Genomic DNA, 71,123 nt, shown 5'->3' with positions numbered 1-71,123 from the left:
AAAGGTGTGCACTACCACACCTGACTGTACTGTAGTTTTGGAGACAGGGTCTCTTACTGAACCTGGAGCTCACACATCTAGCTCAACTAGCTAGCCAGCAAGAACTAGGGCTTTTTTTTTTTTCAAGGTATGGTACCACATCATATCATCACATCACATCTCTAGCCCAGGCTGACTTGGAATTCACTATGAAGTTTCATGGTGGCCTTGAACTCATGGTGTTCCCTCTACCTCTGCCTCCGGAGTGCTGGGATTAAAGGTGTGCGCCACCACGCCCGGCCAGAGCTAGGGATTATTTAATCTCCATTCTCTCTGTGCTTCTCCTCCTATGCTGGTATTATAGGTGAATCCCTCAGCTTTAAAAAAAATAAATAAAAGCATTATTTGAGAGAGAGAAAGACAGAAAGAGGCAGTTAGAGAGAGAATAGGCACACCAGGGCCTTCAGCCACTGCAAAGAACTCCAGACGCATGTGCCCCCTTGTGCCTCTGGCTTACATGGGTCCTGGGGAATTGAACCTGGGTCCTTTGGCTTTTTCAGTCAAGCACCTTAACCATTGAGCCATCTCTCCAGCCCTTCCTCAGATTTAAAAAAATTTTTTTTTAAATTTATTTATTTATTTGAGAGCGACAGACACAGAGAGAAAGACAGATAGAGGGAGAGAGAGAGAATGGGCGCGCCAGGGCTTCCAGCCTCTGCAAACAAACTCCAGACGCGTGTGCCCCCTTGTGCATCTGGCTAACGTGGGACCTGGAGAACCGAGCCTCGAACCGGGGTCCTTAGGCTTCACAGGCAAGCACTTAACCACTAAGCCATCTCTCCAGCCCCCTTCCTCAGATTTTATAAGGCTACTGAAGATCCAAGCTCAGTTCCGCATGCTTGCCTAGCGAGCACTTGACCCACTGAATCATCTCCTCAGTCCTCAACATGGAGGTTGTTTTAGGGTCTTGTGGAAAAACCAGAAGGCCTGGTAGCAGTTTGCTAGAGGTGGGTCATAGCTGCCATCTTGTTCCTGTTCTTGCCTGGTCCCTTCGGATAGGGCTGGTCTTCAGTGGATGTGTAACTGGCACCACTGAACGAGCTGTGAAATTGGTAAAATATTTCTGTTCCAATCTGCAAAAGGCAGGGCCATTCCCCAAAGGCACTTCCCCACTCACTTGTCTGCAATCCAGCCATGGCAAGGAACATTCTGGAAGTTCATCATCTCCTGCTCTCTGCTGTTGTGCTAAATCTAACATCCAATTTCTTTTTCTTTTTAAATGTTTTTTTTTTAAATTTATTAGACACAAAAGGAGGGAGAGAGAGAGAGAGAGAGAGAGAGAGAGAGAGAGAGAGAGAGAGAGAGAGAGAGAGAGAGAGGGAGGGAGAGAGGGAGAGAGGGAGAGAATGGATGTGCCAGGGTCTCCAGCCGCTGCAAGCAAACTCCAGACACATGTCCTACCTTGTGTATCTGGCTTACCTGGGTCCTGGAGAATCGAACCGAGATCCTTTGGCTTTGGCAGGCAAATGCCTTAGCCTCTAAGCCATCTCTCCATCCCCTGATTTTCCTCCAAAACTTTAATTGTGAACACTGTTTTTTTCTCAGCAGTGTTTACTTTTCCTTAACCTGGTGCTGAACATGGTCAACCTAGAGAAGAGTATGTAAAATTTTATAACCTAAGGGAGGCTGGAAATTATTTATTTTTATTTTTGCAGCTCCAACACATTTATGATATGATTTTTTTTTTTTCCTCTATGGAATGCCACTCAAGGGACACATTCAAATTCTTTGGTGTCAACATCAGGTAGTAGCAGCACAGCTGAAATAATCGTGGGAGTCATGAATAATCATGCCTCAGGACCTATTTGAACTTTCAAGACCCATCCTGGGTCTGGAGAGATGGCTTAGCGGTTAAGGAGCTTGCGTGCATACCCTAAGGACCCAGGTTTGATTCCCCGGTATCCATGTAAGCCAGCTGCACAAGGGGGCGCAGGTGTCTGGAGTTCGTTTGCAGTGGCTGGAGGCCCTGACATGCCCATTCTCTCTTTCTCTATCTGCTTCTCTCTCTCAAATAAAATAAAATGAAATAAAAAAAAATATATATATATATTTTAAATTTATTCATTTATTTATTTGAGAGTGACAGACACAGAGAGAAAGACAGATAGAGGGAGAGAGAGGGAATGGGCGCGCCAGGGCTTCCAGCCTCTGCAAACGAACTCCAGACGCGTGCGCCCCCTTGTGCATCTGGCTAACATGGGACCTGGGGAACCGAGCCTCGAACCGGGGTCCTTAGGCTTCACAGGCAAGCGCTTAACCACTAAGCCATCTCTCCAGCCCAAAATGAAATAAAATATATTTTTTTAAATCCAGCCTGTTTGCCATTCTTTCATGGACAGCTCAGCAGTGTGTGACCTGAGGGCCAACCTCAAAGAACCTGCTGGATTTTTTTTTTTTCTCCTCCAAGAAATTCTGTGTCCAGAGACGCCTGTTCTGTTCTCATGAGAAGCCGATGGGCGCTGGGCCCGTGGCTGGCTATAAACTGGGAGGTCTGATTGGAAGCCAGGGAGTCTGAGCATGTCTTCGGGGTGAGATATTTGATTCCACAAGGGAGGGGAGCTGATTGCCAGTCTTCCCATCTGGAGAAAAATTTGTAGGTGGCAGGAGCTAAGGATAGGGTGAAAGAAAGTGATACACTAGGGAGAGCGGGGTGAGGCGAGGAGAGAGGGCCTGGCCAGGCTGGGGAGGCCCGCGGAAGTCAGCCTGGCCGCTCCTGTGTTTATCTCAAGTGGAGCTTAATGTGACTCACTTACTCTGGGGCTACATGGGGGCTCTGTTTTTTTTTTTTAAATTTTTATTTATTTATTTATTTATTTGAGAGCGACAGACACAGAGAGAAAGACAGGTAGAGGGAGAGAGAGAGAATGGGCGCGCCAGGGCTTCCAGCCTCTGCAAACGAACTCCAGACGCGTGCGCCCCTTTGTGCATCTGGCTAACGTGGGACCTGGGGAACCGAGCCTCGAACCGGGGTCCTTAGGCTTCACAGGCAAGCGCTTAACCGCTAAGCCATCTCTCCAGCCCATGGGGGCTCTTTTTGCTGCCTCACAGCACCCTGGCATCCCCCCTTAGCTGGACATACCCATCTCCCACCCACTGAATGGTGGGCAAACTATGGGTCCAACTTGGGAGTGGAACTGAGGAGGCAGGCTCTTCTGGAATAACCTCAGAACCCCACTAGCAGAGGTGGGGTTTCGTCTTTCTTTTCCCTCTCTGGGGGGGGCACTTTCTGTGTGCATATCTAATTTATTTATATTAAAAAATATTTTTATCTTTAATTATTTGAGACAGAGAGAGAGAGAGAGAGAGAAAATGGGCATGCCGGGGCCTCTAGTCACTGCAAACAAACTCTAGATGCATGCACCACCTCGTGCATGTGGATTTACCTGGGTTGGGAAGCAGCCCTGGGTCCTTTGGCTTTAAAGGCAAGTGCCTTAACCACTAAGCCATCTCTCCAGCCCTTATTTTTATTTATTTATTTATTTTGTTTATTTTTATTTATCTATTTGACAGTGACAGACAGAGGGAAAGAGGCAGAGAGAGAGAGAGAGAGAGAGAGAGAGAGAGAGAGAGAGAGAGAGAGAGAGAATGGGCATGCCAGGACCTCCAACCACTGCAAATGAACTCCAGATACATGCGCCCCCTTGTGCATCTGGCTAACGTGGGTCCTGGGAAATCGAGCCTCGAACTGGGGTCCTTAGGCTTCACAGGCAACCACTTAACCTCTAAGCCATCTGTCCAGCCCAATTTATTTATTTATTTATTTTTTTAGGTCTTGCTATATAGCCCAGACTAAGTCCAAACTCACAATCCTCTTTCTTCCACCTCTCAAGTGCTGGAATCACAGGCATAAGCTACCTACAGTTCCTGACTTCAAAAATAAAAACACAAACAAGAACAAAAACAAAGACCATTAATTAATTGATTAATATTTTTGTGCATGGCTCTCTTCTTGTAGAATCCTAACTTAGGCAATGACATGAGCTACACGATGTCTCTGATCTTATCTTTTTTTTTTAAATTTTTATTTATTTATTTATTTGAGAGCAACAGACACAGAGAGAAAGACAGGTAGAGGGAGAGAGAGAGAATGGGCGCGCCAGGGCTTCCAGCCTCTGCAAACAAACTCCAGACGTGTGCGCCCCCTTGTGTATCTGGCTAACGTGGGACCTGGGGAATCGAGCCTTGAACTGGGGTCCTTAGGCTTCACAGGCAAGCGCTTAACCGCTACGCCATCTCTCCAGCCCTCTGATCTTATCTTAATAAGCAGTTTCCCAAACACAATTAAACAAAAGACATCCCCCCCCACCCCAAGAAAAAGTATAGCAAATCTTGGAGTGCTTGAGGGATGGCAAAGAATATATCACACGAGGATGAGAGCAGAATGAAGCAAATGCAGCCAGTATGAGCTGGGCATCGACTTATGGAAGAACTTGGAAGTTGGTTGCTGTTTGTGTTAAATAGTCCTTCCCACCCATGTGTCTAACCGGGCCACTCTGGATCAACCAGGATCTATTAACCCCATCTCAATACCAGTTGAATTCCTCACACAAGTTGTTGCATGTTGAGCTCTCACTGCCAGCCAAGTTCTGTGGGACTTGTGGTTCCCCTGGTGACCACGGTGATGCTCTGAGGTCGACTGTTCTAGGGCAGGTGAGGAAACCAAGGTCACCCCTGCTAGAAAGCAGCATAGATGTTGTGCTATAGAAAAGCCTGGCGGGCTGGAGAGATGGCTTGGCAGTTAAGCGCTTGCCTGTGAAGCCTAAGGACCCCGGTTCGAGGCTCGGTTCCCCAGGTCCCACGTTAGCCAGATGCACAAGGGGGCACACGCGTCTGGAGTTCGTTTGCAGAGGCTGGAAGCCCTGGCACGCCCATTCTCTCTCTCTCCCTCTATCTGTCTTTCTCTCTGTGTCTGTCGCTCTCAAATAAATAAAAAATAAAAATAAAAAAAGAAAAGCCTGGCCTTGTGCCTGGGGAGACCTGGTTTTTCAATTCCACCTCTTTCAGTGATGGGACTGTGTGTGTGTGTGTGTGTGTGTGTGTGTGTGTGTGCGTGCATGGGTAGGGGATTGCTTAACCAGTCAGTGGAATCACACTATTTGGAAAGAAGTCATCTTGGCCAGTCAGTGGGGTCCGTGGACGTCTTGATAAGCACATATTTACATGAACTTTACAACCTCTTTGCTCCCCCTAGGTCAGCATACTTTTAGCCATGCTTGTCCCTGCATTGGCAAGGCCTGCCCAATGAAAGAGCTGGCTACAGACCTTCTGGTCAGATGTGAAGGATTTAAGATCTATTCAGCAGACAGGCCTAACACACACACACACACACACACACACACACTCACGCACGCACGCACGCACGCACGCATGCACAAACAAAAACCAGAACAACAACAACAACAAAACCCCACAAAAAACCCCTCCCTGAGCTTGTTACCCCTTATCTTCCAAATATCAACTCCAACTAAGAGAACTGTCTGGCTCCCTGACAATTATTCACTGGCTTCTGGACAGTGTGTTATTGTACAGAGTTTCCTCAGGAACTATAATTAGGTGATTGTGTAAGGAGTCCGCGGTGCACATTTGAATAGCCACTCTATTTGGCTCATGATGTCACTCTCTTTCTCGGGTCCCTTCTCATTATATGGCCTTTGCTGTGGGGTGCTGGAATCTGGCACACGTGAAGTCAGTCCGTGAGGCTCCTGTGAGGTAATCACAGCCTCCAGCATGAGTCACTTGGTACATACCTGAGGTCATGGCCCAAGTGTCAGTTCTGGAAATCCCACTTTTAAATGACGCAGTCACTTAGCATTTCATAGACTGGTTTGTCTAGCTCACTCCACTATAACTAACATAATTCCGTCATAATGGCATCCATCCATCCTTTTTTTTTTTTTTTTTTTTGAGGTAGGCTCTTGCTGTAGCCTAGGCTGACCTGGAATTATTCATTATGTAGTCTCAGGGTGGCCTTGAACTCATGACGATCCTCTTACCTCTTCTGACAGCAAAGCCCATGTGAAAAAAATCCCTTCTTCAAGGTTCGGTGTCTAAGCACCATTACATTAGGGATTGCTTTCAACATACAACCCCGAAGGACACAGTCAAACCATCAGGTTTTTTAAAAAATATATTTTTATTTATTTGAGAGAGAGATAGAGAGAATAAATATGGGCAAGCCAGGGCCTCTTGCTACTGAAGATGAACTCCAGATGCATAAGTGCTTTGTGTCTCTGGCTTTACATGGGGACTGGGGAATCTAACCTGCAGGCTTTGCAAGCAAGTGCCTTTAACAGCTGAGCTAGGTTGGATATGAAGCTTGGGAATTTGTATTTCTTTTATTTATTATTTGTTTATTGTTCGTTCGTTTTGAGGAAAGATCTCACTGTAGCCATGGCTGACCTGGAACTCACTCTGTAGCCCCAGGCTGGCCCCTAACTCAGTGATCCTCCTACCTCAGCCTCCCAAGTGCTGGGACTAAAGACAGGTACCATCATGTCCTGTTTTCTATTTGTTTATTTGTAAATGTAGAGAGAGACAGAATGAATAATGGCATGCTATGACCTTTTGCTGCTGCAAGTGAACTCTAGATGCATGAGCCACTGTACATCTGGCTTTATGTGGGTACTGGGGAATTGAACCTGGCCCAGAAAGGTTTGTAACCGGTTCCCTTTAATGGCTGAGCCATCTTCCCTTCCCTTCCCCTTCCCTCCATCCTTCCTACTTTCCTTCCTTCCTTCCTTCCTTCCTTCCTTCCTTCCTTCCTTCCTTCCTTCCTTCCTTCCTTCCTTCCTCCCTTCTCCCTCCCTCCCTCCTTCCCTCCCTTCCTTCCTCCGTCCCCTCCCTCCTTCCTTTTTTTGCAACAAGGTCACACTTTGTTGACCATACTGGCTTGGAGCTTACTATGTAGCCCAAATTGGCCTCAAACTTGCAGCAATTTCTTTCCTCAGCCTCCCAAGTACTGGATGCACCATCATGCCCAGCCCAGGGACTCTGTCTTATTTTTTATTTTATTTAAAAAATTTTTTAAAAATATTATTTATTTATTTGAGAGAGACAGAGGGAGGGAGGGAGAGAGAGAGTGCACATGCCAGAGCCTCCAGCCACTGCAAACGAACTCCAGATGCATGTGCCCCTTTGTGCATCTGGTTTAAGTGGGTCCTGGAGAATTAAACGGGGGTCCTTAGGCTTTGCAGGCAAACACCTTAACCACTAAGCAATCTCTTCAGCCCTCTGGTTTATTTTTAATATTTTATTTATTTATTTATTTGCAAGGAGAGGGAGAGAGAGAGAATGAATAAGAAATGAGGATGGTGCACCAGGGCCTCTAGTCACTGCAAATGAACTACAGATACACGTGCCATTTTGTGCATCTGGCTTTACCTGGGTACCGGGAAATCAAACCTAGGTCCTTATACTTTGCAGGCAAGTGCCTCAACCACTGAGCCATCTCTCCAGCCAGACTCTGCTTTTTAAAAAAAAACTTTTAAAAGTTTTTAAAAAACTTATTTATTAATTATTTTTGACTACTTCATATACATGTAGATAATGTATTCTGATCTTCTTCATCCCTCTGTTAATGTCTCTTATCCTCTTCCCACTCCCACTAAAATTCTTCTGCTTCCCAACCCATGCCCTTCCTGTTTGTTACCATGTCTGTAGCAGTGATCTTCAAGTTGCCGGGACAACCAGCTGACCAGAAGCAGCTCGTGGGAGGAGAGGGTTGATTTCAGGATTACCTGACTCAAGGGGCTTCGTCGTGGAAAGCAACAGGCTCAGAGCATCACACATTCGCAGCAGAGAGAAGAGCAAGTGTGATCCACTTCCAGTGACACACTTCCTCCAGCCGGACTCTGCCTGCTGGGGACTAAGGAGGAAGCTTAAACATAAATATAAACACTATGGGAGACATTAACATTCAAATCACCGCAATCTCTCTCTCTCTCTCTCTCTCTCTCTCTCTCTCTGTGTCCCACTAAGTTCAATTAGGGTTGCATTGTTTGCATGGGCATGGGTGGGAGGTTATTTCCTGAACAATTTACAAGTGACTACACTACTGAGGACATGACTCCCTTCCCCAAGCAAATGTCAGCTCCTACTCTGGGAGGAGTGAGATGTGAGAGTCTTTTTTCTTTTTTTAATTATTAAAAAAATCTTTTTTTTCAAATTGTTTTTTTTTAACCTAGTAGTTTTTTTATTTTAATTTTTATTTATTTATTTTCTTTTCACAATTTTTATTAACATTTTCCATGATTATAAAAAATATCCCATGGTAATACCTCCCCTCCTCCCCGCACTTTCCCCTTTGAAATTCCATTCTCCATCATATTACCTCCCCATCTCAATCATTGTACTTACATATATACAATACCAACCTATTAAGTACCCTCTTCCCTTCCTTTCTCTTCCTTTTATATCTTCTTTTTAACTTACTGGCCTCTGCTGCTAAGTATTTTCCTTCTCACGCAGAAGCCCAATCATCTGTAGCTAGGATCCACATATGAGGGAGAACGTGTGGCGCTTGGCTTTCTGGGCCTGGGTTACCTGACTTAGTATAATCCTTTCCAGATCCATCCATTTTTCTGCAAATTTCATAACTTCATTTTTCTTTACCGCTGAGTAGAACTCCATTGTATAAATGTACCACATCTTCATTATCCACTCATCAGTTGAAGGACATCTAGGCTGGTTCCATTTCCCAGCTATTATAAATTGAGCAGCAATAAACATGGTTGAGCATGTACTTCTAAGGAAATGAGATGAGTTCTTAGGATATATGCCTAGGAGTGTTATAGCTGGGTCATATGGTAGATCAATCTTTAGCTGTTTTAGGAACCTCCACACTGATTTCCACAATGGCTGGACCAGATTGCATTCCCACCAGCAGTGTAGAAGGGTTCCTCTTTTTCCACATCCCCGCCAGCATTTGTGATCATTTGTTTTCAAGATGGTAGCCAATCTGACAGGAGTGAGATCAAATTTTTATTAACAACTTCCATGATTATAAAAAATATCCCATGGTAATACCCTCCCTCCCCCCACTTTCCCCTTTGCAACTCCACTCTCCATCATATCCCCTCCCCCTCTCAATCAGTCTCTCTTTTATTTTGATGTCATGATCTTTTCTTATTATGATGGTCTTGTGTAGGTAGTGTCAGGCACTGTGAGGTCATGGATATCCAGGCCATTTTGTGTCTACAGGAGCATGTTGTAAGGAGTCCTACCCTTCCTTTGACTCTTACATTCTTTCCACTACCTCTTCCGCATTAGACCCTGAGCCTTGGAAGCTGTGATAGAGATATCGCAGTACTGAGCATACTTCTTTTCAGCACCATGATACCTTCTGAGTCGTTCCAAGGTCACTGCCCTCTGAAAAGAGAAGATTCTCTACCAAAAGTGAGAGTAGCATTAATATAAGTGTAAAAAAAATTATTTATTATTTATTTGAGAGAGAGACTGAGAGAGAGAGAGAGAGAGAGAGAGAGAGAGGAAGAGACAGAGAGAAAGGGCACGCCAGCCCTGACCTGCGGGGACTCTGATTTTTGACAGCATTGCGATGGTTCCAGTGAGTCTCCTCCAAAGTCCAAGTGCTGCCGATGGGATGGTGTGAAGAGCTGACACCACGTGGATGGTGCCCCTTTGCATAGGATGGCAGGCCCATTATAAGGGGTCTGATGGGAGGAACTGGCTTTCTGTTTGCTCTTCCCCATGCGAGGAGACAGCATGGGCTAACACCTTGATTTTGGATTTCTTAGCCTCTGGAACTGAAAGAAAGAAATGCCTCTTCTATAAATTCCCCAGTCTATGGCATAGTGTTATAGCAGCATAGATGAACAGAGAAAAAGGCTGATTTCCATGCAGCTTTAAGTCATTAATAAATACGCAATAAATACAGTCTTTGTTCCAGGTCCTATACCACAAAATTCCTAAGCCTTTGGGACTTTCTAAAAGGAGTAATTTTGGGTGTTGAGGTTGTTTGAGGCCATGTTTTGCTTGTAACAAGGTCTCACTTTGTAGCCCAGGGCAACAAAGAACTTATAACCATTCACCTGCCTCTGACTCCCAACTGCAATTACAGTTCAAATACGGGGCACTATATCTAGCTTGCACTGTTCTTATTTCAAAATATTTTTTATTTTTAATTTTTGTTTTTTGAGGTAGGGTCTTGCTTTAGCCCGGGCGGACCTGGAATTTAACTATGTAGTCGCAGGGAGGCTTTGAACTCACAAAGATCCTCCTATCTCTGCCTCCCGAGGGCTGGGATTGAAGGCATGTGCCACCACACTCGGCTATTTTTTAATTTTTATTTGAGAGAGAGAGAGAAAGAGAGAGAGAGAGAGAGAGAGAGAGGGAGGGAGGGAGAGAATGGGCACATTAGGGCCTTTAGGCACTGCTAATGAATTCCAGACACATGTGCCACCTTGCGCATCTGGCTGACTTGGGTCTTGGGAAATCAGAACCTGGGTCCTTAGGCTTTGCAGGCAAGTGCCTTAGCTGCTAAGCCGTCTCTCTAGCCCTGGACTGTTTCTTGAACTGCTTCTTGGTCTTGTGTCCAGGCATGCAAAGTTAACCAGTAAGTACTGTGTGCAGGACAAAGTTATCATTTATCGGACTTACTTCTGCTATTAGGCTTTAGTGTTTGAACATCTGAACAAGCACCTTTGCTATTGACCTCCAACCTCCTTTCTTTGGGAAGGACCTAGGTTCTGTGGGGTGGGGGCTACCTGCATCTCTGAAATTTCACAGCCACCCAGCCTGAAGGGAGGACATGGTCAGGACTTCCGAAGGGAGCTGTGGTGGTGGTGATGGTGGTGGGGAAGGGCTCAGTAAACCTCATGGTTTTACACATTTTACACATGAGGCAACTGGGGCCACGAGCCATTGGCCATTATGTCAAAGAGCAGAATTAAAGAATGGATTCAAAGTCCTCACCATGGCTTTTTTTTGTCAGGTACACATGTGGTTAAGAAAAGAACACAGGAGCTGGAGAGATGGCTTGGCGGTTAAGCGCTTGCCTGTGAAGCCTAAGGACCCCGGTTCGAGGCTTGGTTCCCCAGGTCCCACGTTAGCCAGATGCACAAGGGGGTGCACGCGTCTGGAGTTCGTTTGCAGAGGCTGGAAGCCCTGGGGCACCCATTCTCTCTCTCTCCCTCTATCTGTCTTTCTCTCTGTGTCTGTCGCTCTCAAATAAATAAATAAAAATTTTTTTAAAAAATCAATTAGTTATTTATTTATTAGAGAGAGAGTGAGAGAGGAGAGGCAGAGAATGGGCACCCCAGGGCCTCCAGCCACTGCAAACAAACTCCAGATGCCTGTGCCACCTTGCGTATCTGGTTTATGTAGGTTCTGGGGAATTGAACCTGGGTCCTTAGGCTTTTTAGACAAACATCCCTAACCACAAAGCCACCTCTCCAGCCCCAAGAAGGTTCATTCTGGCTTGGGAGTTTTTGTGTTACTTAACTGTGAATCTATAAAATAAATCCAGAAAGTCTACTTTAAGCAAGTTATTCAATGGCCCTGTGAACACTGTCATTTTATGAGTACTTTTGTACTTTTTCTCCCAGTCTAGAGATCAAAGTCTAAAAATAACAGCTCTAAATTTTAAACTGGGAAATATTAATTTAGCATTTTTTTTTCATTATCGTCATTGAAATGACAATTTCACGGTAGACTTGAGAAGAAACAGCTTCCCAAAGAGGTGCCAGGTGACCAAAGCCGGGGGAACCAGTTTAAAAAGAGAAAAGAGCCTCTCTGGGGAGGCAGGAGTCATGCCCCCCGGGGGAAGGTACCAGACCGTTGGGCTAGACCTCAGTTCTCACGATCTGTGGTGGCATTTTATCTGCTCGGGATCCAGGGCCAGAGCCATCCTCCAAGCTCCCAAGACACATGAAAGCACAAAGCTGGATCATCTGAGTTCCAGCCAGAAACCACCCTGGCAAGGTCTGGAATGTCACCCAGCCATGGTGACCTCCTCCCCGAGCTCCTCCCCTGGCCTCAGAGGAACACAGAAAAGACTGTAGTCACGTGTCTATTGGTGCAGCAGCCAGCACGTAACCTAGGCCAGGCCTGCCATGGGCTCTGAAGGCAGGAAGACCCAAGCCCGGACTCCTCTTCCTCCGAGGCCACCGCACACATCTCCTTCCTTTCAGCTGCCAGTGCCAACAAACCCATTGAGAGGAGTGTTGTAGTCACCTTAGCATTGCTGGCAGAAAACACCCGACCAAGAGCAGCTTGTGAAAGGAAAGGGTTTATTTTGGCTTGCAGACTCAAGGGGAAGCTCTGTGATGGCAGGGAAAAACGTGGCATGAGCAGAGGGTGGACATCACCTCCTGGCCAACGTCAGGTGGACAAGAGCAGCAGAAGTGTGCCAAACGCTGGCAAGGGGAAGCTGGCTTTAACACCCATAAGCCTGTCCTCAATAGTATATCACCTCCAGGAGGCTCCAATTCCCAAATTGCCACCAGGTGGGGATCTAGCATTCGGAACACCTAAGTTTATGGGGAACACCTAAATCAAACTACCCCAAGTTGTTTGTCCATTTTGTTTGTTTGGTTTGGTTTTTTTTCAAGATAGAGGCTTGCTTGCTTTAGCCCAGGCTGACCTGAAATTCATTCTGTCCTCAACTCATGGTGATCCTCCTACCTCTGCCTTCCAAGTGCTGGGATTAAAGGCGTGGGCCACCATACCCAGTATTGTCCTTTTTAAAAAAAAATTTTTTTTTGTTTATTTTTATTTATTTATTTGAGAGTGACAGACAGAGAGAGAAAGAATGAAGGAGAGAGAGAGAGAGAGAATGGGTGTGCCAGGGCCTCCAGCCACTGCAAACGAGCTACAGATGCGTGCGCCCTCTTGTGCATCTGGCTAACGTGGGTCCTGGGGAATCAAGCCTCGAACCGGGTTCCTTAGGCGTCACAGGCAAGCGCTTAACCGCTAAGCCATCTCTCCAGCCCTCTCATATACTTTTGTGTCAGTCATCTCCTAGGTTATGGTGATTGTCCTTGTCCCTGGGATTGGGACTCTTCGGTCCACTTTCCCCAGCATGTCTGTGGTGGTTTGATTCAGGTGTCCCCCACAAACTTGGGTGTTCTGAATGCTAGTCTCCCCAGCTGATGGCAATTGGAAATTGAAGCCCCCTGGAGGTGGTGTGTTGTTGGGGGCAGGCTTATGGGTGTTGTAACCACTTCCCCCATGCCAGTGGCACAGTCTCCTGTTGCTATGGTCCACCTGATGTTGGCCAGGGGTTGATGTCCACCCTCTGCTCATGCCAGCGTTTCCCCCCGACATTGTGGAGCTTCCCTTCAAGTCTGTAAACCAACATAAACTTTTTTTTTTTCCCCACAAGCTGCTCTTGGTTGGGTGATTTCTACCAACAATGTGAACCAGACTGCAACACTGTCCCATGGGCATTGTACATGCACCACTCCTGACAGAGAATAAAGAGCAGCAGCCCCTGCTGTGCCCACTCTGGTGCCCACCCCGCCATCTGCCCCGCATCCCAGCATAACCTGAGCACGTTCTGTAGTTCCATCTTCTTCTGTTCTGAAGGCTGGCATGTTAGTTTATTTCCCCTTAAAAAAAAAAAAAATGAGAAAGCAAGAAAGAGAGAGAATTGGCATACCAGGGCCTCAGTCACTGCAATTGAACTCAAGACGCTTGCACCTGGTGGACATGTGCGACCTTGTGCTTGCCTCACCTTTCTGTGTCTGGCTTACATGGGATCCAGAGAGTTGAACGTGGGTCCTTACCTGCTAAGCCATCTCTCCAGCCCTATTTTCCCTTCTTCTTCCTTTTTTTTTTTTTTTTTTTAGTGTGTGTCTGTATATGGTGTTCATGAGTGCAGGCATGTTCGAATCTTTGTGTGTGAGGGTGTGGATACATGTGTGGGTGTATAGATGGGGAGGTAGAGGTTGGCTTTAGGTGTCTTCCTGGATTGTTCTCCACCTTACTTATTGAGATGGAGTTTCTCACTTGATCCCAGAGCTTGTCAATTGGGCTAGTCAAGCTAGCTAACTCCAGTGATCTCCTGTCTCAGATGCCCAAGTGGTGGGATTAAAGGCCAGTGGACCACTGCCCGTACCCCATTTAAGTGGATGCCAGAGGTCTGAACTCAGGTTTGCCTGCTTGCACAGCAAGTGCTTTCACCAATGAAGCCAGCCCCGGCTTAGTGTTTCTTCATGTTAATTGTGCTGATCTCTCTCCCCTTCCTCCATCAGCTCTTTCACCTTGGTTTATTACTCAACCTTCCTAGTCCACGGTGATTGCCATATGACTTGTGTCCCTGCCTCTGCTCATAACGACCGTAAGCCTGGTTCCACACTGTGGCTATATAGGAATCTCTGCTTGATGAAAACACAATTATGATATCACCTTGTACAGGCTTCATGGTGCCAGTGAGATGGAACCCAGAATCTTGGCTGAGGCAGGCATGGCTCCCCTTGATCTGGATAGTATGTGACTCTCCATTTTTCTCTTATACTTTACTACACTAACCTCTCCGCACAAGACACGTTTGCGGGGTACCTCCTTTGTGCCAGGGGCCATGGTAGATGCTGGCGGTACAGTGGTGAACATAGCCATTATTTCCTCTACAGTAAATAAATAAATAAGTGATAGTAATAAGGGAGAGGCTTAATGGTACAAATGCTACGGGCAATAGTTTGGGGATACCTCAAGAACTAAAGAAGATTTGCTTCTAGATCTTCCCTGGCCAGCCTGCCTGCTTTTCTGAATACTACCTTTCCCATTTGCCCTCCCTGTCTCTTCTTTGGATTCCAACTGAAATTCTAAGCATGGTTGCCCGGTAGTCTGGGCTTTCTTACTATCTCTCAATAAATCTCCTCAGCTTTTGTTAAAAAAAAAAAAAAAGTATTTTTGGGTTGGAGAGATGGCTTAGCGGTTAAGCACTTGCCTGTGAAGCCTAAGGACCCAGATTCGAGGCTCGGTTCCCCAGGACCCACGTTAGCCAGATGCACAAGGGGGCGCACGCATCTGGAATTCGTCTGCAGTGGCTGGAAGCCCTAGCGCGCCCGTTCTCAACCTCTCTCTCTCTCTCTCTCTCTCTGTCTCCTTCTCTTTCTGTCACTCTCAAATAAATAAATAAATAATGAACAAGAAAATTTTTTTTTAAGTATTTTTTTTGTTTATTTATGTGTGAGAGAGGGAGAGGCTGAGAGAGCAAGAGCAATTAGGCATACCAGAGCCTCCAGTTGCTGCCAACAAACTCTAGATACATGCACCACCTTGTGCATCTGACTTATGTGGGTCCTGGGGAATTGAACCTAGGTCCTTATGCTTCACAGGAAAGTGCCTTCAATCCCGCCCTTCCTTGGCTTTTTTTTTTTTTTTTTTTTTTTGAGGCATTGTCTTGCTCTAGTGCTGACTTAAAACTTACTCTGTAGCTCAGGCTTTGGATTTATGGAATCCTCCTCCTTCAGCCTCCTAAGTGCTGAGACTAAAGGCATATGGCATCATACCTTCTCGGCTTTGCTGACAAAAAAGAAAGAAAGAAAGCTAAATGAGCTCCTACAGAACTTAGCAATTCCCATCCAATGAATTGACCCAAAGGGAAATGAAAACATATGTCCTCACAGAAACTTGTTGCCAAATATGCTCAGCAGGGTTATTCATCCTGGCTAGAGAGTAGGAACATGTGAAATGTCTACTGATGGTGGTAGTGTAGAAATTTTCTGGGAAGATCACTCCAACACCAGTGTGAGCGAAAGTGGAGAAGTTTATTTACCTGGGGGCCAAAGAGCTTGAGATAGCTCTCCAAAGAAGCTCTGACCCTGAGCTGAGATTTTATTTTTATTTTATAGTTTTGTTGTTGTTGTTGTTTTTCAAGGTAGGGTCTCACTCTAGCCCAGGCTGACATGGAATTCACTATGGAGTCTCAGGGTGGATTTGAACTCACGGAGATCCTCCTACCTCTGCCTCCTGAGTGCTGGGATTAAAGGTGTGCACCACCACACCCGGCTATTTTGTAGTTTTTGTAACCATGGGGGATTAGTGAGTAAATAAACAAGACATGGCAATTTACATATCAATCATTTTTTTTGTCAGGCCACCCTGACAATAAACTCCATTTTACTGTGTTTTAGCCTAAACTATCTTTCCTTCTAATCATCCCTCTGGGCCCCTTCTGTCAATTCCCTCTGGGATTTTTCCATCTACTGGCAAAATTAAGTTTAACTCCTCAACAATTACAGTAGTTCTTACAGTAGCTCAATAAATCAGTTCAACTTTTCTTTTCTACCACAGCAGAGCAAGACAAAGGAAGATTACTCAGACAGAAAAGAAAATGAAGTCCTGATACATGTTCCAACATGGACTAACTGCAAAAACATGTCAAGCGTGGGAAGCACGCCCCTCACGGGAACTATTGAGAACCGGGAAATCAATAGAGTCAGCAAATAAATTAGTGGTTAAAAAAGGCATGGAGGGCCGGGTGTGGTGGTATACACCTTTAATCCCAGCACTCAGGAGGCACAGGTTGGAGGATCACCATGAGTTCGAGGCCATCCTGAGACTCCATAGTGAATCCCAGGTCAGCCTGGGCTAGAGTGAGACCCTACCTCCAAAAAACAAAAAACAACAAACAACAACAACAACAAAAAAGAGAGGACTGGAGAGATAATTTAGCAGTTAAGGCGCTTGCCTGCAAAGCCAAAGGACCTTGGTTCAATTCCTCAGTACCCACGTAAGCCAGATGCAGAAGTTGGCACATGCATCTAGAGTTCATTTGCAATGGCTGGAAGCCATTCTCTCTCTCTCTCTCTTTCCCTTTCTAAAATACATAAAAATAAAATATTTTAAAAAAGAGAGAGAGATGGAGAGATAAAGGAAAGAGGGACTGGGGAATAATTTCTTATTGGGTAGGGCTATTTTTCTGAGATGAGAAAAAGATAAACATATATACATATATATGTATACATACATACATACATATATATACATATACATACATACATATACATGCATACATATATTTGGGGGGGGGTTGAGTTTTTAGAGGAAGGGGTCTCACTCTGGCCCAGGCTGCCCTGGAATTAACTACGTAGTCTCAGGGTGGCCTTGAGCTCACAGCGATCCTCCTACCTCTGCCTCCCAAGTGCTGGGATTAAAGGCGTGCGCCACCACGCCCGGCGAGAACAAGATATATTTTCAAACTATAGACAGGAGAGTATACAACTCCATGCCAATAAATTACACTTTCAAAAATGGTAACTTGTGGGCTGGAGAGATGGTGTAGTGGTTAAGCGCTTGCCTGTGAAGCCTAATGACCCCGGTTCGAGGCTTGAATCCCCAGGACCCACGTTAGCCAGATGCACAAGGGGGCACACGTGTCTGGAGTTCGTTTGCAGTGGCTGGAAGCCCTGGCGCGCCCATTCTCTCTCTGTCTCTCTCTCCTTCTGTCACTCTCAAATAAGTAAATAAAAATGAACAAAAAATATTTTAAAAAAATGGTAACTTGTATGTTGTGGTATGTTTCACATCAACTAAAAAGAAAGATAGTGGGAGATGAGACTTGAGGGAGATGCAGAAAACCCAAGTTTGGGGCTGGAGAGATGGCTTGGTGGTTAAGGCAGTTGCCTGTGAAGCCTAAGGACTCAGGTTCGATTCTCCAGGTCCCACGTAAGCCAGATGCACAATGGTGGCACATGCATCTGGAGTTCGTTTGCAATGGCTAGAGGCCCTAGCGTGCCCATTCTCTCTCTCCTTTGCTCTGTCTCTAATGCATAAATAAATGAAAATAAACTCTTACAAAACAAAAAAGCCCACGTTTTGTCTGTCACTTGCCTGGATTCCAGTAGCATTATAGTTCCCCAGTCGTATCAAAGTGACCACACACTGTGAAGCATCACTCATTTCCCTGCTCGTATCTAGACACATAGTGGACTACAGGCACTGAAGGCAGTATGTGCAGGAAACTCCCAGCTCCAGCTCCAGACAGTTCTAAGTGGAGTCGTGGGAGCCCCGCCCGCCAAGCGCTCTCTCCTTTCACTTCTGTACAATCGTTTCCAGCTTCTGCTTTATTTGTATCTTGATGAATCACCCATGTATTTCTCTTTCCCAGTAAAGAGGGCAGAGATGACGTGTTGGTCGCCACATAGGTAGGCGCAAGCCTTCATCAGCTCTGTTTCTTTGGGGGTAGAATCTGATCTGACCCAGGGAAGAGGCATGAGCCAGATACCCAGGGAATGGAAAAAAATGGTGGCCATGGGGAGCTGAATTCACCAATCCTTGAAAGAAGGAGGAACCATCACCAGGAGAGGTCAAAGAATTGCCTCCTTTTTTTTTTTTTTTTCTCAGTTCCCTTATTTTTGCATATGTTTCAGTGGATGTTTTGACATTGTGATGAGAGGCTGGGGAGATCTTTTCTTGGATAATGGGGATGTTTGAATTAGAAGGGAAGGAGACCTGGTAGGTGGTGACACATTTCTATAAGAAATACAAGAGCTCAGCATACCAGATCTTGCGGTGCAAATGGGCCAGGCCAAGGGCATTTGTGACCGTATGACTGTGGTCAGTACTTCAAAGATGATGCTGGGCCATCATCTAATTGGGTTTGAGAAAGACAGAGAGAGAGAGAGAGAGAGAGAGAGAGAGAGGGAGGGAGGGAGGGAGGGAGGGAGGGAGGGAGGGAGAGAGATTGAGAGCGAGCACTGAGCTCTTTGGTCCAGAAACATGCCTGGCTCCTTCCCCCATATGAGGACTCAGGGACAAGATACCAACCATTCTGTCTGTGAGCCAGGAAACAGGTCCTCACCAGATATGGGAGGTGCCAGTGCCTGGATCTTGAATTTCCAAGCCTCCCTAATTATGGGGAGTAAATTCTCTTGCTTATCGGCACCCCAATTTACAATATTTTGTTAGAAAAGCCTAAGCACTGTGTCTTTCTTTGTTCCACGATCCAGTCCAAGATATCACATTGATTTAGCTGTCATGTCTTCTTACTTTCTTCCAAAATTGGGAACTTCTTTCTTGCTTTGTTTCTCATGAATTTCAGTATTGGCTAGTGACTGTGTAAGCTGCTTCCAGCGTGACTGTCTGATATCTTCTCAAAACCATATTGAGGTTTTGTGTTTTCTGGAAAAACAACCCAGGACTGATATTGTACCCATCTCATTGCAGCATGTATTATGAAGCCTGTCAACAGACCTTATTACTGACACCCTTCGCCATGACTACTTGATTGAGGTGGTGCCTGCTATGAAGTTAAGATTTCACCCTATGTAATTCACAAATATCTTAGGGGAGATACTTGGAGATTATGCAAATATATCTTCTCCTCAAACATCTGCTTACTAATAGCCCCAGATAGATCTCCTGTAAAAGTTATTAATGTGGCATACACCATGTGTATGCTCATAAGTGCTCACTTGTGTGACATAATTAAATCCTTACATTGCTGCGGTAGGGTTTTCTATTAATTGAAACATCTTTGAGTTGCTTTATGAGTGGGTGTGGTACAGCAGTATTTTAATCCAATAAATGGTGTGATCAGATAAGCAAGATGTACATCCACTCATCCAAACAGCTGTGTATTAATCATCCTTTTTCCTCCTTCCCCTTCCTCTCTCCTTTTTTCTTCCCCTTTTCCTCCTCATTCTCTTCTTCCTTCTTCTATTCTTCCTCTTCCTCCTCCTTTCCCCTCTTCCTTTCCTACTTTATTTATTTATTTATTAGAGAAAGAGAGATAGAGAAAATGGGCGCTCCAGGGCCTCCAGCTATTGCAAACAAACTCCAGATGCGTGCATCCCCTATGCCTTTGGCTTATGTGGGCCCTGGGGAATCAAACCTGGATCCTTAGGCTTTGAAGGCAAGCACCTTAACTGCTAAGCCATCTCTTCAGCCCCCCTATTTTAAAATATTTATTTATTTATTTATTTTTAAATATTTTATTTTTATTTATTAGAGAGAGGGAAAGAGGCAGAGTGAGAGAGAGAGAGAGAGAGAGAGAGAGAGAGAGAGAGAGAGAGAGAGAGAGAGAGGGAGAGAGAGAATGGGAGTGCCAGGGCCTCCAGCCGCTGCAAACGAACTCTAGATGCATGCACCACCTTGTGCATCTGGCTTGTGTGGTTTCTGGGGAATCAAACCTGGGTCCTTTGGCTTTGCAGGCAAGCGCCTTAACTGTTATGGCATCTTGCTAGTCCTAATATTTATGTTTATTTATTTGAGAGAGAGAGGGAGAAAGAGAGAGAGAGGAAGAGGGGGGAGAGAAAGAGGGAGAGGAGAGAGAGAGAGAGAGAGAGAGAGAGGGAGAGAATGGGCACATCAAGGCTTCTAGCCACTGCAAACAAACTCCAGACACATGCACCACTTTGTGCATCTGGCTTATGTGGGTCCTGGGGAATCGAATCTGGGTCCTTTGGCTTCACAGGCAAGCACCTTAACTGCTAAGCCATCTCTCCAGCCCCTCTTTGCCTATTTTTGTCTTTCTCCTTTATCAGGTAAAATCCTTGAGGTGTCAATATTCACACTTCTCCCGGTCGTGCCCTGCTCACGTGCCCTGCTTCCGGCTGTTCGGATTGGCCTGTTACATAACTTGCTGTTGTGGCCAGATCAGCCAGCCAAGATGGAAACGTTAATTTCTTAGAGCAGATGGCTGTCAAAATTGATATGAAAAAAAAAAAGAGGTGCTAATGTTTTGCTGGAATATGCCATCACAGGAAAATGACCGTCAAGGACATCTGTTATACTTGCCAGCTTGGCAGCCATGGCTCCCTTCTTGAGGTCATCACACCTGAATTTCATTTGCAGAATCTCAGCAACCGTGTTCTCAGACCATGCAACTCAGCTAAGATCAGCCCACCTGACTGTAGCAGAGGAGGGCCCATGCCCTAGGCCAGGACCCAAGTACCCATGCCCTGCATCACAGCAGTTTGTTACAAGGTTGGCAGCATTTGGCTCTTTGTGCTCAGTCGGCATCTCCCCAAGACTCTTGCTGGAACCAACAAGTGGGAAACTCACTCTTTCCACTCAGATAGCTCAGAGTCTGCCCTAAGCCTGTAACTTCCACTGTATAGTTGGCTCCCACGTGGGGAAAGATCACCCAAAAGTGCCTCCTCCGACACGGACAAGGGAGAGAGCTGCAGGCACGAGAGGGAGCTATGCCTCACAGCGTCAACTGAGCGTGTCTTCGGAAGCTGGATCCACCCCAGCCTGAAGCTGGTCCATTGTCTTTCATTTTTTTTTAAGTATTTTATTTTATATTTATATTAATTATTTGAGAGACAAAGAGAGAGAGAGAATGGGCCCATCAGGGCCACAAACTGCTGGAAACAAACTATAGACACATGCACCACCTTGTGCAGCTGGTTTATGTGGGTCCTGGAGAATTGAACTTGGGTCCTTTGACTTTGCAGGCCAGTGCCTTTAACTGCTAAGCCATCTCTCCAGCCTGTCTTTCGATCTTAAAGCTCCTCGGATTTGCATTTCTGTCCCTTCCGGCCCAAAGTCCTGACAAATCCTGGTGCTGTATGAGCATGCGCTGAGGACTCTGTAGACACAGCCCCACCTTAGGAGCCCTTGTCAAGCCAAAGAGCACAGGATCAGTGTACATCTCCATACTTGTCTGCATCACCAGTCTGATCCTCACATGAAGGGCGAGGAGAGGTATAAACACCACCTGAGGACCTCGGGGGCACTGAAGAGGACAGGAACATTCTTCCCAGCAGAAGACATGGCCTGGACAAGCGTAAGGAAGGGATCAAAGTCAGCATGTGATTTGGAGTTCTGTGAGACATTCATGGTGAACGAGGGCAGCAATTTAGGTAGAAAGGGAAGAGTTGAGGGAGAAAACAACAGTAACAGAACCACCAGAGAAGAGATCTGTTTGGATGTATTGCAGGGGAGCTCTCACTGCTGGCCTCTATGACTTGTTTGGCAGCAGGATCAGGAGACCCATTTAGGAACCAGCCGGTCATCCAGTTGACCCATGGTGCAGGGTTGGGAAGGCCGAGATGGGAAGAGGCTGCTGGTGGTTGGGATCCAGTCATGGAGAACGTTCTGAAGAGAGGCTTTGGCCATATTTGCTCAAGATTCTTTGCCGTGGCCACATTCGAAAGCCATCCTTTTTATTTCATGCTAAACACTGTCAGAGGGAGCAGGTTCATCCTGGAACCTGAGCCAACCCGCCTGGCATGCATGCTTTTAATGGCATTCCAGAGCTCAGGCCTGGCAGGCACCCTCAGGTCTTTGCCCTGTGTTGGTTCCTGCCTTACCTGGAGTGAGAATGACAGGAAGGAACCAGTTGCCTTCTTACGTTCCCTGTACCAAGGGTCTGGGATGAGGCACTGACGATCACCCTCGCGAAAGAACTTGTCAGACTCGCATCCTTCTCACCACCCCTCAACTCCTCTCTCCCTAACTCTGTCATACCCAGTTCCTTTATTTATTTGGTTTTGCGAGGTAGGGTCTCACTCCAGCTCAGGCTGACCTGGAATTCACTCTGTAGTGTCAGGGTGGCCTCGAACTCACGGCGATCCTCCTACCTCTGCCTCCCGAGTGCTGGGATGAAAGGCGTGCGCCACCACGCCCGGCTCATACCCAGTTCTTGAGCAATCTCTATCAGCAGCATTGTCGCGAGGCCCGAGTCCCGGTCCTGCTCACCACTGGCATGGATTCTCTCCGTGACTTCCCAGCTGGCTTCCTGGCACCCGCTTTTGTCACCTCTACAGCTGGATCAGCTACTTTACTCATTGCTATGACCAAATACCCGACAAAGAGCAGCTGAGGGAAGGAAAGGGTTGATTTTGGCTTGAGGTTCCAGGAGATACATTTCACCGTGGCAGGAAAGGCATGATGACCAAATTAGGAGGCTGCTGGCTGGTCACAGGAGTAGGAAGCAGGGCTGGGCTAGAAGGCTTTAAGGCCCACCTCCAGTGACGCATTTCCTCCAGCAAGGCTTCACCAAGGGTTCACACACACGATGAGCTTATGAGGAGACGTTCTAATCACAATAGTCTAGCCTCACCAAGTCAGTTGCAACAATCCTTTAGAAACATACTGGAATCCTGTCGCCTTTTTTTTTTTTAATGTTTTATTTATTTATTTGTTTAAGAGAGAGAGAGAGGAAGAGGCAGAGAGAGAGAATGGGCATGCCATGGCCTCCAGCCACTGCAAATGAACTCCAGATGCATGAACCCCCTTATACATCTGGCTTATGTGGGTCCTGGGGAATTGAACCAGGGTCCTTAGGCTTCACAGGTAAATGCCTTAACCACTAAGCCATTTCCTCAGCCGTGTCGCCCTCTTCTTAAAGCCACCTTATGTTGCCCTGTCTGAGACTGAGAATCATATCCTAAATCCTCCTGGTAGTTCAGAGGGTTCTATGGCATTGGAGCCTTGGTTAACTGCTCAACTTTAATTCTCTCTTCTAGAAAATATTTTATTTATTTATTTGAGAGAGAGAAAGAGGGAGAGAGAATGAGAGAGAATGGGGACACCAGGGCCTCTAGCCACTATAACTGAACTCCAGATGCATGCACCACTTTGTGTATCTGGCTTATGTCGGTACTGGGAAATGAACCTAGGTTCTTAGGCTTCACAGGCATGCGCCTTAACACTAAGCCATCTCTCCAGCCCGAGCTCTAATTCTTATTAAAAAAGTATTTTTTCTTTAATATTTCATTCATTTATTTATTTTTTTATTGACTTTCTTTCTTTTTCTTTTCTTTTTTCTTTCTATTTTTTTTTTTTTTTTTGAGGTAGGGTCTCACTCTAGCCCAGGCTGACCTGGAATTCACTTGGTAGTCTCAGGGTGGCCTTGAACCCACAGCGATCCTCCTACCTCTGCCTCCCAAGTGCTGGGATTAAGGGTGTGCATCACCATGCTCAGCAATATTTTATTTGCAAGGAGAGAGACTGAATGAGTGAGTGAGAGAAAGAGAGAGAGAATGAATATGAATGGGCATGCCAGAGTCTCTAGCCACTACAAGTGAACTCCAGATGCATGCACCACTCTGTGCATCTTGATTTAGATAGGTACTGGGGAACTGAACTCTGGTCATTAGCCATTGCAGGCAGGTGCCTTAACTGCTGAGCTATCTCTCCAGTTCTCAACTTTAATTCTTTCCTCCCACTTCTCTATCCCACTGAGCTCTTGTACTTACTATTCTCCTCAGAGCTTTGGTCAATATTCTAATGGAGTGAGTGGTTTCTTCTTGAGATGGGACCGATTAATGCATTTCCCTGCCTTCTAGAATCAAAGAAATCCCACCTCTGTGGAGGCCTCATGCCTCTGTGGATGTTCCCTTCTAGGATTTTCATGTCATTTCTAGATTCATGATCATGTGTGTTTATTATTATGATTCGCCTTCTGTTGCAGTCAGGTTTGCATTGCTGGCAGAAAACACCCCACCAAGAGCAGCTTGCAGGAAAAAAGAGTTTAGTTTGGCTTATAGACTCAAGGGGAAAATGATCACATGAGCAGAGGGTGGACATCACCTCTTGGCCAACATCAGACGGACAACAGGAACAGGCGAGTGTGCCAAACACTGGCAAGGGGAAGCTGGCTATAACACCTGTAAGCCCGCCCCCAATAATACACTGCCTCCAGGAGGCTTCAATTGTCAGATTACCATCAGCTGGGGAGCTAAGCATCCAGACACATGAGTTAATGAGGGTCACCTGAATCAAACTACCACCTCTTTTGGTCTCAACAACATTAAGTGGGTAAAGTTAAATGGTAACTTAAAAACAAGTATTAACTGGTAAAGTTGAATAAGGAGTTCTACTGGGCAATGCTGACCTGGAAGCCCTTTCAGTCCCACTGAGAGGATCATGGGGGACAAGCGAAAATCACACAAACAAGGCCTTCAGGAGGCTGGTTGTGAAGGGGTGGGGGAGCACAGCACCGGCTCTGAAAGGACAGGCAGGTGAGAAGATTGAAAGTGCTCTTCTCCTGGGCCAGAGAGCTGGCTTAGCCATTAAGGCACTTGCCTGCGAAGCCTAAGGACCCATGTTTGACTCTCCAAATCCCACAGAAGCCAGACACACAAAGGTGAGGCAAAGGCAAGCACAAGGTTGCACATGACCACTACGTGGCGCAAGCATCACATGTTCGATTACAATAGCTGAGGCCCTGACAAGCCAATTCTCTCTCTCTCTGCCTCTTAAAAAAAAAAAAAAACCCAAAAAACTGGCCCTATTCCAAGGATGGCCACTGCTCTGGAGCCTGGCAGACTGAGCTCTGTGCCCTACTGTGCCTCCCTGTCTTTCTGCTTCTTTCACCTCTCCTGCGCCCCCCCCCCCCCCCGGGAGGCACAGCTGGATGCCATTCCCATGCCCAGAAAACACCATCCAGGTGTTTCTAGAATCCACAGCTGGGATCTACAGTCTCTTTGGCCTGGAATGACCCCCTTTGTTCCAGCTTTCCTCCAGAACTTTCCTATGCATCCTTTAGCAGTCATCTAGGCAGTTTGCCTCTAGCAAGCTGGCTCTGATCACTTTCAACACTTTCCCTGACTCAGCTGGATGTGTCAGTCCTCCCCCATGCTCCGGTGACACACTGTGTGTCCCGGTCACTGCCCTCTCCTCCTTGGATTTTCATGTCATTTCTGGACTCGTGATCATGTATATTTATTATTATGGTTTTCCTTCTGATTTTAAAAACCCAGGTAAAGTTAAATGGCAATTTAAAAATAGGTATTATGAAGTGGTAAAGTTACATAAGGAATCCTACTGAATAGCAGGGAGACTACAGCCAACCACAATGCATTATGTGCCAGGTGTGGTGGCGCACACCTTTAATCCCAGCACTTGGGAGGCAGAGGTAGGAGGATCGCTGAGTATTTGAGGCCACCCTGAGACTCCATAGTGAATTCCAGGTCAGCCTGGGCTAGAGTGAGACCCTACTTTGCAAAACAAAGACAAAACCGCAACAAAAAACATTATACAAAAAGGAGAGGGTTTGAATGTTTAACCACACACAAAAAAGTTCGTGGTGATTTATATCTAATTATACTAATCATTATACAATGCATATGTGAACTGAAATATGACCTTGTAATTTAGAAACTGGTACGATTATTGTATGTCAACTAAAAGTAACTTGAAATTATATTTAACTCGAAACAGTTTTGGGGTCTCTGTAAGTCTTGACCCCTGGGCACTGCATTTGTTATACCTATGATCTGTTCTGAGCCTACCTTCCTGCCCAGTGCTCCTTGAATACCCAGTGCCCTCTGTCACCGTCGCCTCTGCCTGGAGTATCTGTTACCTGGTCCAGCCATGCCTCTATCCCACTTTTTTTTTCCCCTCTCCGCTTGACAGGTTCCTACCTGGAGTCTAGGTCCAGCCACACTATCATGTTTTCTTGCCAGATTCAGCAAATCAAACTACAGAACAACTGATTACATTTGAACTTCAGATAATTTACCAATGTTTTTGTGTGGTCGCGTCTCACCTAGCACACGTCCCAGATACCGTAGGAGACATGCTTGCTCTAAGATGTTAGGTGTGTCTATTTAGCAGACGTTCCGCGCTTTATGTGACAAGCCTACTCTTTGCTGCTTCCGACTCATTTGCCGCCTTCTTCCTACAGCAGCTCCTGCCAAGGCATTCTAGCACTTTCTACACACCTCTGCCACCCCTCACCTTATGCCAGGGAGGATTGCAGGCTCTCCTACTCCTTGCTGGCCTTCTCGTATCACTGGACTCACCTGTCTGCCATAGCCTGGGGCTGTGCCAAGTGGATGAGTTGGCATGTGTAGCTGAATGTGTGTTTTCCCTTATTTTCCCCTGGCTTTCTGTTTATTTTCAGGAATGACTTGGCAGCATTTGGTTGTAATTTCATTCTGGATGTCATGTGGCCGAGACTGAAGATGAGTTAACTCTTGCATGGGATTACAGTAACAATTCTACTAACAATGATGGAGCCCAACGAGATACTTTGGGCTTGGCAAGTCATTAGCAGATGGAAAAACCAAGAGGCTCTTAGCATCCCTCCTGGCCATGATACAAGTATGGACCACGTGGGTGGGCGGGGACCTTGGGCTCCTGCTTCCCCTTGATCCTGCTTCCAGATAGTGGCTTAGTTGAATCTCACGCATATATGGGAGAGCCTCTTTCTGGTTTGGGGACTCAAGTTCAGGAAATTCTGAATTTCCACTTCTATCTTGGAAGTATCTCTCTCTTTTTTTTTGTATGTGTATGTGCATGGTGTATGTACATGTAGGCATGTGTATTCACATGTGTATGAGCACATCCATGTGTGGGTGTAAGTTCGTTTGTGTGTGTGTGAATGCCAGCGATTGACATTGGATGTCTTTTTTTTTCTTTTTCTTCTTCTTCTTTTCTTCCTCCTCTTCTTCTTTTCTTCCTCCTCCTCCTCCTCCTCCTCCTCTTCTTCTTCTTCTTCTTGGTTTTTCAAGGTAGAGTCTCACTCTAACCCACGCTGACCTGGAATTCACTATGTAGTGTCAGGGTGGCCTCTCAGTGATCCTCCTATCTCTGCCTTCTGAGTACTGGGATTAAAGGTGTATGCTATCACACCTGGCTCTTTTCTTTCTTTTTAGAAAATATTTTATTTATTTATTTATTTTTATTTGAGAGAAAGAGAGAGAGGGAGGCAGAAAGGCAGATAGAAAGAGAGATGAGTTTAAAATGGCTAGAAGCCCTGTAAATTCCAGATGCCCGTGCCACCTTATGCATCTGGTTTATGAAGGCACTGGGGAATCAAACCTGGGTCCTTAGGCTTCACAGGCAAGCGCCTTGACAGCTAAGCCATCTCTCCAGCCCCTGGATGTCTTTCTTGATTCATTTCCACTTTACTTACTCAGACAGGGTCTCTCACTTGAACCCAGACTTTGTCTGCTGAGTGATGGGATTACAGATAGCCACCATGCCCACCTGGCATTTACATGGATGTTGGAGGCTCAAATTCAGGTCCTTATGCTTGCATAGTAAGTACTTTACCAACTGAGTCATCACCCCATTCCTATCCCTGATCCTTTTAAAAGTGCTTTTAAACCCACTTTACTTAGCACCCCCTCCCTCATCCCCAGATGTCCTCTTTAACACATGAGGAAAACAGCTCATGATAATGCCACGGGCACAAGCCACATGGGCTCACAGAGCCTTGCTGTCAGCAAATGCAGCCTCCATCGCCAGACAGCCACCGGGGAGGGAAAGCCAGCCCCTCAGGGCTGGGTTAATGATCTGAGACAGCTTGAGCCTGGAAGGATTTTGTGGGATATGGGGAAGGTTCTCATTTTTATTGGTAAGTATTTCCCAGCTTTCAACATATTCCCTTTTCTTGGTGGAATGAACTTTCCAAAATTGACCCCTGGCTGGTTGTTACTCATGGTGAGCCAAAACCACAGGATGTGTGTGTGTGTGTGTGTGTGTGTGTGTGTGTGTGCATGTGCATGCTTGTGCTGGTGAGTGTGTGAATGTAGAAAGTCTGTTCTCTCATGTCACTCTTTTGGTCACAGCAGAATCCACTAAGCTAAAGCCACTTACACAGCTCCAGGGGTCTTGCTACAATGCCACGTAGAATCAGCGCGAACAGGCTGGTGCCCAGTGCAGGCCCCGTCTGAGCTCCTGCCTGCCTGCGGGTTGTTCACAAGCCTTCCCCTGCCTGGGACGCTCCTCAAGTTCAGCCTCCATGTCAGCTCTAAAGCAGAACCTACTGCTTTTTTTTTTTTTTTTTTAATTTTATTTGTTTATTTGAGAGCGACAGACACAGAGAGAAAGACAGATAGAGGGAGAGAGAGAGAATGGGCGCGCCAGGGCTTCCAGCCTCTGCAAACGAACTCCAGACGCGTGCGCCCCCTTGTGCATCTGGCTAACGTGGGACCTGGGGAACCGAGCCTCGAACCGGGGTCCTTAGGCTTCACAGGCAAGCGCTTAACCGCTAAGCCATCTCTCCAGCCCCCTACTGCTTTTTTGATCACCCTCCATATCCTGTTTGCGCTCTTGGGTATGTGTGTGCGTGCACAGCATACATGCGCTGGCGGAGGCCAGAGAACAGCTGGGGTGTTGCTTCTCAGGTGCTGTCCCCCTTGTTTTTACCTCTCACTGGCCTAGAACTCACCAAGACTGGCTGGGCACTGAGTTCTGGGGCCTCAGAAAGCCTCCTGTTTCCACCTCCCCAGTACTGTTTATTTGCTTATTTACTTATTAGTTTTTAATAGAAGCTTTATTTATTTATGAGGCAGAGAGAGAGAGAAAGAGAAAGGAAAAGAGAAAGAGATAGAAAGAATGGGTGTGCCAGGGCTTCCAGCTACTGAAAATGAACTCCAGATGCATGTGCATCTGGCTTATGTGGGTTCTGGGAAATTGAACTTGGGGCCTTTGGCTTTGCAGGCAAGTGCCTTAACCGCTAAGCCATCCAGCCACCTCCTCCTCTCCCCCTTGCTGCCAACCTAGCACTAGTTTTAGAAATGTGCACCACCAAACCCAGTCTTTTTTTTTTTTTTCAAGGTAGGGTCTTGCTTTAGCCCAGGCTGACCTGGAGATCACTGTGTGATCTCAGGGTGGCCTCGAACTCATGGCAGTCCTCCTACCTCTGCCTCCTGAATGCTGGGATTGAAGGTATGCGCCACCTCACTTAGCTTTTTTCTTTCAATTTGGATTCTGAGGATGAAACTCAGGTCCTCATGCTGGTGAGACAAGCACTTTACTGCCTGAGCCATCTCCCCAGCCTATGTGGATTTAATTTAAAAAAATTTTTTTTGTTTATTTTTATTTATTTATTTGAAGAGCAACAGAGAGAGAAAGAGACAGAGACAGAGACAGAGAGAGAGAGAGAGAGAGAGAGATTGAGAGAATGGGCGCACCAGGGCCTCCAGCCACTGCAAACGAACTCCAGACGCGTGCACCTCCTTGTGCATCTGGCTAACGTGGGTCCTGGAAAATCGAGCCTTGAACCTGGGTCCTTAGGCTTCACAGGCAAGTACTTAACCACTAAGCCATCTCTCCAGCCCTAAAAAATTTTTAAAATTTATTTTTATTTGTGACAGAGAGAAAGAGAGAGAGAGAGAGAGAATGGGTGCGCTGGGGCCTCAAGCTACTGCAAATGGACTCCAGATACATGTGCCCCTGTGTGCATCTGGTTTACATGGGACCTGGAGAATTGAACCTGGGTTCTTAGGCTTCACAGGCAAGTGCCTTAACCATTCAGCCATCTCTCCAGCCCCCATGTGGATTTTTTAAATGGCACCTATAACTCAAATCACTACAATATTGAATATTATGTTTTCACAAATAAAATACCAAGTTCACCAAGGCAGAGTTTTTGCTTGGGCCATTTGTTGATGCCCAGTACCTTGAGCGATGACCAGTATAGTATAGTATAGTATAGTATAGTATAGTATAGTATAGTATAGTATAGGCATAATATCAATTTTTTTCTAATTTTTTGTTCATTTTTATTTATTTATTTGGGAGTGACAGGACAGAAAGAGGCAGAGAGAGAGAGAGAGAGAGAGAGAGAGAGAGAGAGAGAGAGAGAGGGAGGGAGGGAGGGAGAATGGGCACGCCAGGGCCTCTAGCTACTGCAAACGAACTCCAGATGCATGCGCCCCCCGTGTGCATCTGGCTAACGTGGGTCCTGGAGAATCGAGCCTCGAACCGGGGTCCTTAGGCTTCACGGGCAAGCGCTTAACCGCTAGGCCATCTCCCCAGACCAACATCAATGTTTCTGAATGAATCCATGAACAGCTTTGTGTGTGCTAATTGGCCACTGGGAGTTGATGGACATGTGCACTGGCCGGTGAAGGGCAGGCCTCCCAGGCAGTGCTGGCGGAGGGCTGTGGGGCCCAGCCACAGTTCACAGGCACTTGAGGAAATAGAGAAGTCCAGAGAACAATAGAAATGAGCTTTTATTCATAAAAAGTTACAAAATGATATTGTACAAAAATAAAGTCTGTAGAGAACTTTGGTTGTATAACACAAATGACTGAGACAGGTCAGAGAAGTCAGAACTTCCAAAGAAGTGCACTCCTTACTGTATCAGATGGTAATCACAACAAGAAAGAAAAAAAATCACAAACTTTACCCTTTTGTGGACTGGGCGGAGCAATTTGCTCCCATTGGAACCTGCTGACGGTGTGCAGATGATGCTGGGAACAAGTGGCCGATAGCCACGGAGCCCTATAGCCAGGTGGGGTTGGGGGGCTCCCCAGCAGGAGCACAGGGCTAGTGTTGGACCCCGGAACATCAGCTGCTATTCTCAGAATCTGACAGATGATCCTGGGCTCCACCTGAATTAGGCTGGACAGTTAGGGTTGTCACTGTTTTGAGCAGGAAGGGTAAAGAGGAGCAGCCTTTGTCCTCCACTGCCCAAGAGGAACTTGGGTCTTCAGGCCAGGAAAACAGATGTTTGGTAACTGCCGCCCTCTTAGTTACTTTGAGAAATTATCATGATTATTTGAGGGAGGCCAATTGGTCATTTAATTGCAAAATCTGTCCTACTTTTGTGGCTAGCAGCCAGAAAGGTAGCAATAGATTTTTAATTGCCTGCATAAAAGTCCCATTTAAGAATTATGCTCCTGTTTAGGAAACACACGCTAACATAAGCCCCAAGCTTGGGCCTATATGTCAGATGTCAATTACACCACAGAAGTATGTATGAGGTATAATTCCTGCCCACCAGAGTTCCTCCCCTGCGAATTCTGAGAGTGTGGCCCCGTGTGGGTACCCCATGGCTTGCCAGACACCTCTTCACACCCATCATGTACCTATTCCCCAGGAGCCATCAGGTGGGCAGGTATAGCAACAGTTGAGCCTCAGGTGACAGCCACAGGCCTTACAAGCGACAGGATGGACTGCATCTCTCTGTAAGGCTCTCGGGGTGTGCTTCCTGAGGTGGGCAAGGATGGAGCAAGAGGTGCCATGGAGCAGAGCCAAGCCTTGGCTACCTGGCAGAGTCTTTCACTCTGCTTTTCAGTGACATTAAATCCAAGACTCCCTACCAAAGGGAATTCAGCCTTCTGTTTATATCATTATGCATATCATACGTGTGGATCCTATGCATCTACAGCAGCAATGAGTCATACACCAGTGGTCTCTGCCGTGACACTCCCAGCAAGGGGGGATGCTAAGCCACTCCTTCTGCCATTATATTTTAACAAGGAAAAATAAGGGGAAATGCTGACATCTTGGGAAGCCAGTAAGGGACTTTTTTTTTTTTTTAAAAAAAAAAAAAGGTAAAGTAAGTGATTTTTGCCTAGCGAAAACCTTTTTAATACTTTGAAAAGCATGGACCCTTGTTCCCAATTAAAATTTCCTTTTGTCACTTTTCTTTGCATATTGCGAGCACAAATACTTTGGCACCTTTGAAAAGAAACTTTAATAAATAAGGGAGAAAAAGAGAAATTCATTAGTGAATGGCAATAAATAATAATAACTTAAATCTCAATAAATATCTTCTCTATATTTCTGTATCTGAAACAGATGCATTGCATCGAGTAGCTTCTCTGGTCACTGGTGACCACGCATACACGGATGGGTATGTAACAACCGTCTCTGTAAACCAACAGACCCGGCGGGTCTCCCTGGCCGGGGCAGCTGGGGGCCTTCCCCACTCACTCTGCGAAAACCACAATTCGCTTCCTGTTTCCGAGGACAAAAAAGGAAATTGTTTTAAATCATTAGGACAGCCTTTTGGGTTCCTAGCCAACTTCTTCCTATCCCACACCCCATGTCCAAAATCAGTCACCAACTGTTCCCCAAAATGCTGGTTGTGTAAACCTCGGGCCTCAGCTTTCAAATTCAAAGGTTATTATCTTTGTGTGTGTGTGTGTGTGTGTGTGTGTGTGTGTGTGTGTGTGTGTCTGCTTTCCCACCCCTCTCCTTTCCAGGATATGACTCTTTTGAGTGACAGAAAAATAAACCTTTCTTACTTTCAGCAGTAACACGTAGTGACAAGGAGTGTGACACCGGGCTCATCACATTTCCCTGGTGTCTTCAGACGCATGAAAACGAACCACAGGAGACATACTGGTTTGGTGTTGTGTGCATCCGCGACTGTGACCGTGGACTGTGTCAAGGGCCAAGCTCGGTCACTAGCCCTAAGCTTTTCTGATGACGTCGGCTCTGTCCTGGAGCCCCTGGATGGCCGTTCTCACTCCTATCCAGTGTTCTGTCGCTGGACCTCCCTCTACCAGGCTCCCGCAATGGCTGCCTTCCTCCTCCTCTTCCTCCTCTTCCTCTTCCTCCTCCTCCTCCTTGGTCCTCATCTTCCATTCTGGGCAAACATTTCCAGGGAACCTTGGTCCCATTCTTTGCACTGTAGCAGGAATGCAATACAAAGCGGTCTTTGGAGCCGGAGTCAGACACATCCACACCGTTTAGCGGAATGCTTCCTTAGAATATGGTAAACCAGGCTATCATCTAAGAATGACAGGTCGTCATCGAAGGCGATGGGTCTGCAGCATGCCTGCCCTACTCTGTCACTCACTAGCCTTCTATTTCTGGATAGGTTTTTTAGTATTTTGTCATACATTGTCTCAGCCGCGTCACAAGAGCCACTGCAGTACCGAAAGATCAGTTCTTCCTTGGTTTCGTAGCCCAAACCCAAGTCAGTGACATTTAAATGTATCGCAGTTAAGACACAACCCCGGTTTTTGCCCCTCTGGCCTCTTCGACCTTTTCCCCTGGAATTCTCCGCGTTGGCAGCTGCGGCCTGTCGATTCCGCTCTCTGCGAGGGAGCACCGCCACTTGTTTATCTGGTGACCTTTTCAGTCTCTTAATGGTGGCTTGGATAAAATCCATGACATCATCAAACTGGTCAGGATAATCCTCGGGCATATTTGCTGTGCGAGAAGAAAACAGAAAATGTCACATGAGACATCAATGACCATTTCACGCAGTCTGGGAGATCAAAGTGCAAGCGTTCAGCTGGTTAAGCTGCGTCCCCCTGCAGACAAGGCACCCTCCGTCACTCCACTGTAAGTGGCACAGGAGACTCACATGCCGATGACACAAGTCCTGCTATTGTTCATTTGAATGACATCTGCCAGTTTTAGCAGGTTCACACAGGGGTGGCTGTGAGCAGACTGACTGGAAGGCCCCATTGCTTGCCTCGTTACATAATCTTGAGTGAGAGTCTCAAATGTTGTGAGTGTGCAGGGAAACACCCCAGGGGCTCACAAGTGCCTGCCTCCCCCAGAGACTTTGTGCCCTTGCATGCATTTTTTTAAAAAAAAAAAATTTTGTTTATTTATTTGAGAGTGACAGAGAGGAGGAGAGAGAGACTGAGAGAGAGAGAAAGAATGGGTGCACCAGGGCTTCCAGCCACTGCAAAGGAACTCCAGACGCGTGTGCCCCCTTGTGCATCTGGCTAACGTGGGTCCTGGGGAATGGAGCCTCGAACCGGGGTCCTTAGGTTTCACAGGCAAGCGCTTAACCGCTAAGCCATCTCTCCAGCCCCCTTGCATGCATTTTTAACAAACTTCTGAGGATGCCTTTTTAACTTTTTTTTTCTGCGTGTGTGTGTTTGTGGTGTTCGTGTATAGGCAAATGTGCATGCGTGTGTGTGCATGTGTATGTGTGTGTGTGTGCATGCATGTACCTGAGGGATTCTCCTATTCTCACCACCCCAGCTCAGAGATTGCAGGCATGTATGGCCATACTCAGCTAAGGTCCCCACGCTCACACAGCAAGCACTTGAACCACGAAGCCCTCTCCCCAGCCCCTCCTGAGGGAGTCTTGTGTACGTTTTGAGAGGTGGCATCTCAGAAACAGATGAAAGGTGAGTTCTTTCAGCTGTGTTTCTTTCACCTGCAATGCCCAGTGCTTGGCTCCAAAGTTTACAGTCTCTGCCTGGCTGAGTGAGACTAGAACCGTCCATTGGGACAGAACACACAAAAAGCTGCAGAACTGAACTCTATTTAAAAATTTTTATTTTTATTTATTTATTTGAGAGTGACAGACAGAGAGAGAAAGAGAGAGAGAGAGAGAAAAACAATGGGCATGCCAGGGCCTCCAGCCACTGCAAACGAACTCTAGATGTGTGCGTCCCCTTGTGCATCTGGCTAACGTGGGTTCTGGGGAATCGAGCCTCCAACCAGGGTCCTTAGGCTTCACAGGCAAGCACTTAACCACTAAGCCATCTCTCTAGCCCTGAACTCTTTCAAAACTGGCCTCAAAAAAACACTAAGAAGGGCTGGAGAGATGGCTCAGTGGTTTAAGGTGCTTGCCTGCCAAGCCTAATGACCCAGGTTCAATGCCCCCAGTACCCATGTAAAGCCAGATGCACAAAGTGGTGCATGTATCTGGAGTTGTTTACAGCAGCTGGAGGCCCTGGTGCACCCATTCTCTCTCCCTCTCTCTCTCTCTCTCTCTCTCTCTCTCTCTCTCTCTCCTCTTTCTGCTTGCAAATAAATAATAATGTTTTTGCTGGACGTGGTGGCACATGCCTTTAATCTCAGCACTCAGGAGGCAGAGGTAGGAGGATTGTCGTGAGTTCGAGGCCACCCTGAGACTGCATAGTGAATTCCAGGTCAGCCTCAGCTAGATTGAGACCCTACCTCAAAAAAACAAACCAAAAAGAAAATAATAATATTTTTAAAGAAACATCAAGGAATGAATAAATAGCCCATGTTTCACTAACAAAGGAACTGGTTTCCTTAGAATGGTGTGATTTTAGCAAAAAATGTAGAATGATTTAAGGGTGTCACAGGAATAAAAGAAAAGAGAGGTTAGGTGGGGATGGAGGCAGTCCCTGAGCCCAGGAGTGAGGCCAGTCTCTGCGGCAGAGTGCCACGTGGCTCCCACCCTGGGAGATTCCATAGAGAAAAGATGAAAAAAGACTATGATGCCTGAGAACTGCTGGGGAAAACATGAACTTGCAATTTCCTAACATTCTCGGTGTGTTTCAGCTTTGCTTTGGCTGAGTAAAAGGAGAGTAACTACTGGAACATTTTCAACCTTTCTAAGAGGAGAGCAAACCCAGCCCTTATTATTAGTAGTAGGTACCAGGCCTTTTTATACTTCCCTCATCCCATTTTTCAGGCAGTTTAGTAAGTTTAAGGTAATACGTGGCTTAGAATAATATACTTCAAGGGAGTTGTTTGCAAGAGTGATTTTTAAAAATATTTTATTCTTATTTATTTATTTGAGAGAGTGAAAGAGGCAGAGTGAGGGAGAGAAAGAGGGGGCGGGGAGAGAATGGGCACACCAGGGCTTCCAGTTATTGCAAACGAACACCAGATGCGTGTGTCACTTTGTGCATCTGGCTTACGTGGGTCCTGGGGAATCGAACTGAGGTCCTTTGGCTTTGCAGCAAAAGCGCCTTAACCACTAAGCCATCTCTCCAGCCCTGCCAGAGCGATTTTGACAAGACTGTCTTCAAAGCACAGGAAGAATACATTGTGTTTCTTCTACCTTGAATTATTTTATCGTAAGCCTAACCAGTTGAACTGTTAAAACATAGCCAGTATATCCCAGTGTGTGAAATGAAATATAGCGAAGGTGACGTGACCATATGTATGTTTATATGTGATGCAGTTGCTAGCTAAGTCCTTTAGCTAGATTACACACACACACACACACACACACACACACACGCACACAAATATACATAGGTGTATATCTATACAAGGATACAATGAAAAGACTGGGGATTGCAATCTAAAGTACATGTATATAGGCATATACACAACAGAGCCCTTGGTAGTGAAAATGAAAGGACTGGAGAATGGAATCCAAGAGTCTGTTGCTGCTTGTAACCTGGAATCCAGCAGGAAGTAACAGCACTGCTCCTGGCCTGGCTAAAGGCCCGTCATCACTTGCCTAACACCAACAGCTGTCCCTGAACTGTCTCCACGACACATCCTTAGGCCACTTCCATCTATTTTCCCCCCAGAGGGATACACTTAAAATGTTAGATTAGATCAGCACTCATCTACACACACGTTGTTCAGAGACTTGCAAAGTGTGCCCATTCCCCCGGAGTCGGAGTTGAAGCTCTCTGCAGACTGGCTGAGAAGTCTACCTGGCCTGGTTTCTCCTTCGTCTCAGCCTTTGTTGTCTCTGATCTCATCTCCTTCTCTCCAGCACTGGTGGTCAACCGCTGAACTACTGACATTTTGTCCTGTTGCAAAGTAGGGTGCCAAGTTGAGTCCCTGGCCTCTACCCTGGTGATGCAGTTGTACCCTCTCCACCAGCCTAGGCATTACAAATAAAAGTGTCTCTGGATTGGCTGAATGACCCCAGAAGCTAGATGAGGTCAATAAGAAGCACAGCTCAAACACGGGCATTTGTACCGCTGTCTTCTCTGTTCCAAGCTGCACTTGAATATCATGGTCACCAGGGCCTCCAGCCACTGCAAATGAACTCTAGATTCATGAACCGTTTTGCGCATTTGGCTTTACATGGGTACTGGGTATTTGAATCCAGGCCATCAGGCTTAGCAAGCAAGCACCTGTGACTTATGAGCCACCTCTCCAGCCCTGCCATTGTTTGCACTGGGATAGGCTCTCACTATGCAGCCGAATACCCGCCACTTGTTCTGTAGCCCAGGCTGGCCTCAAACTCAAGATCCTCTGAGACAAAAACTTGTCTTATTCACTGATGAGTCCCAGACAAATGATTAGAATAAGATCTGGTCTCTCAAAGCCCCGATAACTATTTTTGAATGAATCAGGTCACGTTCAGAGGGGGCAAGAAAGAACTTTTCATTTTTCAAGGGGCTCTAGGACTTCTGCTGTGAACCGAATCTTTATGCTCAGGCCGGGCGTGGTGGCACACGCCTTTAATCCCAGCACTTGGAAGGCAGAGGTAGGAGGACTGTTGTGAGTTCAAGGCTACCCTGAGGCTACTTAGTGATTTCCAAGTCAGCCTGGACCACAGTGAGACACTACCTCGAAAAACAAAACAACAACAACAATAAACAAAGCTCAAACCACTCGGGGAAGCTGTGAGACCCTGAGCAATGAGTCACATTCATTTACTGGCTCAGGTGGTGAAGAGCTTTTGCCATCTTCTTCAGTACTCCATGCAGCTCACAGCGTATCCTAATGCCCACCACCCTGCAAGGACTTCCGGAAGGAACTTCCTTCACTGGATGGAGGAACACATGCCTGGTTCTCAGCTCCTCAGAACTACTTTAAAAAATTATTTATTTATTTGAGAGAGAAACAAAAAAAAAAAGGAGAGAGAGAGAGAGAGAGAGTGAGAGAGAATAGAAATGCCAGGGCCTCCAGCCACTGTGAACAAAACTCCAGATGCATGTGCCCCCTTGTGCGCCCAGCTTATGTGAGTCCTGGGGAATTGAACCTGGGTTCTTTGGCTTTGCAAGTAAATGCCTTAGCCACTAAGCCATCTCTCCAACTCAGAACTACTTTCTTACTGTACTTCCTTCAGAAAGTTTTCTCAAACAGCAACAAATCTTTAAATAACTCTGACTTTAATGAAATAGACTACTTATTTTCCTTAAGCCTTTTCTGATTTCTTCACTAAATAGCTATTAAGATGAAAATGCTGCTTGTATTTATTTGTAAAACTAATTTCTTCCTAAATTTGTAAGAACAATTGCTTGTACAGAAATCTAAACATCTAAAATGGATATATTTGAAGAGATTAAAAATACAAAGGAGTCTTTTAGGGTTTTTTAAACAAGACTGTATGACAGAGGGCTCACACTATGGGGCCCCTGCCTCTATTTAAAAATTCCTGAGTAGATGATTAATTTAAGGATCCAGGAAGATGGAAAGTTAAGATTGATTAACAATCAACTGAAGATTAATCAGCACTGAGGGTAAAAACACTGAAAGTTCAATTTAAGCTGTTAGCAAAATGTTCGAGTTACGAAAGTTCAAGTTCTCTGGACTTAGCAACTCATGATTTATATGTTACACAAGTTCATACTACTAAAGTCATAATAAGGATTTAAACCAACATTTCCAATGGTCTTACTTAGCTCCAGATACCTTCAGAGTTCTTGAAAATATTTGCCCCCTCCCCCCTTTTAAGACATTCCGGTTGCATGGCTTTGTTTGGCAAACAAACTATGAGGTCTTCACTTAGATTTGCATTGTAGATAAATATTGAATAAAAGTTAAATGCAAGTAGTCCCAAATATTGCATGTGATGAATATTGCAATGTTTGGGACATATTTACACTTCACTGTGAGGTAGCTTAGTCCCTTTTTTCTTACTTTACAATTCCACCCGGTCTTTCCATGGTTACCAGTGTAGAATGTGAATATACAAACCACACATGATTTTGGTTAAGATGCTTTCTGGTGTGCAGGCATATTGGGGGAGAGAGGGATGGAAGAATGTACAAGCTGCAGTATGGGGAAGAGTGCTGTGGTCATGTGTCTTCTGGACACAGTGTGCTTGTTACACTCATGACCTCACAGCAGCTGTGATTCCTGCTCAACAACCTGTCTGCAGTCCATCATGGGTGGGGGAGGGGCTCAGAGGCTCCATTCCTCCCAGAGGAGCTATATAGGCCATTATTGTTTGTTGGGAGACCACAAGTCATGTTTTCCAGTGGTGTGGCCACTGGTAAGTTATCCGTACATACTCCAGTAAATAACCCCACCCCATCTTAATTAAACTCAATGAGTCACATGCATGCAAAACAGACAGGAAAGTTGGAAGGGGGGGGATCAGTTGGTGAGATGGGGTAAGCAGGAGTGAGAGGGGGGATAAGAGAGGGTGAACACAGGGCTGGAGAGATGGCTTAGCGGTTAAGCGCTTGGCTGTGAAGCCTAAGGACCCCGGTTCGAGGCTCCATTCCTCAGGACCCACGTTAGCCAGATGCACAAGGGGGCGCACGTGTCTGGAGTTTGTTTGCAGTGGCTGGAGGCCCTGGCGCACCCATTCTGTCTCTCTCTCTCTCTGCCTTTCTCTCTCCGTCTGTCGCTCTCAAATAAATAAATAAAAAAATAAACAAAATTTTTAAAAAAGGATAGGGTGAACATAATAATCAAAATACGTTATACACATGCATAAAATTGTCAAAAATAAAATAAGACAAATGGAAAAGAGGCTTCCTGGTATCCATGAATATATACCATAATAAATGTGTCCAAAACCATGCCAGATCAACACCACCAAGAGTGAACCCCAAGGTAAGCTGTGGACTTAGTAGGCTGAGTGCAGCGAAATGTGCCATTTGGACTGCAGAGAACAATAACAGAAGGCAGTATGCATGTGCAGAGACAGAGGGCAGTGGGAATCTACCTTCCTCTCAATTCTGCTGGAAATTTATATGAATCTGTCTTAAAAATGGCTTCTCAGGCTGGAGAAATGGCTTAGCAGCTAAGGTGCTTGCTTGCTTGCAAAGCCTAAGGACCCAGGTTCGATTCCCCAGAACCCACACAAAGCAGATGCACATGGTGGCGCATGTGTCCGGAGTTTGTTTGCTGTGGCTGGAGGCCCTGATGCGCCCTTTCTCTCTCTACCTGTCTCTCACTTTATCTCAAATAAATAAATAAATATTTAAAAAATATTAAAAATGGCTTTTTAGTAGCTGGGCACACTGGATAGATGATCAATGTGTTGAACTGAAGAAACTTTTCTCTTTGATGGGAAAGCTTTCTCCTACCCTGTTGCTAAAGTAGAAATAGTATTTAAGCACCAAGTTCAAGTTTTATGTTCAGCACTTACTAAGTGAAGGGTTTTTTTTTTTAATTTTCTTTCACTTTCTTGAAAAATAGAACAAACAACAAATATTTGTATGGAAAACTTTATAGTGATGTGAATTCTGGGCATAAGCATTAAGCTGAAATGACTAGAGATCATTGCATTTTCTTTCAAACCACAAAGCAACTAAATTTCTAACTTCAAGCTTTTTGATGCCACCGAGTTTCATTTCAGACAGTCTCACTTATCAAAGCTAGGCATTTGAGGGCATTAGTAGACATAGGTCTCTACAGAGCGGCCCTGGGAAAATCTCATTGAGCCTATAACTCCCAATGATGAGCTCACAGTAGTTCCACAGTTGCCTCAGTTTTCCAGGACTTCAGTGAACTAACGGAATGTAAAGGGGCTTGAGTTTGGATTGGGTTACTCAATTACAACCTAATGACATTGTTCTCTTACCCTATGAAGGGCTTTCCAAATGTCAGAAACAGCCCTACTATTATTAACTTTACTAGCAAGATACTTGTAAAGGATGAAAGAACATTATTTTTTAAAGTAGGTAGGTCAAACACTCGATCATTTTCCAGATATACTTGGAAAAATACATCTAACTGAAAATGAATGTTTTTGGAAAAACTCAAAATTCTCAAATGCACTTAAGTCATCCTTCAGAGTGCAACCAAATATTTTGGCATTATTCTATTTAAAACATTTTAATTCTGATGTGTCCTTTGTATAAACAGTGTTATTTAAACAAATGAAAACCTTGCACTGGGGCATGGCTCTGAAGCAACTGTTCACTGAAAAGACTTTGTGTCTCTTAATTATGAAGAAAATATAGTCATGTTACCTGGGGAACTAATGGCTGGATAGTCACTGTTTTCTAAAACTAATTGAGTTTTATCAGAACAATGGCGAGGGTTCTGAGTATTTCTTGTTGAGGTAAAAATCACGTAGCTCTAAATGTTATCTCAGGTCTGGAGAGATACCTTAGTGGTTAAGGCTTTTGCTTGCAAAGCTAAAGGATCCTGGTTCGATTCTCCAGGACCCATGTAAGCCAGATGCACAAGGGGGGGCTTATGCATCTGGAGTTCGTTTTCAGTGGCTGGAGGCCCTTGTGTGCCCTCTCTCTCTCTCTCTCTCTCTCTCTCTCTCTCTCTCTCTCTCTCTCTCTCTCTGCCTCTTTTTCTCTCTCAAATAAATAAGTAAATAAAATATATATTTTAAAAATGTTATCTTGGTTAAGGTGCCTAAAATAATCAGATTTCTTCTAAAAAACAGTTCAAGTCAGGCTGGAGAGATGGCTTAGCAGTTAAGGCGCTTGCCTGAGAAGCCTAAGGACCCAGGTTCAGGTCCCCAGAACCCAGAGGAACATGGTGGCACATGCATCTGGAGGTCATTGGCAGTGGCTAGAGGCTCTGGCGTGCTCATTCTCTCTCTCTAACTAATAAATTAAACTATATATTTTATAAAATATATAAATATAAAATTAGATATAAAATTAATTATTATATAAATGTTTATATATACATAAATATAAAATATATAAACTATAAGATATTAAAAAAATTTAAAAAAAGTTCAAATCAGCTACAGGTTAATGAAAAGGTTACTTTTCTATTTGTCACCGTGTTTCTCCCCCAACTCATGCTGGATAGGATGGCATCTCAACATGCCTTTGGCCTGCTTCTCTGACGTTCAAGAGGGAAGCAGTACAAGACGTCCACAAAGTGTGAAGCCAGCTCCTTCCAATAGCATGAGTGGGCTCTGACGATGGAAGAGAGTCTTTGTGGCTCTGTGCATCCCAGGCGTGTGTGTGTGTGTGTGTGTGTGTGTGTGTGTGTGTGTGTGCATGTGTGTGCGCACGCGCGCGTGTGCTGGGTATGACTGGCTCTAACATCTCCATCTTGGAAAGGAGAGATCTGCTGAGCCCGTCTGGGTGAAGAGGGTGCAATGCTCAAGAGATCAACCTGCGCTTCCGGGAGAGAAGCCACGTCTCCACTGCACTGTAAACTTTGTGTTCTGGAAGGACAAGGGGTGCAGGGGTGGGAAATGTGTTGAGTCCCGGGGGGGGGGGGTGTGGAGGGGAGGAGCAGCTAGAACTAGTCATGGTCACACAGGTGAGCGTTAGGTCAGAAATCAGAGCCTGGATGCCCTCACCTGGGACAGTTCCCAGGTCTGGCTTGGGGCTAGACTTGGGAAAATAAGTCTCCAAAATGCTGTCCCTGGGGCTGCTGAGGGGCTAGGCAGTGGATTGGGACAAGCAGAGCTTCCTATGAGCGGCGTGGTGGCGCATGCCTTTAATCCCAGCGCTCGGGAGGCAGAGAGAGGTAGGAGGATCGCCATGAGTTCGAGGCCACCCTGAGACTATATAGTGAATTCCAGGTCAGCCTGAGCCAGAGTGAATCCCTATCTCAACACCCCCCTCAAAAAATAAAACCGTTTTATAGACAAGGGGACATAGAATCCTGGGAAAGGGAAGTGTGGAATCTGAAATTCTTTCCCCACTTTTACTACAGGCAAAGAACAAATTGTTATGTAAGCAAGAATCTGAAAAACGGAAATCCTTACCCCCCCATATATACATACACATATGCCTTTATGTGTGTCTGCACACAAACGCACACAGGCATGCCTCTTTACAAGAAAAATGTCAGTCTTGGATTGAGACCATGTCCCAAAAATGACTAATTTTGTCACTTTGTGGGGATAACTCATTTTTACCTTTCACGAAGATACGAGCACAGTTTTCCTTAACTAATTTTGAAGTACTGTTATAAGAATAACGTGACTTAGTATTCCGTTTAAAATTCCTCGCATTACCAACTCTCCTCAGCCTGCATCTTGAATAATAGCTTCCTTGAAGCGCTTGAAAAGATTGTCAACGTCAAGGTGAAGTAAGCGGCTGCTTTCCTCTCACTCAGAGCCGAGTTTAACCCTGACAGTGCTGCTGTCAGGCTCAAACCGGACTGAGGATTACCTTCTTACAGACTGGGGAGCTGAGTCATTGCTGAGGGTCACGTGGCCAGGAAGGGTGGACTTCACAGGCTTGGTTTCCACCCTCCACCTAGTTCTAGTCTTGCCTATTGCTGCCTCTTACAAAAAATATTTATTTATTTATTTATTTGACAGAGAAAGAGGGAGAGAGAGACACAGACAGAATGGGCGCGCCAGGGCCTCCAGCCACTGCAAAGGAACTCCAGACGCGTGCGCCCCCTTGTGCACCTGGCTAACGTGGGGCCTGGGTAATCAAGCCTCGAACCAGGGTCCTTAAGGCTTCACAGGCAAGTGCTTAACTGCTAAGCCATCTCTCCAGCCCAACTCCATCCTTATATTTATTTATTTATTTGAGAGCGACAGACACAGAGAGAAAGACAGATAGAGGGAGAGAGAGAGAATGGGCGCGCCAGGGCTTCCAGCCTCTGCAAACGAACTCCAGACGCGTGCGCCCCCTTGTGCATCTGGCTAACGTGGGACCTGGGGAACCGAGCCTCGAACCGGGGTCCTTAGGCTTCACAGGCAAGCGCTTAACCGCTAAGCCATCTCTCTAGCCCAACTCCATCCTTTTTGAAAACCTTGAAGACTCTTTTTCTATGCAAGTGGATAAATCTTTTTCTAGATTCAGAGAAACATTGAAATGGACTGATTTTTCCTTGAGTGTCTGGGGTTTTCTCTTCTAAATATTTTATTTTTACCTATTTATTTCAGGGAGAGAGAGATACAGAGATAGGCAGGTAGAAAAAGAGAGAGAATGACAGAGAGAGGTGCGCCAGGGCCTCCAGCCACTGCAAAGGAACTCCAGGCGCGTGCACTCCCTTATGCAACTGGCTAGCGTGGGTCCTGGGGAATCGTCCTTTGGCTTTGCAGGCAAACGCCTTAACCACTAAGCCATCCCTCCAGCCCTGTTGTTGCCTTTTTGCTATTAGGTAAAAAGTCTACCGCCTTGGAGCTGTTCAAGTCTTGAGGCAAAGGTAACGAGGGCGGGCTATGGTGGTTGTAGCTCATGTATTTATTTACTGAGCAAAAACAGAACAATCGGTTGGGAGTTCACTTTCTGGTGAAAGGGTCAGAGAGAACTTAGGGACATTAAGAAGATCCCAGGGAGGCGTGGTGGCACACACCTTTAATCCCAGCACTCGGGAGGCAGAGGTAGGAGGATCGCCATGAGTTCGAGGCCACCCTGAAACTCCATAGTGAATTCCAGGTCAGCCTGGGCTAGAGTGAAAACCCTACCTTGAAAGAAAAAAAAAAAAGAAGAAGAAGAAGAATATTCCAAAGCTAGACTGCCATGGGCCACAGGACAGAGTCTTGGAGAAGGGAAAAGCCAGACCTTTCAGAGGCATTCTCTCCTGTCTTGGTTCTTGCATATCACTCGGAGGCACATCTGCCAATTTCCCAGTCACAACCGGAACACCAGCAGCCAGCAGCGGTGGCTGATTGAGACAGAGAGGCCCCATGTCCGGAAGCTCCTCATGCTCAGCCTGGCACCAATGGCCAAGCTCTTGCTGCAGAGTTGGAGAGGACAGAGTCTGGGATTCCAGTCCAGGGTCAGTCCCTGACCAGCATGTAACCTTGGGCTACTTGCTTAACCCTTCTGAGGTCACCATGGTATCCTCTGGGACTCTTCCCCAGCTCTAAAGCCCTAAGATACGGACAGTCTAAGCTTTAGCTAGAAAATGCTGCCAGGCCCTGGCTTCCAGCCACCCCCAGGGTGTGGAGTGGGTACCCCCGTGAAGCCCTCTAGGAGGCATGCTGGGATCTAGCAGTCCTTTACCTGGTCTGTTTACTTTCTGGTTCAGCTCAACCTGTTTGCAGAAATCGAAATGATCATTACCAATGCTCCTTCAAACCAAGTCACTTCCTGCGCACCAAGACATGGTAGCAAAGGGCAGAGCATTTACAATTGTAAACACCCAGGTTCTGGGCACTGTCAAACCTCAGTGTCTGCCTGCAAAGGTGGAGCTGGACCCGTGGGGCCTCCCGGACAACAGACTACACCAGCCTCTCTAATCCAGCCGTCTCCATCAACCAAAGTCAGACACTAAACTTGCTTCTTTTTATAAAATCTCAACTGTATTCATTTTCAGTTTTTTTTTTTTTTTTTCTGTTTCAAATCTGTTCAGGGCATTCCTAGCTCATGGCTCTGAGGCTAGAATCTCTCATAGCAACTGCCACAAAATGGATGAGGAAAACCCCACAGCCTGTCCTAGAAGGTGATCTGCTCACAGTCTGTCTCCCCTCGCTCTTCCTTGACCTTCGCGGACCTCTGAAACAAGGTTGCAAGAGTCCATGAGGATGTTTCAATGCTCTGCAAAGTTCGGTAAAGTCTTGTCATCTGCTACTGTATCAAAGTTACAGTTTTATCACTTATTTGAACTAGTTTTTTTTTTTTTTTCCAAAGCCTAGAAATCACGAAGCCTGAATGCTGGTACCTATTTTCTTCTTCAAGGACCGTCCTTGTTTTCCTATTTTTTTTTTAAATTAGTTTTCTATTCTGCAAGTACAGGCAGTTTGGTACAATTATTAGGCTCATCCATGACCTACCCCCTCCTCATTGGCCCCCCCTTGTTGAGGTATATGGGTCGTGCATTGTGGCGTTAGCCCACAGTTATTGGTATGATAAATGTCTCTGTATATCATGACCCTGTTTTCCTATTTTTGACCTGGAATAGGCCGCCACTGTCAGGGGCTACTCCTGGGTTAAATGGAAGAGGGGAAGAGAGGTCCACAGTATTTATTTTCCTAAAGCAGTCGCCAGCTAAGGCAATTTACAAAGCCATTTTGACCCTTCTAGAGTGACTCAGGCACTCGCTCCTACAACCTCTGGTTTGGTGAAGGCATGACATTGGTTTATTTGGTAAGTCTCTGCACTGTAAAAATACCAGTGTTTTGTTGTTTTAAAAAAGCATTTCTGGATTCTCTCAAGGCAGAGAGAGAAAAAAAAAAAAAGACCAACCAAAATGCAAACCACTTTGAAATATAGAAAACAAGAAGCTTAGGATATATTTAAAAAGCCACTTTACCCACCAAAATGCCATTTTATTTACCAACTGCATCCACTTTGACCAGTGTGGCACACATTTACTAGTTACGCTATACTTTGAACTGTTAACTTATAAGTCAACTAAGAAAACTTAATAATAACTACTGCAAATTACTTCGTGAATACAAAAGAAAAAAAATAAAAACTCTCACTTAAGAAACACTATATTCATTTCATTATTCCTGTTCAATTGCACTGATTTCTGTGTATGTGGTTGGTCCACACTTTTATTATGGTTATGGTAATGGCTTTACGGCAATACAGCATGGCTCCCTGTGGGAGGAATGCCCATTCTCCTGCTTTTAAGTCAAGAAAATACTCAACAGGGTGTACATTTGTTAGCTAATCCATGAACACCTGGTGTGAGCTAAAAGCACTCCCTGGCCAGCAATAAACACCCCACACTAATGAGTGCACGCCATGAGCTTTGCTATAGTCCTTGTAAAAATAACAACAACAAAAAACCCCCACCTTAACAGGAAAAGGCGAGAAATTACCCAGTAAAAATTAAGTGCACAAAAAGCCACTAAGGAAAACAATGTCTGGAGGTGTTATCAGAGGCAAGTGGCATTGGGGACAGAGGGAGGGGCCCCAGAAGAACCTGGTGGGAAATCGGCATCTTCTCCTTCCTGCAAAGCATGGCCCCAATCTAGAGGGGTCCCAGGACCCCACTGGGTCTCCCATTGCTCACTTCCCTCCTCCCTTACTCATCTGTGAAAAGAGAATAAAATTAACACCAAGGGTTTTAGGAACTTGGATGAGAATAAGAACGGATTAAGAGGAGGTGACAAGAAAATTAAGAGGGTGGGGAAAAACCCCCCAAACATTTCTGACTATTTGAACTTGTTTGCTAGATTCCTGCAATCCGGCACAAGGAGACACTTTCTGCCCAGGTCTGTATTCGCAGGAATCTCAATGACCCACAAAGGCTGCAGAGGTTCAAACACAGGCATCATTCTGAAGCAATTGCATTTGTAAAACCTCCATGTTTGACTTTTCCCCTTCCTATTTCTTTTTTTTTAATGCCACCTGAAGAGTCACATGGGAGTGTCCTGGGCTGGTGTGGTGGCAATCATGAGTGCTGGGCTCAGGCTGCCCTGGCCCAGACCCCGGTTATGTAGTTTCCCCTCGAAGCTGTGCCAGGATCCTTTCCCTTCATGTCAAGATTAACACGAAGCAAGATGTAACTTGGTGCCTGGCCCCAAGCAAGCGTGGAAGGAACGCTGTCACCGAGCTAGCTCTGTGATCATTCAGCGGAGCTTCCTTCTGGGACAGTGATGTGCAGGCCAGCTCTGCATGTCTACACGGAGCAACGGGTATCACAACCCGGGTACCATATTCTACCCAGCGGCTACCTTTGCCCAGACCTCGAAGCCCCTGGCACTGTGGTCTGTGGGCAAAGGAACAGCCCAGCCTGGGGGAGGGGTGTGTCCGCCTCTTTCGTGTTCCTAGAAATATCTGCCAGTGGACCCTGGGGACAGCAAGAGGCTCCATAGCTCCCATAAATGAGGTTTCTTTGTTTCCATAAAGAGGTACGTGTCTGGCTTTCTGAGTAGCCAGTGGTTATCGTTAAGGGGACCTGTCCACTCCTTCAATTTCCACACGTGCTCTGTCCCGCAGCCAGGCCTACAAATGGCCCCTGCTGCTGGTCTCCTTCCCCGTGCTCCCTCTGCACCCCTCCTTGCTCCTGACCATGGAGGTATGCCCGTCACCCATGTCACTGGCTTCTCTGAGGGGCCCTGTCCCAAGGGCCAAACACATTCACACACAGGCTCCTTTGGGACTAGGTGATATTGTGATGGCGCAGCACGGTGAGCAGAATCTTCCAGGGGAATTTCCCTGAACCTAATTATGTAGAAATAATCAGGCAAACCGAAATTAAGAAGCAGTCAGGGGAAGATTAGGCAAGAGAGCTCAGGTCTTGAATAAAAAAAAACAAAAAACATGTCAATGTCATGGAGGAAAAATGTCCTGAGTGCTACTTTAGAGTAGGGAGAATAAAGAAACTAGACCGTCCGGGACAATCTGTGATTCTAGAGAGGACGTTGTCACCCTGATTTGGGAAATTTGAATACAAAACTATTTGTTGGGAAACAGTATTAGTATTAAATTTCCTGAGATTGATCACTGAATTGTGCTTTTGTAAAACACTGTCCTTCTTCGTTGAAGGCATATATATTTATGTATTCAGTGTTATGACATTTGCAATGAGATTGCTGGTGGGTCAGGAAAAATAATGAGGTAAACAGCTCACCTTCTTGTGAGGGATGTGCACATTATTTCGTTTATGAACACCTACTGAGGGACAGTTCTATGAACAGACTGAGAAATATCAAAATAGGTAGGTGGCTCTGTGATTCACCCTGGCCAGGCCCTCCGCAAAGCTCAGCTTTTATCTGCTTGCCTGCCCATCTACTCCTCTTATAATCAGATCCAGAAGTGAGACTGCTACCATGTAGGTGTATCCCATACATTTTTTTTTGTAAGTGAAGTCAGGGCTAGAGAGATGGCCTAGCAATTAAGGCACTTGCTTGCAAAGCCAAAGGACCCAGGTTCGATTCCCCAGGGCCCACAAAAGCCAGATGCACAAAGTGGCACGTGTCTGAAGTTCATTTGCAGTGGCTGGAGGCCCTGGCGAGCCCATTCTCTTCCTCTATGTTCCTCTCTCTCTCTCTCTTTCTCAAATAAATAGGCAAAAATCAGAAATATCAAAAAAAAAAAAAAAAAAAAGAAAATGTAGTCAAACCTTTTCTGAACAAAGAGCCAATTCATTTGGATTCATTAGTTTGACAGTTGGTTGTGAACTGAAGTGAAATTGGCAGGTCTAAGAATTTATATATGTATTCATACATATATATATACATATATATAGTATTTAAGAAAGGTTGTGTATTTATTTGAGAGCATCAGACCGAGAGAGAAACTGGAAGAGACAGATAGATAGAGAGAATGGGCACGCCAGGGCCTCCAGCCACTGCAAACAAACTCCAGATGCATGCGCCACCTTATGCATCTGGCTTACATGGGTCCTGGGGAATTGAACCTCCAACTGGAGTCTGTAGGCTTCACAGGCAAGCGCTTAACCACTAAGCCATCTTTCCAGCCTCTATATTTTAAATATATATATGTCCTAAATAGACTACAGGTGACATATATACAACTACTAAGGTTTATTATGAAAGAGTTCAAGCATCTATCTCAAGTGTGAAGTAGTTTTTTTTTTTTCTAATTTACTTATCATTTATTTATTAGAGACAGAGAGAAGGACAGAGAGAGAAAAAGAGAGTGAGAATGGGCATGCCAGGGCCTCCAGCCACGGCAAACAAACTCCAGATGCGTGTGCCATCATGTGCACCTAGTTTACATGGGGCATGGGGAATTGAAGCTGGGTCCTTAGGCTTTGCAGGCAAGTGCTTTAACTGCTAGGCTATCTCTCTAGCCCTGAAATAGTTTTAATATTTTTAGTGGCAGGTTTGTAGGCAAATTTTTGTGAAGACCACAGACCTTTTCCTTTTTATTGTTTTTTTCTTATTTTACCCCGTAGCACTGGGGACTAGACCCAGCTAGACCTTGTACTTGCTATATACAATCACTTTTCCACTGAGCTCTATCCTCGATGCCTCTTTGAAAGGCCTGCCAGCCACCCAAGAAGACTTATATCACGAACATTAAGGCACCTTCTATCATTATGAAGAATACCAGTTTACTGGGATTCTGGTAGAAATCCAGGTTTTGTCAAGGTATGGTGGCACACACCTTTAAGCTGGAAGCCGAGGTAGGAGGATTGCTACGAGTCTGAGGCCAACCTGGAGCCACGGAGTGAGTTCCAGGTCAGCCTGGGCTTGAGACCCTGCCTCAAAAAAGACCCAACACACACATACACACACACACACACACACACACACACACCCCTAGGTTTTTCTCTTTAGTGTGCCCTAGTGTGGCTTTTGAGGTAGTCATTAGTAATATTAGTAATTAATAATAGAAATCAGAAAAGGGACCAAAGCAGAGGCAATATGCTCTCTTCTTCCATTATCACAATCGTCTGGTTTTCCTGGGAATCTTGTAGACTTAGGACTAGATTTTTCAGACAAGTACTTATGTTTTCATATCTCCTCGTCCGGGGTCACACTCTTTGTTAAGCCAAAACACTGGCTTTGGGACTAGACACCTGCCTGAGGTTCTGCCTTTGCCACTTACTAGATTTGTGACCTGGGACAACATTGCAGATGTCATTTTCTTTACCTATAAAATGGAGATGACCTTGTGTGGTAGAGTGTAAACAGATATGATTTTAGGATGAAATATGAACTCAGTGCTCCAAGCTGGATTACCCTTGTAAAAAAGCATAGTCAAGACGTGTGGGGCCACAGACTGTAACGCTCACTTTGTACTTGCATATCCTTGAGGGCAAATAAATAGATCTGACGCTTTCATGCCTTGAAACTTTTTAAAAATAAGCATGCAAGCCCGGCGTGGTGACGTATGCCTTTAATCCCAGCACACGGGAGGCAGAGGTAAGAGGATTGCCATGAGTTCGAAGCCACCCTGAGACTATGTAGTGGCTTCCAGGTCAGCCTGGGCTAGAGTGAGACTCCGCTTCAAAACAACAACAACAACAACAAAGCACATAAAACAACAAATGAAAACTATGTCCAAGATGTAAGCCCCACTGAAAACTATGTCCAAGATGTAAGCCCCACTCATGAGTTGCCGGGTTCCTATTTGTAGAAAGACACTTGTCACCTGCTTGCTCCAGAGGTTTAACCACCACAGAAAGAGGGTGAACCTCCTCTTGGCTCTTCTAGGTTATATCTTACTGTATAACCACCTCACAATATACCTTAGACTCCTGCCATCTTCAGTGCTTTGTCTCAGAACTTATTCACTGGTTTGTCTCCTTTTATCTGCGGCCTACACCTTCCCCATAGCATAGCCACAGATTGTCCATACTTCTCCTAGTCCAAAAGGTCCCCCTTTTTCTTTCCCTTCCCAATACCCATTTTTTTCAAGCATCAACTAAAAATCCTCTTTCCCTGAGCACTTTCCGATGGTGAGCTTGAGACCCCAGCAAGTTCATTGCTAGAAGCTCTTGGAAGAGAAACTTCAGTCAGAGGAAACTCCTCAAGATGGACACACTTATCTGTCTCACAGACACACTGATCTCTCACCTGTCCACCCACCCATCTGCCTAACTATATATTAAAACGATTTTTTCAATTTTGCCCCTTTGGTGCAGCCAATACCTAGCACATGGAGGGTTCTTAGTAGACAATTGCTTCTGATTGAGAGCAAATGGTAGTTACAGAATAAATATTTCCATTAACTCAGGCCATAAGTGCTGAATAAAAACAGCTGAAAGTACATTAAAGCACATTTTTGTTGTTTTTTAAGAGTCTTGCTCTGGCCCAGGCTGATCTGGAATTCACTATGTAGTCTCAGGGTGGCCTCGAACTCACAGTGATCCTTCTACCTCTGCCTCCTGAGTGCTGGGATTAAAGGTATGCTCCAATATGCCTGATACACACACACACACACACACACACACACATATTTGGGTCAGCCAAAGCTAACCCTTTTGAGCCCATAGCTTAGGCAATGTCCTCACAGTGATCAACTCATAGTGAGCCTTAAATGTATTTTTCTGACCAGCAATCACTTAGAAACTGTGTTCAGAGGGAGAAGCACTGGTTTTAGATCTCAAGTGAGGGATTGGCATCCACTAAAAGAGCCTGGCACATAGTCTTCTAATACAAAGAGCCCCTGCCCAGGTGGCAGGGGCCACTTTCCAAATTACACAGTAAGTATTACAGGATCTGTTCCTCTATACAGTCTGAGGCAAGGGGAAGCAGTGGGTGGGGGGTGCTTGCCTAGATATATATACATTTAATTTTTTGTTTTATTTTTATTTATTTATTTGAGAGCAACAGACAGACAGAGGGAGACAGAGGCAGATGGAGAGAGAAAATGGGAGCGCCAGGGCCTCTAGCCACTGCAAACGAACTCCAGATGCATGTGCCAACTTGTGCATCTGGCTTACGTGGGTCCTGGTGAATGAAGCCTCGATTTGGGGTCCTCAGGCTTCAAAGGCAAGCGCTTAATTGCTAAGCCATCTCTCCAGCCCTGGATTTCTATATTTTATTACAGTAGATTTGAAATATTTACATAGCATGTGACGCTTCCTCTGCTGTATGGCAGTGAATTCAGCGTTTACTAAAGGTTAGTATTGGTTGGGTTTTATGAAACCTTTTTATTCATTTATTTATTTTGAGGGGGGGCACACAATAGGGACATCAGGGCTTCTAGCCACTGCAAACAAACTCCAGACACATGTGCCACTTTGTGCATCTGGCTTACGTGGGTCCTGGGGAATTGAACTTGGGTCCTTTGGCTTCTCAGACAAGCATCTTAACTGCTAAGCCATCTTTCCAGCCCATGAAACATTTTTACATTGAATGTTTAGCTGACATCAATAAAAACAAATGTTTTTCTTTTAGAGAAATGCAATAGTATTTTATTTATTATTCATTTATTTATTTATTTGATAGAGAAAGAGGAAGGGAGAGAGAGACAGAGAATGGGCACGTCAGGGCCTGCAGCCACTGCAAATGAACTCCAGATGCACACGCCCCCTTGTGCATCTGGTTAATGTGGGTCTTGGGGAATTGAACCAGGGTCCTTTGGCTTTGCAGGCAAATGCCTTAACTGCTAAGCCATCTCTCCAGTCCCAAATATTTTCTTTATATAAAGGTAACCCCTAATTCACAACCTCTTGAGGGTCTACCCCGTCTTCCCCTTCTTCCCACAGGGGAAGAAGGTCTCCCTTATGTGACCATGGGAATCTGGTGGGGGAAATGCCAGCAGCTGTGAAACCTGGGAAAGACCAGGGGCAGTTGACCCAGGGAAGAGCCTCAGGCCCAGCTAACCTGCCCACATGCTGCCCAACTCACTATGGGCCTCCAAGTACCCTCTCTTTAAGGCACTGTCTCTACTCAGTTGTGCTGCTTAGTAATCCATCATTTAGAGCAGTGACCAGGCAGAAGCTTAGGCATGGGGAGTTCACAGGGTGCCTGGGAAGGGACCACTGTAAGTAGGAGGCTGGCAAACGACAGTGACCTATTTAAGGACCACAGACATTCTGAAACAGTAGTGTCTTTAGTATCTCCTCACGTTAACATGGTCCCCATTTACAGATCAAGAGGAAGTTAAGGAAATGCTAAGTGAAACCCGGTTAAGGCAAGGTGGTGCATGCCTTTGAGCCCAGCACTCAGGGAGGCAGAGGTAGGAATCACTCACTGTGAGTTTGAGGTCAGTCTGGGACTACAGAGTGAGCTCCAGGTCAGCCTGGGCTAGCGTGAGACCCTACCTTGAAAAAACAAACAAACAAATAAAAAAAAACACCCTAGTTACATGGCAAGGCTGGGATATGAGCTGTCATATTATCTGAATGTATTAACTTCCGTTCCTCCTTTGAAACCCCTGGTTTCTTGCTCTCTGATCTCCTGTAGACTATGGGATGTGCCACCCAAGGCAGAGAGTCACACATGTTAGCCTTCTTCTATGTCACAGGCCACTTATGTCATGGTTTACATGGGGCTTCTCTGGGCTCGTACCTGAGATCTTGATAGTTTTGATAAAAAAAATTCCTTCTTTTTTTAAAAATTTTTTGGTGTTGTTATTTTTATTTATTTATTTGAGAGCAACAGACAAAGAGAGAGGCAGAGAGAGATAGATAGAGAGAGAGAGAGAGAGAGAGAATGGGCGTGCCAGGGCCTCCCGCCACTGCAAACGAACTCCAGAAGTGTGCACCCCCTTGTGCATCTGGCTAACGTGGGTCCTGGGGAATCGAGCCTCGAACCCGGGTCCTTAGGCTTCACAGGCAAGCGCTTAACCGCTAAGCCATCTCTACAGCCCAAATATTCTTTCTATAGAAAACTTCTTGATTTGCTGCCACACTGGTGGACTGTAGTAACATTGTATTACAGTCAATTTGGAATCACCTGTCATGACAACTTAATAACGTAATGCCCACTCCCTCTTCCAGCTGGCATCTCATGAGACAAAAGTTAAGCCCATGCTATCTGCACAAGGCTTCTTCATCCTTAATTATTCACGAATATCCCTCATGCACAGTCACGGAATATATATTCCATAAGGGCAGGGATATTTTTGTGGGAGGTGAGTACCCAAGTACTCCTAGCACCTAGGATAGTGCTTGGTATGAACAAGCATATGTTATTTGATGAATGAATAGATAACATTTAGATTGTCAAATTAAAAAAAAAAACCACATGTGCTGGGCATGGTGGCGTACGTTTTTAAGCCCAGCACTTGGGAGGCAGAGGTAGGAGGATCACCATGAGTCTGAGACTACACGATGAATTCCAGGTGAACCTGGGCTACAGCGAGACCCTACCTTGGAAAACCAAAATAAATACGTAAAATAAAAAAGAAAAAGGCACATGTACCTTGTGTTTCCAGTTGTAAAGTGGACTTATTGTGGGGTTGTTGACTAAGACTACAGTGAACCAACTTTCAATAACTTCAGGGAATTTTGTGGGATAGTTTCCAGTCATTAGTTGATAACTTTTCTTCCATACTGAAAACCCACAAAAAGCTTCTCTCTCTCCATACAGAGGATGTTTCCAGAGGGGCAGTGACACTGGCACCCGCTTCCGAAGACCAGCGTATGGCTCTGGCACTTTGGATAAGCTGCTGTACCTTTTTAGACCATAGAATTAGAAAGTTTTCCTTTTAGCTTTAAAATGTTGTGGCGCCTGTGAGTTTCACCTTATAGGTTCCTCACACTGGCTGGAATCCTTTTGGAGAAGATAGTGGCAAAAGGGAAAGTAAATAGGCCAAGGTGACTAAAGAGAAAATTCTTAGATGCCCCACAAGACACGATCATCAACCTTTGAGTATCGACAAGCTAGAGATGACCATGGCCCATTCACTTTACAGCCAACTTTTAGGCGAGCAGGTTAGCCAATTATGAATTTTATTTACTTAAGTCATGCTATGTAGGGGTAGAATTCCAGATATTTTGTTTTCCTTGGAACTAGCAATACAATCTCAAGGATGAAAGAGTGTGTAGAGTGCGTGCAGTCTGACCCCCCACCTTTGAAAAGTACAATGACTGTTAATATGACAAAAGCCATTTTGCCTAATCGCTAAGTCACATCCATCTGAAAGAAACTAGAGGGACCAAAATTTGTGGCAATTGCATAAATGAAATGCAGTCACTTAATGTTTTTCTCCATCAGCCTTAGCCAGTTGTGCCACGTACAGGCTAGGATATAAATGTCAGCGCTGTGACGGGGCATGTTGACATAGGTTCAACTTTTTTTTTTTTTTTTTTTTTTTGCTTTTTTGAGGTAGGGTCTCCCTCTGGTCCAGGCTGACCTGGAATTAACTCTGTAGTCTCAGGGTGGCCTTGAACTCATGGCGATCCTCCTACCTTTGCCTCCCAAGTGCTGGGATTAAAGGCGTGCGCCACCACGCCCGGCCCCAGGTTCAACATTTAAAGAGTCTGCACATTGTCATTATTTTGCCTTCTTTGCACTGACAGTTTGCTACCGAATTGAACATACCTGGAAAGGATTCAACTGGCTTAGGACGCAGCTCAGTGTCTTTGGGAAGTTTCCTTGTCAGTTTTCTTCTAGGCTCTACTGTTTTTTTCCCCCACAGATAAACTAGAACTGGGTTTGTTCTGCTGGCTTGAATGTAATCAGCAGTCAGAATTTTGTCTGCTGGCAAGATTAGCATCGGTTTGGAAAAGAGTAATCTTTCCCCCCATGTCACTCTAGCGCCCATTCAATCAGTGGACTAATGCTCTCTAGCGTGTTTGATGGTGGACTGTGCCATACAGAAGCCACAGATTTTTCTTAGGGTCTTGTCAAGCTATAGTGATTCTACTCTAAGTGTACATTCGATACAGGGAACATCTAAAAGTGAACCTGCCCAGGCTATACCCAAACCAATTAAATCTGAAACTCCTGGGGTGAGGTCCAGCATTTGTAGCTTTTAAGAGTTCCCCAAAGGTCCCCCGTCCTGTGATGGCTCTGTTCTCAAAGGGTTGGTCAGACAAGAACACAAGCGCAAAGAGCAAGCCTCATAGTCACTGGCATTTGGGCGTCCAAAGGTCTCCCTGGATTGTATAGATGCAAAATGTCTCATTCCATGCTAAAGTGAATAGTTTGGGGGATGGAGAGCTGGCTTAGCAGTTAAGGCGCATGCCTGCAAAACCTAAGGACCCAGGCTCGATTCTACAGGTCCCACTTAAGCCAGATGTACATGGTGGTGCATGTATCTGGAGTTCAGTTGCACTGGCTAGAGGCTCTGGCGCGCCCATTCTCTATCTCTCTTTCTCTAACAAATAAATAAATAAAAATAAATCTTAAAGTGAATAACCTGTAAAGAGTTCACTGATAACTCAGCCAGCAGCAGGAACCATTATTTAAGAAGCTCAGGGGGCTGGAGAGATGGCTTAGCGGTTAAGCGCTTGCCTGTGAAGCCTAAGGACCCCGGTTCAAGGCTTGGTTCCCCAGGTCCCACGTTAGCCAGATGCACAAGGGGGCGCACGTGTCTGGAGTTCGTTTGCAGAGGCTGGAAGCCCTGGCGCGCCTATTCTCTCTCTCTCCCTCTCTCTGTCTTTCTCTCTGTGTCTGTCACTCTCAAATAAATAAATAAAAATTTTGAAAAAAAAAAAAAAGAAGCTCAGGTAGACAGGGTACTAATATGGCCATTAAACTTCCATAAATGAATCAGCTTGTAATTAGGAATGGTCGTTTTTCTCTCTGCTGACATTTGAGTTAGGAAGCCATTATTTATCACTTGTGGGCTGGTCCCTCTGGACTGCTCTGCTGGAACGGATGAACAAAAACAATGGTAGGAAAGGAATTGCTAGTTTCATTTCTGCTGGAGTGACATCTATATACACTCAATTTGTGATCGAAATGATAGCCTTTGAAAGATAGTTTTATGCACTTAATTGGTAGAAAGTCTTGGAATACATAGTTGAACTTCAAGAGGTCCTTTGCTAAAAGGACCTCTCAAAATCCCTATTAAAAATGTACCATTAACCTGCCTCAGGACTCCTGCAAGAAGTATTTTTGTGGCTGCAGTTAGGCATAAAGCAGTCACATCACAGTTCATGAACTGTTTCCTAGCCCAAGGCAATAGAGCTTGGCGGATTCTTAGCACATGACTTCTGCTGGGTTCTCTCTACCACGGTCAAGCCCACAGCATATGTCCAGTGCAAAACATTAAGAGGGATCATTCCAATAGAGAAAAATGAACATTTGGGGTTCTGGCAACTTTTCCACTGCCACCTCTGTTACCTAGTTACCGCTACAATAGCATCTCTAACAAGTAATGTAGCATAACACGCAATGTGGCATGCCTCGCTTCATGTAACAGATAAACTTCTGAGGAGTAGAGGCCATGTCATAGCAAAACTTAAGTTGAGGGGCTGGAGAGATGACTTGGTGGTTAAGGTTGCTTGTCTGCAAAGCCAAGAGACCCAGGTTCGATTCCCCAGGACCCACGTAAGCCAGATGTACAAGGTGGCATGTGTGCCTGGAGTTCATTTGCAGTGACTGGATGCCCGGGTGTGTCCATTCTTTCTCTCTCCCCCCCCTGTTTCTTTTTCTTTCTTTCTCTCTCAAATAAATAAATAAAAATAAATATTAGAGAATAAACATCTTACAGAAACAAGTGGAGGAGCTACAGAAATGACTTAGCAGTTACTGCTCTTTCCTGCAAAGCCTAAGGACCCAGGTTCGATTCCCCAGTACTCAGGAAGCCAGATGTGCCACAAGGTGACACATTCACCTGGAGTTTGTTTGCAGTGGCTAGAGGCCCTGTCATACCCATTCTCTTTCTCTCTCTCTCAAATAAATAAAAAGAAAAAAGAAAACCTCAAGCTGAGGGCTGGAGAGATGGCTCAGTGGTTAAGGCACTTGCCTGCAATGCCTAAGGACCCAATACCTATATAAAGCCACATGCACAAAATGACAAAAGCTTCTGGAGTTGTGTGCAGCGGCTGGAGGCCCACGGCGTGGCCATTCTCTCTGCTTGCAAATAAATAAGTAAATAATATATATATTTAAAATGTTTAATGAAAACTCAAGCTGACATACTCTAGCTTGCTTCTTCTATAACATGTTAACTTTTTTTTTTAATTTTTTATTTATTTATTTGAGAGCGACAGACACAGAGAGAAAGACAGTAGAGGGAGAGAGAGAGAATGGGCGCGCCAGTGCTTCCAGCCTCTGCAAACGAACTCCAGACGCGTGCGCCCCCTTGTGCATCTGGCTAACGTGGGACCTGGGGAACCGAGCCTCGAGCCGGGGTCCTTAGGCTTCACAGGCAAGCGCTTAACCACTAAGCCATCTCTCCAGCCCCAACATGTTAACTTTTGAGCAGAAACCATGGGCTTGTTTACAAACTAAGAATGCCCTAGTTTTCTTTTTCTGAAGAGTCAGCAGGGCCACCTGTGTTTTGAACTACGTTTTCTTTCCACTCCACCCTGCACTATTTACCCTAAGGTCTTTCTAGAGCTGGAACTTTTCTGAAGGGATGTGACACTATGCAGATAAGTTCTGGAAACGCGAGGCCCTTCTGTTTTCTGTCTCTCTGGCTAGGTTTTGTGAAAACCTGGCCTGTGCCCTTGTTGACACACAGATTAGGGCGAAAGTGCGACCGTTTACAGAATCAAGCACATCCAGGCATAGCAAAACAGAGCTAAGGAAGAAAGAAAACATCGAAGGGTGTGCACCTAGCAGGGGGAGAGGAGAAAGGGAGCTGAATTTTTGCGCATCCCTGGGGTAGTGGTGAGCGAATAATTGTTCATCTGAATGATAAAGGGATTCCATCCCATATTCTCAGCGCTGGGCATAAATCACTGCGTACCACTTACGGGCAGGCAGCGGACCTCTAATGCAGCCCCAAGGGGGTTTTGGGCAGATCTGCCTTGCCCTTGCCCACGGTCGCCTGGCTAATAGCCCCGGGGGCTGACCCTGGGTGGCAGAGTGGGTGCGGCGGATGGGGGACGCCCGGGTACCCGCGGCGCCCCGGGGAGGGAACGGTTCTTACAGTCACTGGTCAGCGCGAAGGGCGCGCGGCGGCGGCGGCCGAGGGAGCGGTCTTCGGCGGGCGCCTCGGGAAGCCTCTTACCGGCGGGCAACGGGAAGGAGGACGCGGCGTGGAGCAGCAGCAGACAGACAGCCACGACATCCCATAACTTCATCTTAGAGTCCCGTCCGGCGGCGGCACCTGCGCGGGCGGCGGGGAGAGAAGCGCACAGGGCCGGTTAAGTGCGGGGGAGGTGGGGTGGGGGGATCCCCGACGCTGCCCGCGGAGCCGCCTCCTCGCGGGTCCCCCCACCCCCTCCAGCTCGGCGCCGAGCCCTCGCCGCTCCCCCTGCACTGCCGCGGTTTCCTCCAGCACCCCTAGTCGTCTTTCCAAGCACCCCGCTCATTTCTTTCTTCCCAGTGCACCCCAGGTCTCCACCACGCGCGACCTTCTCTCTCCTGCCCCCCCTTCCCCTGGCCCCGGTCCCAGCAATCAAATGTGGGAACTTCCTAATACAGCTCCCTCCAGGGAACTTCCTCACACAGCCACACTTCGATTCCCCGCCGGAACCCCTCTATCGGCGCGCGACACCCCATATTCCCTGGAACGCCCACCTGGTAGCCCTCGTCCAGCAGTCTCCAGCTAAGACCTTCCCTCCCCGCCTGGCAGCTCCCATCCATAAACCCTGGGAGCCAGCCCACCTGCGGGCAAGCAACAGGCCTTCCCCTTAGGATCTAAAATCAAGCTCTCCCCCAACCCCCCGCGCGCCCCTGCCCTGAGGTTGTGATGTGACCCTCCTACCCAGCTGGGTAAGGGCAGGCTCTGGGCCATAGAGCCCAGTTAATAAGGACTTGAAGGAATTGACTTGTGAGTTAACTTGCGAAGCATCGACTTTGCTCAAGATATCAGTCCCACCTCTTAGGGTTAGGAACAATCGTGAACTCACGAGGATGTCCAGCAGGGCACAAAGCAAGAGCTCAATAGATGTTCCACTGTAGCCCTTGATAACGGCCGGGATTGCGCTCAGCTTGAAAACCTCAAATCATTTGTGTATACCCGGAAAAACTGCTCTTCATCTGGTTTGGTTGTTGAAATTTTGCGAGATTCTGGCCCCACGACCCCTTCTCTTGCTAATGGAGCTGCCAGCTTTGTGCGTCCAGTCACCCCAGGATTACAGTGGCTCTGGGCACCGGAAGGCCTAGATTTGAGACCAAGAGAAGGCCTGGGGTGGGGCCAGCTCTTCTCAACGAAGGGGTCCCTTTCACTCTTCTGACATGCCCCACAGGAGTCTGTAAACTTGGGGCTAAGTTTCACGCCGAGGTGGGGGAAGATCGGGGCACCTAGGGGTACCGGTACATTACCCGGTCCCTTGCTAATCACCGTGTTTTAGAATCCAGGGGACCCCTGCCTGGAGAGAACTCTCAAACTAGATCTGTGCAGTTGAGAAAAGATTCTTAGGAAGCTCTTGACATCCCTCCCCCCCAAACAAGCAGGGTAGGACAAAAATTTCCAGGTAAATGCCAAAAAGCCTCAGCACGTTTTTCTATTATTTCCCAGACGCGTCTACCTCCTTTCCGGGGTACATTCTCCCAAGCCCCAATTTCCACCCAGCATCCCAGCCTAGGCCCCAAGCCCAGGCCACCAAGAAAGCGTTTAATTCGGTTGCCACCTCCCACCGCTTCGGAGACGAATGCATTTTCCATCCCCTGGGCGTCTGTTGTCTAAGCAGCTGTTGGGCTCGCTGACTTTGTAGGGACAAGAAAGTCGCGCCGCGAACCGGTGCCTCCGCGAGTCCCAGACTGCGCCGGGACAAGCTGACTTGCAAACCCAGAGGGGGGAGAAAAGCGACGAAGTCTCTGGGTCCCGCCCGGCGCGGAAGGCCCAGGAAAACTACCAGGTTGTGCCGAGCGAGCGAGCGCGGAGAGGCGGCGGGGAGTGCGGGGTGGCGGGTCCTCCCGCCCTGGGGGCACCGCGGTGCCCAGTGTCCAGCTCGAGCTGCCGGGAGGCGCGGGGCGAAGGCGCGGGGCCAGTTAGCCGGCGGCGGCGGCGGCGGAGACACCAGATTTCCCTTACGCATTAAGACAGTTTCCCCTCTTTCCCCACCACCCCGCCACCGTTTGGCCGAGGGAGGCCTTTTTAAATTACAAGGGTGACAATAAGAAAACCACCGGGACACTCCCCGCCTCGCCAGGGGGCTCCGATCCCGCCCAAGGCCCGGTGCCACCGCGCGCCCGGAGCGCGTTCTCCCTGGGAGCCGCCGCGGGAGGCCGCTCCAGGGCGGCATCTGCTCTCGGGGTGCAGATGATGGCACCGGGGTCTGAGCATACAGCGGGTCGCCTAGTCCAGCTGGGTCCCGCCCCGCGGCTTCCCCGCTGGCCTCGATCGCTTGCCCGACCTGTCACCCGCCTCCGCTCTGCGTGCGCACAGCTCAACGTGCGGCCACGTGCTGGCACCAAGCCTCTCCCGAAACAGGCTCCGCTAGGTGACCCCACATTCCCTCGGGTGTCTGGCAAGTTGAGTCCCCTCCGGGTCCCGGACCATCCCAAGAGGGCAAATGGAGCGCGCGAGGGGAGGGCTGGGGGGCGGGGGTGGCGGCGAGCACCTGGTGGGTCCTAGATGAGGGTTGAGAAGGGTGCCCAGGAAAGCCCGAGTGGCTGCTAAGGCGCCTCTGGTCGATGCTGAGTTCCCGGCACCAGGGGGCACCAGAAACCGTCCAGGTCCTGCAGTACCCACGGGCTGGTAGGTTGAGGTGTCATTTTAAGTATAAAACCGGAGAACCACCACAGCGTCGACAAATCTTTCCCAAACCCCAAATAGCCCAGGGACCTGGGATGCCCTAAGTGGTATCCCTATTTATTTTTGGTACCCACCTCTCTCTTTCTCTCTCCCTCTCTCTGTCTCTCCCCACTTTCTTTCCTCTTCTCCTCAGGTGGTTCCTTGGCAACCTGCTTCTAGACACCCCCATCCCCTGTCACTGCTTTGAGACTGCTTTGCAGAGGGTGAGCGCTCCCGCCACGGGGGCTGCGCACCTTCTCGAGCCGGTGGGCACGGAGGTTGTTTGGGCGTTGCCTTCAAGATGCAGGAGGCGATGGGGTACAGAGAGGTGTTTTCTCTAAACTGGGGCATTTTCTCTAGGTGTAGAGGCAGAAGTTACTAAAAGATCTGCTTCCCCTCCCCCCCCCCTCCACTGTGCCCAGTGTCCTTGACTGATGGAAGACTTACTCTCTTATCGCCAGCCATGGCTGACCGAGCCAATATGGGAGAAAAAAAGAAGATGCGGGGTGCTTTGTGTGTGTGTGTGTGTGTGGGGGGTGTTATCTGTTAGAGGGCCCTAGGTTAAGCTCCAGGCCCCAGAGCAAAGCAATCTCTCTCTCTCGCTTTGCAAGAGTGGGCGAGGAGCTCAGCGGGTTTCCTGCACACTAGACACTTGTCAACTTGTTAAAAAAGGCGACACCTCCCCCAATAAAGTTCAGTGAAATAGAGGGCACGGTCGGTCAGGGCAAGGAAGAAACAGCGGGTCCCTCTTTGAGGGATTGGGGGGGCGGAGGTAAAGGGGAGGTGTGCATATAGGAGGAAGTTGTGTCTTAACTTGAAGCACTTTAATGGGAGGAAGGGTCAGTCTACGGCGCTCTAATATACCCCACGCAGAGGTTGGGAGGGTGGCGTTTGTCCCTGCCAGTGGGCACAAACGTGGCGAGGGTTGAGGCGACTGGACAGCCGGCCCAGGGAGCGCTTCGTAGCTCTGAAGGCAAATTCTGCCACAGGCAAAAACTTGGGAGGAAAGGAGCCAGAAGGCTGGTGATGGGGGGGGGGGGCGGGGGAGGACAATTCAAAGTCCCTTCCCGCCTAGATGCGTGGAGTCCCTTTTCCTTGGGTGGGGCTAGAAACCAACCCACTCCAGAGTCAAACCTCAAAGGGGTGCAAAGTCGTGGGGGGCGGGGTGGGGTGGGGGAAGAGACGCGGAGTTAGGAAGAAGTCACTGAAACAAGCATCTCAAAGGCCTAGAGGAGACCTGGAGAGTCCCCGGAGTCTGGTGGAGACCAAGGCTGAGGCCGCCGCGGTCCAGGGAGCCCCTCTCCTAATCTCCCCGCGATGGGGGTGAGAGGTAGAGGAGGAGGACATTTAGGGTTCTAGAAGGGTAGGAATGTGGCTCTGTTAGACCTCGGCCTGGAGGAGGTGAGAGCTCTCTATTTTTAGCCTCACAGCACCTTTGTAAGCCGTCCCCAGCTCAGGCTGAGCTTTTCCTCCGAACGGACCCAAACAAGAGCCACAAAGTTACACTCTAGGCAATCATAATAAATAAATAAATAAGCAGAGGACACTTCTGGAAAGGGTCCCGCGGGCGGCGGTGGCTCGAAGACGCCCGAAGCCCAGCACCTTGCAGACAGACAGACAGACAGACAGACAGCGCTCCCTGGGCCAGTCTGGAGCAGGAACCGGCTCCTTTCAAGCTTTCTGAGATCCAGAGGCATATGGGGCTCCAATAGATCTTTTCCCACGTGCAAGAGACAACCTGACCCTCCGCAAGGCCGGCCTCCTCCGGTTGCACCTCTCACTGTTTTCCGAGCCCCTGGAGCCCTCCGGGACTCCCTTTAGCCTTTCTATTGTCACTCAGATCGCCTGGTGTGTGTGTGTGTGGGGGGGTGTGGGTGGATGTCTAGCCGTCTCCTGCCGCTCCCTGCACCCCAAGTCCGCCTCGCCACTTGCCACTTACCTCGGATCCGGTCTCCGCAGACCCGCAGTTGGACATTAACTCCAGGTGACCCGTGTCCCAGCCAGGAGTCCCATGGGGACGTCGGGCAGGAGCGCCGCGCCCCTCCGGAGAGGTCGGGGTGGAGAGTTCGCAATCCCGGGGAGAGCGGCGCGGGGCAGAAAGGAGGCGGCGGCCCAGGTTCCCGCCGCCGCCCGCAGGAGGAGCAGCAGCAGCAGCAGCAGCAGCCGCCGGCCGCGAACCCGGGCGACCGTGTCCAGACACCTCCCCGAGCGGCCTCCCGAAAGCCCGAGAAGCCGGGGAGTCTGCGCAGCCGCCCGCGCCTCGGGGCGAGGGGGTGACACGGTGGCTCAGCGGCGGCCGCGCTCCGCACCACGCCGGGCCTCCTGGCCGCTGCAGCCGGGCCAGCTGACGTCTCGCCTGCAGATCCGAACCGGTGGGCACCGCGTCAGGCCGCGCGGGCAGTCCCTTGAAGACATGAGGGCGCCAGGAGCGCAGGCTGGTCGTCGAGAGAGCCCGGGGCGGAGGAGGGCAGGCCTGGGTGCGGAGTCTGGGGGTGGGGGTGGGGGCGCAGGGGGTGAGAGGGTGGTCCTGGAGGTAGGGACGAGGTGGGGGGGGGGGGGGAAAGAGGGATCAGCGAGCCCTGAGCGCGCTGAGCCTTCTCCTAGCCGCGTAGATCCAGAGCCCGGTGCAGGGGTTCGGAGCTCGGCTCTGACCCGCCCGAGGAGCGCGGATCGAGGCTGGGCAGGGGCGCAGTGGCCGGCTCAGGGCTTCCCGAGCTGTCCTCGCGCCTGTCGAAGGCGGGTGACGCGCTCTCTGGCTTCTCCGCAGGGGACCAGGAGGCAGGAGAGAGAGAGAGAGAGGAGACCGTGTGAAGTTGTCCAAACACCGCCGAGCGAACGAGAGAGAGCGAGCAAGAGAGAGAGAGACACGCGGGGAGGCCCGGGGGAGGGAAGCCGAGGGTTTGCCAGCGGACGCTGTGAGTGGGGAATGCATTTATAGCGCTCTCATCGCGTGACGTGCCCTCCGGTGGCTTTTCTGATTCGCTTTCTGACCTAAACACACACTAGTTTAGTCCCCCCCGCCTCCCCCCAACCCCATGCTTAGGGGCCAACACGGTCTCCAAATATCTGTTGGCTGAAGTCAGAGGCTTTGCATATCGTGTATTACATGGCTGGCAATGAAGAAGGCTCCAAGAGGCTGGCCGGCTCTTCAGTCCCAGGCTCCATTTTCATGCAGTTGTAATATAATACCAGATGTGGGGTAAGGCACATACATTCAAAATCTCCCATCCCAGACACCCGTGAGATCCCCTGATCAGGAAGAGGTCAGGGGAGGTTGGGCAAAACCTGCTTTTTGTCCTGTTTTGGAAATGCAGATGGGACCGTACTAGGTTTCCCAGCCTCTTCCAGACCTCATGAATGGGCGAGGTGAGACCTTTTTATCCCCTTATTCTCCCCCTCACCCCGCAGTTCCTTTTGTTGGTCAGCTCACCTCCAGAAGCAGCCAGGAACCTTCTTTGTAGAAGACAAGAAGAAGGCGAGTCCTTACTCACCCTGCGGGTCTATAACCGTAAATACGTTCCATTCACATGGGCGATGGAATTGGCTCTTCCTTTGCTGTAGACAAGGTCTTCTCTAAGCAGAAACCTGTTTTCTCCAAAGTCTCTGCACCTGAATTCAGTAGGACCTCTTTGATTTTATCAGTTGGGGAACAGGGAAGGCACAGACAGGCTCAGTGTACATCGATGACCTCTTATTTTATTTCAGACAATAGACAGGGGAAATGTGTGTGGCAATGTGGTGGTGGTGGGGGCGACGGAAAATCACATATTATTACACTTCTTAAAAGTCAAAAGATCAGTTGCTGGGTGTGTGGTGGTGGCGCACACCTTTAATCCCAGTACTGGGGAAGCAGAGGTAGGAGAATCGCCATGAGTTCGAGGCCACCCTGAGACTACATATTGAATTCTAGGTCAGCCTGGGCTAGAGTGAGACCCTACCTTTTAAAACCAAATTTAAAAAAAAAAAAAAAAGAGTTAAAGATCAGTTAAGTTGGAGGCTTTTCAGGGAAGTTAGTTAGTGTGGGCAGAAAACTGTTCTCACTAACATTAAGATTTAAGTAAGATTAAGCAAAGTAAAACTCAAGTCATCTAAACACACCTCACCTGGAGTCAAGATGTTCTCTTTGCACGGGGCAGACTGTAACCCTTCCTTCTTTGAGAAATGTATGGTAGGTAGCAGGATAAGAAGCTTGTGTTTACCCCAGTTTCACATTTTTTCTGGAATACGAACGGGATGAGTTTTTAACCATAACTGATTTCTTCATCTCAAGGCTTTTCCCTGGGGATGAGCGGGCCATCCAAGAGCCTGCAGTTCTTGTGGCACTTGCTGTGTACCAAGGAAAGTGTTACACCTTGAGAATGGTGGTGGTTGGATTTTTTTTGGGGGGGGGGCAGAGGAGCTGTAAGGAACAAATACCACTGAGTTAACTGTGGAAGAAGGAAGGCTGACCGGAATCTCTACCACTTAGCCACGTGTCTCCGAAAAGCCTTCCGGAAAGGCCGCCCAGCCAGGCCTCACGAAAACTGGATTGAAGTTCAGGAACTGGAAGGTCATTCAGGATACAGCTCTGGGACTGGGTTATCTTGCTGCCCCCTCAGCAGTAGGCATCTGCCTGTTCCTACTCACAGGCTTAGCCACCAAGGTAATTCAGCTCCTCTCTCTCCCAGTTTCCCTCTGGGTGCTCCTGCTTCCAACTGCTCAGCTCTGATGAGCTCATGTTTAAACTCTTTTAGTGAAAGGATCTTATGGGCTGGCTGCTAGGCACTCACCAAGTGCTTGAGCTGGACTGGGCTTTTTGTGTCAGGCCTCCTCATAGGTGGAAGGTCACCCTGTAGATTGGCAGCAGCCCTCAGATTGGGTGCGATTCCTGGGCCAATCAGCCATGTCCAAGTCATTGATATTGCAGAGTATATAACTGGAATATATATGCATATGTATATATATGTGTGTTTATTTATTAATTTATTTTTATTTATTTGAAAGAGAGTGTGAGAGAGAAAGAGGCAGATAGATAGCTAGATTGAGAGTGTGTGTGTGAGAGAGAGACTGAATGGGCACACCAGGGCCTCCAGCCACTGCAGACAAATTCCAACTGCATGTGAAACCTTGTGCGTCTGTCTTATGTGGATTCTGGGGAATCGAACCTGGGTCCTTAAGGTTTCACAGGCAAGTGCCTTAACTGCTAAGCCATCTCTCCAGCAACATATATATATAATATAATATAATATAATATAATATAATATAATATAATATAATATAATATAATATAATATATATTTTTTCACTGGTCCCCTTTGTTAAGTAAACCTCCTAGGGTTCTTTTTCATCTTCTCTTCACAGTGACTTGTTGCTCAGAAGGAGCCATGTTCAGGTTGGGCTCTTGAAGTTTTCATCATCCTGATTCCATCACAGGACTCCGATAATTAAGATGCAGCTCCCTGCCCATTGTAAGCTTACCATCAATGTGAGGCACATTTCTTATTTCTGTGACCAAATACGTGATAAGAAGTGACTTAACAGAAGAGGGATTTATTATGGTCTGTGGCTGCCGTGGTAGTGGAGAGCTTGACGGATACCATCTGAGTGAGTCACGAGGCAGAGAGAGGGGTTCCCATGGAATCAGAAACAGGCCGTAACACACAAGCCTGTCCTCTTAGCACCCTACTTCTGCCAGTGAGGTATGACTTCTAGAAGCTTCTACAGTTTCCCCAAAACAGTGCCACCAGCTGGGGGGACAACTATTCAAATGCACAAACCTGTGGGGTATGTTTCACATTCAAACCATCCCACCATCCATAGGGAGAGCGAGTCACGTGAACAAACAATTGTAATAGTAAAAAGCGAGGATTCCTGGGCCAGAAGCATATGTGAGGTGATTATGTCATGGAAGCTGATCTTCACATATTGCTGGTGACACTCTGGGGAGAGAGAGAGAGAGAGAGAGAGAGAGAGAGAGAGCGAGCACACACACACACACACACGCACACAAAATGTCCACATCTAAGTCCTGTTGTGGACAATTAAACCAGCCTCTCTTGAGTGGTAGGGTCCAGGAGGTATTTTCAAATGTTACTCACTTTTGTCATTGGCTTTATTTTTTATTTTTATTTTTTTTAATTAATTAATTAATTTATTTATTTGAGAGCGACAGACACAGAGAGAAAGACAGAGGGAGAGAGAGAGAGAGAGAGAGAATGGGCGCGCCAGGGCTTCCAGCCTCTGCAAACGAACTCCAGACGCGTGCGCCCCCTTGTGCGTCTGGCTACCGTGGGGCCTGGGGAACCGAGCCTCGAACCGGGGTCCTTAGGCTTCACAGGCAAGCGCTTAACTGCTAAGCCATCTCTCCAGCCCCCGGCTTTATTTTTTGCTTTCAGTGTTTGCAATCATTGCATAATTTTTTTGGAGGGGGCTTTTTAGATAGGGTCTTATGTACCCCTGGCTTGCTGAACTCACTATATAGCTAAGGCTGACCTTGAGGTGATGAACACTGGGATTATAGGTGTACGCCACTACACCTAGTTATTATGATTATTTTTCTAAGTAAAATTAGGAAGCTGTGTCTTTTGATATATTCTATAACTAAGACTCTTTTGAAATATAAATTACTGGGCTGGAGAGATTGCTCAGTGGTTAAGGTGCTTGCTTTCAGAGCCTAACAACCAGAGCTCAATTCCCCAGGACCTATGTAAAGCCAGATGCACAAAGTGGCTCATGTATCTAGAGTACTTTTGTAGTGGTCAGAGGCCCTGGTGTGCCTATTTGCTCTGTCTGTTTCTCTTCTATCTCTCTGCTTGCAAATAAATATATAAATAAAATATATTTTAAAAAGGAATCTTGAAATATAAATTATCTTCAGTTACGATATAAATGAAACTGTAAAACTTAACTTAGAGTGGACATTTACATCCAGGATTACCCCACAACCCTAAAACAGAATGACATCCTTCCGAAGTGGCCACTTCAAACAGGGAAGCAAGAAGCGAGCATTTGAGATCTTGTGGAAGGGGGATAACTTGATGTCGCACTTTTGCGCTTTAAGAAATTGCACATGGGGAGGCATATGTTGGATTTGAACCTGTTCCTCTGCACAGTCCAAGAGAGAACAATTGGCTGTACTACTTGGGCTTTCAAGAGCAGAGCAACTCCTGTGAATTCTAACGTTGTTCCCATATCTCAGCTTTTCTTTAGAAAACTCTGCCTGAGGGTCAGGGAGGACACGTGTTATTCAAACATCCCGTCTCTTCCTGGGTGTGCCAGGGGCCTCTAGCCACTGCACACGAATTCCAGATGCATGCACCAGCCTGTGCATCTGGCTTAACAAGGGTCCTGGGGAATCAAACCTCAATCCTTTATCTTTTCAGGCAAGTGCCTTAACCACTAAGCCACCTCTCCAGCCTCCATCTCTTTGAGGAGGAAGATTGGAAGCCTTGCTACTTTCCCATTTCATCGGATTCATCCTCTTCATCAGGACTTCTTGCGGATCTCCTTGTAAGCGAAAGATGTTGAAACAAGGATCCTACAGTTCCTGGAAAGAGAAAACACAAGCATAAAACAAGAAACTATTCAGGGGATCACAAGGCTATAGAACCCAAAAGGCCTTGCTTGGGGTAGGTACATAGAGAGGAAAGTGGGAGGGGTGGCCCAGGCTAGATGAAAGGGGTTTCTGGGGGAGTCTCATGCAAAGTGTGCATGTGTTCTTGCTCAGTCTCTGTGGGTCTGTAGCGGTGGAGGGGTGGGTGGGCCATTCAGTCTCTGAGTGAGCTCCACCAGGCTCTTGTAGCTGCTCTGCCTGTGAAGGCAGAACCTGAGTCCCTGGACTCTTTTATAGGTTGGGTCATGTCATGCTGGTTGAAACAGAATCCGTCACTTAAGCAGGGCAATTTCCTTTTCCAGAGTCATTGCTTTGTTGGGTAGGGACTTGTCCCATGCTCGCTTACCCCGTAATAGCCATTTTCACCTATGGCTCTATTTCTCATGAGGGGGGAAAAAAGATACATTTGTCTTCAGACCACTTAAGAAAGAGAAAAGAAGAAAGGAAAAAAGCCACTGTAATGGGCTTTTACAAAGCGATGAAGTGAGACAGACTCATTGTAGCAAGTTGTGTTTCATAGTAATCCATCCTGACATTATCAGCAGTTTATTTGAAAAGGATCAGGTTGCCTAATTATTCATTAATTTTGTTTTTGAGATTATGAGACAGAAATAAAACCTGGATCAAGTAAGAATATTACAGTGGCCTCCAGCCACTGCAAATGAACTCCAGACACATGCACCCCCTTGTGTATCTGGCTTACGTGGGTCCTGGAGAATCGAACCAAGGTCCTTTGGTTTTGTAGGCAAATGCCTTAACCGCTAAGCCATCCCTCAAGCCCTGTGATTGACTTAAATTTTTTTTTTTAATTTTTATTTATTTATTTGAGAGCAACAGAGAGAGAGAGAGAGAGAGAGAGAAAGAGGCAGATAGAGAGAGAGAGGGAGAATGGGCACGCCAGGGCCTCCAACAACTGCAAACGAACTCCAGATGTGTGCACCCCTTTGTGCATCTGGTTAACGTGGGTCATGGGAAGTGAGCCTTGAACCAGGGTCCTTGGGCTTCACAGGCAAGCACTTAACCGCTAAGCCATCTCTCCAGCCCTCCTGTGATTGACT

At 46.9% G+C, this 71,123-nt stretch overlaps 1 protein-coding gene and 1 long non-coding RNA gene across 5 annotated transcripts; one reads left to right on the top strand and one right to left on the bottom strand.

Moving 5' to 3' along the window:
- Positions 1 to 32,206: 32,206 nt before the first annotated feature.
- Gdnf (glial cell derived neurotrophic factor) lies at positions 32,207 to 64,693 on the bottom strand. 4 transcript variants are annotated; one of them, XR_006633152.1, is made up of 4 exons: positions 64,414 to 64,544; positions 59,721 to 59,900; positions 32,886 to 33,798; positions 32,207 to 32,595 (listed from the first exon to the last, which is right to left on the bottom strand). XR_006633152.1 is itself a non-coding variant. In XM_004652502.2 (3 exons), the coding sequence occupies exons 2-3, from the start codon at positions 59,872 to 59,874 to the stop codon at positions 33,314 to 33,316; spliced, it is 639 nt and encodes a 212-aa protein (XP_004652559.2). In that variant the 5' UTR covers positions 59,875 to 59,900; positions 64,414 to 64,693; the 3' UTR covers positions 32,207 to 33,313. The 4 variants fall into 4 exon arrangements, 2 of the variants coding, with proteins under 2 accessions (XP_004652559.2, XP_004652560.2); XR_006633153.1 differs by having other exon boundaries at positions 32,207 to 32,329; XM_004652502.2 differs by having other exon boundaries at positions 32,207 to 33,798; positions 64,414 to 64,693.
- Positions 64,694 to 64,732: 39 nt separating this feature from the next.
- On the top strand, positions 64,733 to 70,075 carry LOC123454028. The gene is made up of 5 exons (XR_006633154.1): positions 64,733 to 64,846; positions 65,242 to 65,389; positions 66,943 to 67,116; positions 67,815 to 67,921; positions 69,836 to 70,075. It is a non-coding gene; the product is annotated as an uncharacterized LOC123454028 (long non-coding RNA).
- Positions 70,076 to 71,123: the final 1,048 nt, after the last annotated feature.

The sequence above is a fragment of the Jaculus jaculus genome, chromosome 13, assembly GCF_020740685.1.
Source record: "Jaculus jaculus isolate mJacJac1 chromosome 13, mJacJac1.mat.Y.cur, whole genome shotgun sequence".
Lineage (NCBI taxonomy): Eukaryota > Metazoa > Chordata > Mammalia > Rodentia > Dipodidae > Jaculus > Jaculus jaculus.
The sequence above is the reverse complement of the archived record's forward strand: the minus strand, read 5'-3'. Positions and strand labels throughout refer to the sequence as shown.

Coding starts and splice junctions, on each gene's coding strand:
- Gdnf (XM_004652502.2), bottom strand. CDS start 59,874: ATGAAGTTATGGGATGTCGTGGCTGTCTGTCTGCTGCTGCTCCACGCC. Junction 33,799..59,720: donor CTTCGCGCTGACCAGTGACT/GTAAGAACCGTT, acceptor CTTCTCGCACAG/CAAATATGCCCGAGGATTAT.